The following is a 72089-nucleotide window of genomic DNA, read 5'->3' as shown; positions in this document are numbered from 1 at the left end:
AGTTTTGAATTTTCTTCTCATATTTGCTTGCATGTCTTTTGCACTTATATGGGTTTAGCTTTAGACCTGTTCCTGAGACTGAGTGTAACATTGCTTGCAGGAAGGTCAACATGTGGGCCTCTAGTACAGTTGCAAAGAAGTATATTTTAGAAAATCCCAGTCACCTATGTCATATTCATACACCGGAACCAAACAATGGTTTTGTCATCTATCATTGACTTCTACAAGCATGAGCATTACTGACTTGAGCAAAAAATAGGTTTGCCCAAGACACCCATGTGCTGTTTTGGGGATTATATCTTTTCTCCAATGTAATACCACTATTGAGTTGGTATATATACATTCAGTGTATGTGAGAGGTACAGGTTTTTGTCTCCTAGACAAAAATACTTGTTTCAAGCTATCACATTACTTTCTATATAACAGGTAGCTTTTGAGCTTGTTGAAGAGACAGCATTCATTTTGAACAATTGCCAGTCAAGATTTCATGACATAAGCATCAGCAACAAATAGTCCTTAACGTTGGCATTAGTCCCTACAGTCTAACAATACAGTTACCTAATCCATTCAAACTCTCCTCTCCTCTCTAACTCAAACACCCATACCACTGTTTTTTAAAATAGTTGACCTATCAAACATTTGTACCACATAAATTCAAAACAATATTCTCAGAACCACAGTGGTTAAAACACTTGCATTTGGATTCTCTTGCGGAGACCATTATTCTGCTAGGGTGATTGTTCCCACATAATTGCATAGTTTACAAGTGGTACCTATCCTGTAAAAGAGAGTCACTCATTTTGTTTTGAACCATCATCTTCTAGGTCATCAGACAGGCTTCTACTTTAGATATGATTTAGCAATCCCATTAATCTCTTTCTATTTCCATGTGAAATTTAATATCTGGGACTGATCTATGTCCCATATTTCTCAGGAACATCACAGTTGCTTTGCATACTGTTTAAAATACTGGTACAATTGTGCATTCATGCATGCTATGTAGCAATTGTCTCTTTCTCTCTCTGGGGCCATGACCTAAACAAGTACCCTGTAACAACATGCCTGTAACCTGATGAAATTAAACCTTCCACACTGACAAAAGGAAACTTAAAATGTTTGAAGTTTTGAAAATAAATCCCTTAAGTATTTGTTGTGACACTCCAAAATGTAAATTAAAATTCACAAAAACACATTTGCTTTCAGTGTGTTTTTATTGCCTTAAAACATTTTTTCTCTTCAAATTGAGTTTTCTGAAAGATTAGTACAGGAATATTACTAATTGCTAAAGCAATGAACTTGCATTTAATGTTTTAAACAGTTTTACCAAGGTAAAATTCAAGTGCTTCTTTTCAGAGGCAACGCAGGAGCACTATCTCCTCCTCAAAGGCATATATACACAAATGAGTAATGAAATAATCAGACCAATGACTAAAAGACAATGTTTGCTATTAGGTGATAGTCTTAACCCTCAAAGTCCTACTTCATACTTTTCAAGAAATTAATCAGACATTTATTTATGACTTTATTCATTTTAAATGTTTAATGAATACATTTTCAAAATGCCATATATGAGGTCCCAGTTTGTTAACTGCAACACTGTCATTTCACAATCTCATTATGAAAGGTGATTTCATACACCAATAGCAAAATTCTCTGCACAAAAATTGCAAACTGTCTTTTTTCTGATAGAGTAGTGCAATCACATTTTTATAATGTATCATTTAGCACCATACAATGAGAAATCTGAGCATTTTGTAGAAAATGTTTACAGCTATCATGCATAAATACAATAGCCAGATCATGGTCAAATGGAGCACTAGGCAGGGTAATGGATTAGGCTCTCCCTGCATCCCCACCAACATTCCTGCCCAGCAGTCATTACAGTGACCCATCACTTGCCCCCCCCTCTCTCTCCCCAGTTACCATAAACACTGTTTAAACCTTGTCAGTGTACATGCTACTTTCTTCTTTACTTCTACAGTGATAACAGATATTTGGATTTAATGTAAAACTTTTATTTCAAATTTTATAACAAAAACATCAAAGTCATTTGCTAAACAAAACAATACAATCATAATGAAAACAGACATGAGCATTAGCATGAGCAACAGTAAATCTCTCTGCCCCTGCAACTCACATTCATTGAAACTCACATTCATAGAAATTGCAGCTGGCCAGTGGCAAATTAAGTGTACCTTTGGGCTGTTTTCAAACTGTGGGCCCCTGCACGCATTTTTAGGACCATGCATAAATGCACGTGTTCTTTGATTCACCTTCCTGATTGTATTAAATGGCATTCTTTGTTTAATACAGCACCGCCTGATAGAATGCATTTGAAATTTGTAGTTTTAAACATTTTTCCAGTAAGAAATGAAACAAAACCAATAATGACAAAACTATCCATTTCAGAACATTTCGACCAAAAAAGGCAACTCAGACTGCTGTCATTATAATCCACTAATAACAGTCAATACACACAATCTCTGCAGATGTAAAAGTCATCTGAATAATTCCACATTAAAGAGACCTTTAATTAATGAAGGGGTTGCTGCTGGCCAACAACTTTGTACTTCAGTGCTTTATCTACAAGTCCAGTGCCAGCTGCATATGAAGAATAAAATTGCCTATGTTACTTAAAAAAAAGAGTGCTGGTAATATGCAGTAGGGAATGGCTGACAAAAAGACAACAAATTCACAGTTAGTAGGAATCTCATTCAAAAGAGGACACACTCCAGGGGGCAGCACTCCACCCGCCATGCTGCACATTAATATCAGCAATGCTTGGTGTGAGAAGAAAACTCAGTGCTTTCTGCACCAAAGGCAAATATGCTACCTGTTGTACCACTGACACTGAGCAACACAATTATGAAATTCTGACTGGCATTGATAGACTGTAATATTCAGGGATTTAAAAAACACAAACAAAAAAATAAATAAATGATATCAGGCAGTTGGTGTGGAGCTTTAAGGTACTAATTTGTCAACTATCAAGGCACAGGGTTTGACTCTAAGCAAAGTCACTTAAATTAACAGCCCACCTAACTTGGGCATTTTACACACACACAGTTCTGATCCATTTTACTCACTTTTTTTGGTAGCTTTGCTCTGCCTGGCTACAGTCCTGCTCTGCTATCATTTTGATTGCTTACCTATCAAATCACCTGCTCATGCAGTGATGTCCTGGGTTTTGGCTGTTACATTTAATGGTTACATTCGGATGTTATCCTAGCCTTGAGATTTCTGGGGCTTGCTGCTGTGTACAGAAGTCTCCTATGAGGTCCAGAAGCCTTCCTGTGTTCTGATACAAAGTCTCCCATGAAGTCCTACCCCCCCCCCCAGTTTTTACAGACATCTTCAGACTTTTTTTATGTACAGATGATTTTACTTTTTATTGGTCCCTCCAAGCCAGCACAGGCCTCAGGCAGCTTCCTAGGTCACCTTGTGCTGGATCCTGCTCCGATCAGCACAACTAATTTCATGACTATATCTCTCATAACTTTAGAAGTTTCTGGTACTTTCATGCAAAACTCACAAAACACCAATTTTCAGATGACATCATAAGAACAGAAGCAGGTGTTTCTGTCTAAAACTCAGATGAAAATGATTATTATTATTATGTTAAAAGGCTTGTATAAGCTTTAGTGTTACTTGCTGTATTTAATGTAAATGAGAATGTGTATTAAAACACGGGTGCTTATTTTATAACTGCACTGAGGCATTCTGGAGTGCGGACTGCACAGATATTATCTCACTCTTAGCAGTTTAAAATGTAGTCAACCTTTAGGCTCATGCCACGCAACACCTATAGGGTATAAATCTACATATGTCTTTGTGCCTTACTGCAAATATATGGTGGTTTATTGCACAGAAAAGGAGTTAATGATCAAATACTAATACAAACAAAGTATGATTTTTGGGGGACAATTAATGAATTCTGTGAAACTTAGCAAAGTAAAGTTCATTTACTAATGCAAATGAATTTGTACTAGTCATTCTTTTGATATTCGGCTTTTTAAATGAAAGAAGAACTTGGCAATCAGTGTCTGAAAGTAATGATTTATTTTATATATATGTGTGTATAGGTACACACAATTACAGCTGTGAATCAGTGTACATGAATGTGTTCATTTACCAATTGTGAAATGGAGTGGGGGCATGAAACAGTAACAAAAAATGCATGTAGTTACACCTGGGTGCAATTTTCAAATGTCTGAGTATTCCAGCTGTATCACTGGGTCTGCAATCATAACCAGCATGTTGTATGTTTGACACATAGAAGTCAAAAAATTCACATCCATAATGAGGTTTGAGAGGAGAATCTTGACAGCAACATTCAGAACATATACAAAAAGAGAGTTATGGTCAGAACGATCCAATCATAATTTGTTATACTGCATGGAGCTTAAACTGCAATGCAACAAATAATGATTGGAATATTGTATCACACCCTGCAGCAAGATGTATGACTGTTCTGTTTTACAAAACCTGCATTTCTCTGTTTATCCCTCATGTTCAATGGACTTTGTAAACCAATGAGTACATAGTCCACTATCCTGGGCTGCTAATATTAACCTTTTATCTTTTGGTTTAAATTTATCTCTCCTTAACCATTCCTGCATCAGATCCTGTTACAGGAAAAAATGCAGGCACACTATCTGTGTTACAACTTTTAACAGCTGTAAAAGACCTGCCACTCCCACATAGGGAGCAACCACCAAAGAAGAGTAGTGGGCAGCAGAAAGAACTTTATTCAAGCACTTCATTTGGCCCCCAAACACTAGTATTTAGTGGCAGCTGACCACTTTTAATGTTGTTGCACCTGGCCTCTGTGAAAATATATGAATTCTATGTTCCACCTTTTATTTCAATGTGGTGGCAGCATTACAATGACAACTGGTAGATTATACCATTGTGATCTACTGAGAGGGGATCAAATTCAGCACAAAGGAGTACTGTTTCCTGCAATTCAGCAAGGATAACATAAAGTAACTGCAAAAAAATGCATCTACCGCTGGCAAATGCATGTTAGTAAGCTGCAATTCATTCATGTGACTGTGTAGCAACACATTGCTGCAGATACATATGATTCTTTAGGCAAATATTTTCATTGTAAGTCTTTTGAGGACTTTCTTCTAAATAAAGGCTATTTGTCCTGTAGCAATTTCTTTGTAGGATGTTTGTGCCTCATTTAAAATAGTGACTTCCCTAGCCTTAAACAGGCAGGAAGTCAAATATGTTAAATGTTTATTTTCATTTCTCCAGGTCTTTTGAGCTTCTAATACCATGGCAAGAATTGACCACATTCCTAAGTCAAATTATAATTAACGTTAATGAAATTAGTATTGTTTAATCTTTGATGTTAGCCAAAAGTGCTCTTCGCTGCACTCGCAATGAGCCCAGACATGACTCCTTCTACAATTCATATGGAGTTACATGTCTCAGTAACATATCTAAATACGATTGTAAATTCTTTTTTATAAGAACTAATGCTACCACTACTATTGGAACTGTCTGGGTATCCTTTCACGTTGCCCTCATTTCTACCTGCAAATCCTGGTATTTTACTTCTGTCTTCTTTTCGTGGACTACTATGTCTGGATTTCTCACATCTATTTTTTTGAACTGTTGGTGATGGGCAATCCCATATGATATAAACTTCATCAGTCTCTATAATGCTTTGTGACTCGTGTTTCCAATGCTTCTTAGCTATTTCAGTATTGTAATGTTTGCTCAATCCCCAGTGCAACAGTCTTGACGCATTATTATGCCTTTCAGTATACAGACCCTCTGCCGTTAGTGTATCACACCAAGTAACAAGATGTGTGACTGGTTCCAGTTCTGTTTTACAGAACCTGCATTTCTTGGTTTCTTCCTCATATTCAGTGGACTTTGTAAACCAGCCTGTACATTGTCCACTATAAATTTTGAGAAGGCCCATACCTCCTTCAGAACAAGGAATATATAATATTGATATACACTGACTTTTATATATCATTTGATAAGCGTGAAGCATTTTTCTTGTTTTTTTGTCCAACTGATCCATTACCTTTTGGGGCCAGTCAGAAACCCAAAACTGTAAGTTAGAACAGGAAGAACAAATTGGTTTATGGCCTGGACTTTGTTCCTAGATGTCACGGCTGTTTTTAATATTAATTTTAGTCTTCTAAAATATTCCTTACTGAGGTTTATTCACATTTGTTCATGTTTTATTGTCAATCCTTCATCATTTCCAAAATATTTATACACTCCCTCCTGCTCAAGTTCCTTTATCATAACATTCCTGCCCAAGACTGATGTTGTCTTTGTGATGCAGCTTTACTTCTTTAAATGTTGCTTTTGACCCTTTATCAAGACCAAATGATATTTTTTATCATCTGAGAAAGTTTTGACTGTTTCTAGTTGTGCTTTCAGCTCCTCATTTGATGAACTATACAGTCTGAAATCACTCACGAAAAGAAGATGAGAGAGCTTTGTTGTTGTCTGGGAGCTAAACTGTAACCATGATCTACTCTGTTAAGTAGACAGTTTAATGGTTTAAGGGCAAGACAAAAGAGCAGCAGTGACAGAATCACCCTTGAATATCCCCCCTTTTAATTTGTATCCCCAGAATAATAATTTGTCCTTTATCACTGCTTAGCTACAAAGTGCTCTGCCCCTATTTCATTGTCACTTTAATGGAATTGATCAATGAAGGGTATATTTTATATATGTGCAAGCTCTCTTTTATCCATGAATGTGAGATGTTGTCAAATGCATTTTTGTAATCTCTCCATGCCATACTTAAATTCTTCCCCTTTTTACAATTCTCCATTATGACTTCAACAACAAATGATCCTTTATTCCATATGGCTTTCCTTTATTACCTTTTTATTCTATTGCTATGACTGAGTTTTCTTCTAAATGACTATAAACTCTATCAGTATCAATTCCAATATATAACTTATACATTAACTGAAGGCAGGTTACTGGTCTATAGTTTTTAGGATGGCTTGCAGGTTCACTCTTAAGGAGAAGTATCATTGTTTCTGTTGTTAAGCAGATTGATGTCTGTTCAGGGTGTGCACATTAAGTAGCTCTTAGGGCTACATATTTGTGTAAAGACGTTAGGTACTGCATCTGGGCCTGGGGGGTCCATTTAGGAGCTTTTCTTAATTTTGTTTTACTTTCTCTGGCTTACTTTATATCCTATACATTTGAACTTCTTACTGTTTTTTTTTTTTACTTCTTTTATCCATTCAGAATCTTTGCTATGTTCCACACGGTTTCCATAGATATTTCTCCAAAATCTGCCTATTTTTTTTTTTTTTGGTGGTGTTTCTATTCCTTTTACTTTGTTCCCAATTCTCAATATAATGTTTTTCGGTCATCGATGAATTATTTTATACTTTTCCTTTATATTAATCTGCATAACATCTAACTTTTTCTGCCTGTACTGGTATCTTTAGTTTATTACTTGCAATAGTATATTAGATATCATTGTCTTTTCTAATACTGTGTGCTGCTTTTATCAAGTTTATCTTTCAAAGTATTTTTGTTGATCTGTTCCCTCATCAATACTCTTCTAGCAGTGACACGTCTTGTCTTAACTGCTTTATAGTTTTCTCTACTCATTACTTCCATGATGGCATTTGATTTCTCCCCCTCCTTTCCATTACTGCCCTGTATTTTTGTGGTAAGACTTTATCTGTTATTAATTTAGCTGCAGAGTAATATATCCTATTTACTTGTTGTATCACATGAATTTCTATTAAAGAAAATGAACTCAATAATTACTGTTATGAGCCTTCTAAGATTTTGCACATTAAATGTTTTGTATGGGACAGAATGTATCTTTGGTACCCTGAAACGCTGTCCCCTGTTGTAGGGTAATTCGAAAGAATTATAAAAAAAAACTACCCAAAATTATCATCTAGACTTACTCAAGGCAACCACTGGCAATGATCTGCTTTGCAATAATGTTAGTGCTGTCATGTCTGATTAGTTCTATTACATCTTTCCTGAACTTTAATAAAGAATTAAGATGCACATTGTATTCACGTGAAATGAAAATATCACAAAAAGATGAATAAAAACATCATTATTCCCAAGAGTTCTTCCATTACAGTTAAATATAGTAATTTGTATGAGCAATATTAGTTTATATGACTACCTAAACAGATGTCTTGCCAAACCTAACATGTGTCCCATCCCCTTCAGATTGCTTTTGAGTTCAAAATGCCACTTCATATTAGCACAATGAAAAGTATTCACTTTGTGTTTTCTGTGTTATGATTTGGTTACAGCAAAATTGCTGACAACATAATTATCTTAGAAATGCAGGTATGATATATCAACCACAAAACATAATAACAAATCTCACAGCAGACGTGCCATACAGGCAAATAACATGATTACATTTTCCAAAATAAATAATTGTATATATATCACTAATGTTGTTTGAGTTTCATTGCAACCTGTGGCAAGAAAAAAAAATTAAAAGTCAGTGTCACATAAACTTGTAAGGGTAGCAAAACTGTAGCTTTGATGACAGACAACATTTTGCAGTGTCCTTGTCTGCTGCATACAATTTGTAAGTCTCTACCCAACACAGATGTGGCGGAACCAAAGAAAACAGAGGTGTATATCACATGGAATTGACCAGGAATACAAATCAAAAAGTTTAAGTAGGGAAATCTTTGTAGAACACTTGTGTAATTTCAAAGGTGTTATCATTCATTGTCCAGTTGTATGTTTTGGTTGCAAATTGATTATTCACTTAATTGCTTGGTTGTATATGTGATTTGTGTTACTTTCTAAATAGCATATACCTTAATACAATGTTTTCCTAGTGTTCAAGAATGGACCATATTTGCTTGCTATCAGGTGTATGAAATACGTTTTGCAATATTCAGTTCTCTTAGGATTTGTCGTGTTACTTTGGGATGAGGTAACAACCAGATGACTACAGTCAACCTTATGCAAAAAAAAAAAAAAAAAAAGGCAGAACAAAGTGTTCTTCTGCAGAGGGTAGTCCCCTGTACAACTTCATGTTTTGAGGCTTCTCCCCGCACCCTCTTTACTTATGTATGGTCAAATGTCCGTGGAGAAAACAGAAAAAGAAACAAAGAAACAAAATAAGAAAAGAAAACATTTAATCACCAGTAGCACTGCCAATGATATTGAACTGTCGAATTAAAACCAGCTATGTTCGATGAGTTGTAACCTCTTGGCCACCGGTGGTGGAGCTTAATATTAAGCTGCTCTCTCTACTTATAATTCATTTAGTCCCAGGGTGCTTAATTTATTCCTGACTATCCACCTAATTTAGTTCAGGGTTTATGGGTAGCAGGCATGTCTGCCAACACTTAGTGAGTGCAAGGCAGGGAAGCTCATTCTGTGCAGATCACCAGCCCAGTACATTCCTTAACCATTGCTTTTTGATGTTTGTGTGTTTTCTTCCTGCAGTAAGCATGCAGCTTAATACTACTTGAGACAGCCACTGTGCTAATATCATCTTCCTCACTGGTATAAAATAGAACTATTGGATATTTAGTGCTCTTTGGTGTGAGTCCTGCAATAGCAAAACTGAACGAGTGAAAATGTGAACTTACAAATGTTACATTCAAGATTGTTGTTTCTTTACATATTCCCCATGTCTCTGAAATATGGCAATCTCAGAGCTGATATACATAAGTTTGGGGGAGGGGGGGTTGTCCCGCTACAAAAATAAATAAATAAATAAAATAAACTTTAAAAGAGAACAGAAATGTTTGACATTCACTGTCCTCCTGCATTATCTTAGTGATTTTTTCATAATTCTGAGGCTTTCAGAGTTTGTCTAGTGCCATAGCAGAGGACAAAATTCTGATTCTCAGTGATACAATTTAGGTGCAGTGCACAGCCCTAGGAACATGTAATACAGAGGAGAACATCACAATGTTTTGACTCATACTGCTTGCAGGACACATGGTAGCTGAGGCTTCTGTGATACAGCCAAATTGTATTTACAGCACCTGTGATGGAGACAGTGATGGTAGGAAGCATGTTTCTATCTAGGCATCAGCACAACAGAAACAGACAGTTGGTATGACACCTCCAAGAGCTTCAGAGGACCTACCCACAGCCAGAATGGATTAATCTGATCTGCACAGGTAGCATGAACTGCAGGGTGGTCAGAATATACTCACTAACTCCAAAAAGCTCTTAGAAAGTAGACAATAGAATTATGAGGGAGATGCACGATATAAGACAACACATGATGGTGCCGAAAGAGGCCATCGTGTATGCCATGCAAATCATTGCTGTGCAGTGATGAATTTCATACTAGAACAGGAAACAAAAAGGCAGCCACAGTGGCATATACTGCCAGGTGCACATAAAATCTACATTGACATAGTCAGGAACTATCTGATGATATTGTAGATTATGCATAATAACAGACAGCTGGCATTGTTGCACAAGCTATCCAGGAAGCAATGCATTACTCTGTGGTACAGTCCAGATATGGCAGACACACAGAGACAGATGTGGAACATCACAGAGGGTTCTGCTCAAAAAGTCCAAGCTGCTGATAAGAGAAGTGCTGTAGGCTAATGGAAGGCACTCCTGAGACCTTCTCATGCCACAATGTGCACATTTAGAACCCTCAGCATTAGCAGCAAGCAAGCATGTACATGGCAAGATCCTACAATGAAGCATGTTACTATGTCACCCTTACATAACAGACAGTATCTGGAACCAGTGAGACAGACTGTGCATCATCACCTCATACCTTCATAACACAGAGCATGTGCACTTTATCACACCATGTATAAACATGTTTTCTTTCATACTATGGCTATGGCTTAATCTCATATGTTCCTTCACATATGTTCCTATTGTGATGGCTGTGCCACATGATAACTCCTTTAGGTTTTCATCTGTGGTACCATATCTTAATGGCATGGCTGCAGCGTACACTTAGCTTTATTATGTGCCTGATATGTGTAGGCCCTTTTCCTGTCCATGATTATAGTCTTTTTAATCATCAGTATCATTGCCTACAGCACATCATGCTACCACTTATATTGTTACTCATTATTCTAGTTATTTCTGATGTCCGTTGACATACATATGGGTCTGCTTCACAAACTTGAAATCCCACTTACCTAACTTTCACATAACTGAGGCAACAAGCCAACAACTCAGAAGACTGACTGCCTGGAACACCAACTTTCAACTTCAGGTAAGTAACCACTTGGCCAACCTGAAAAACAACTTAAAACAAAACAAACTAAACCCATGTGGGGGTGGTTTCCCACCACACTCCCCAATTAACTATACTAACTATGAGATCGCTTTACCATGGGGGTAAGGGGCAAAGTTCACCATGGTGGTCAAGCATTTACTTTCCTGGAGTGAAATGTCGGTGTTCTGGAACATTAGTATTATGGATTTTTAGCCTTGTCGCTTCTGTTATATTAAGGTCGGATAAGTGGGATTTTAGGTTTGTGAAATAGAACCCATACATACATATACTACACTCTTCCATGTGCAATATGTGCTATATATTGTTTATGCTCTCACTTCAGCATCGATATACTGGATTGTGAGATTTCATCTACTGGTTAGACTATATTTAAATCAGTCCACATTGTGCATTATTTCTTGGTTTTTGCTTATGCATTCAACTTTCTACTTCAGTTATAATCATAATCCCAGGCATGTGATAACAGTTCTCAGTTTTGCCTTGGGAATGTGCTTAATATTATGCATTGAAGGTATCATACCATTTGTATAATTTGCATTCCACTGTATTTAGTTGCATTTAACGTCCTGTGCTATGTTGACAATGTCCAAGAATGGCTTCATGTGTCTTCTAAAGTGCAGATGGTTACAACATAACTGCCTTTCTACAGCCACATAGGATTAGGGGTTGTGAAAAACTGCTTATACTATTTTGAGAGTAGTGTCCCTTTCTCCAGTTTTGTGTACCCAAGGAATTGGTATATATAATTGTGGAGGGTAGGGAGTTGCTTGTCTTTTATGTGGAGAGTGTAGTTGTTCTTGTTGTTGTGTCTTTCAGCTTTTCCCGGTTAGGGGTCGCCACAGCGGAACTCCGATCCGCTAATGATTGGCAGTAGATTTTTACGTGCCGAGTTGCCGGCCCTGACGCACAACCTTCAATGAAGATACGCCCATTCACGCATGTCTCCACACAGAAGACGCTCTAGCTGAGAATCGGACAGGACAAAGTCTTACTGTGAGGCGACAATGCTACTGCAGCACCACCACATGTGGAGAGTGTAGTTGTCCTAAAAAACAACAAAAAAAAAGAAAAACATTTATTTTGAGCTGTCCTATTCCTTTATGTATAATGGATATCATTCACTGTGTTGGGAGCATGCACTTGTATCTCTCTCAACCTCTTAGTGCAAGGAATCTGGACAAAGCCTAAAATAATGGGGGAACAAAGGTCTGAAAATAGGGATAGATTTTAAATATTGTTCTTATAAACTCAGAAAGTTGTTACAATTTTGTAGCATGCATTTTCTGAAGGATATGAAGTCTAGAACTCAAATGTATGCCATTATTTAGTTATTTCAATCCTTAGTGATTTGCCGGAGCAACAAATCTTATGAAAAACACACCAAAAATATGAGGTAAAATCTGGGCATTCTGCAGAAATCTGGACAGTTGAGGGGCATGTGCAGTGGCAATGTAAGTGTTGATATATCATGCACTTGTAGTTGAGATTCCAACATTTCATTCTTTATATTAAACAAACTACTTGTGAAATTGACTCACTGAGTTTAAAACAAATGGTCTCACATCTTCTTGAATTAGTAAAACAAAAGAGATCAGAAATTTAACCAGGCATGGGCAAATTACCTATTTCTGTTTAAATATATATGCAAAAAAATCTTTGCAAGTATGCAAGAAAAATTAGGTTTGGAACAGACCGATTTGTCCTGGGACATCTTTAAGTGGGGCTAGATAAACACAGTAACAGGAATTAAGAGGATAAGGAGAGGACGGGGTTAAATGGGATGGAGGTATGTGTGGATGGAAATGAGGTAAGGGTAGGGAGGGGCTTAAAAGATTTTAGGCAAGTGTAACGGGGGTAGGAGTCACATTTTGGGGGTGAACTTGCTATGCAAGTATTATGTCCATGATGACCTATAGGTATGTAGTTGTATGTAGGCCTTGGACTACGTTTACCCAGGATGCTATGTTTGTTTGTTTTTTGGATTTTTTCTCTCTCTCTCTCTCTCTCTCTCTCTGCTTGTCTGAAGTTTGTTCTTGGCAGCAATTTGTTAGCTTAACAACTTCTTAAACTTGTAAGAACAATATTTAAACTGCATTAATGAGAGCTAGGGGGATATTTTAATGCTGGTGTAGATAGTGTAGTGGTTCTCATGGGTGGTGCTTTGTTGTGGCTTCGCTGGAAGCAGGGAACTGCAGAACTTCCAGGAGTGCTTTGTGGAGCTTAGGGTCATTTATCATGGCTGTGGGGGGGGTGTATTGGGTCCATTGTTGTACAGTTATATGTTTCTAGATGAGGCTAAATGGCATAGCTTAAATGGATTTGAAACTTCTACACATGGTTGCTTTCTGTCTGAGTGGTAATGCTGTGTCTTGCAAACTTGCATTATTCATGGGTTACTTTCATTGCTGATTATAAGTGGTTTAGTAGAAGCTCTTTAGTTAACCATTAAAGCAGAGCTATTTTCAAACGTATCTGTTCGGTAATAATTAGAAGTGTGCTCACATGATTTATTAGGTGATGAAGCAAAGGTATTTTAATTGCTGCAGCTATTATACATTAACAATGCCTGGTTAAAAAATTTGAGGTAGCTTTGGGGGGGGGGGGTCCTGCACGCCAGTAGCTTTCTGTGGTTGGTGGTTGTCACACAGGTGGTGAGTCGCTGTTTGACTGCTTTTATAGGTTTGGGGTGCCTGGTAGGGTGGTGGCATGCGAGATGTCAGTGTGAGGCTTCTCCTGTGAATGGATAAGAAAAAGCCTTATATTAGCAATGCAATTCCATCACCTGTTTGTTTGTTTGGCGATGGGGTCCTTGGTTCTTTGGTGGTGGTGGTTCTGTGTCTCTTGCATGGGATTCTCAGCAGGGTCAGCCTGCCTTGCTCAACTGAAGTATTTTCCTCAGTGAAGCCCTGAATGGTTTTGTGGGCTCTGAGCAAGTTGGGCTCTGAGCAGGCGCGGTGGCAGTGACAATTGGTATGTGCCATGCTTACAAAAGCAAAGTAACTGATAGTACTTCCAAAACAATTCTTTACTGATAATGAGGTTGGTCCAGTGGTATAGTATTTTAAAGCAGTTCAAGGCTATTGCTGCCTAGAAGTATTGCATTTTGTTACTTGACTTTAAAAGAGCCCCAGTACAAGTTGAGGCATTTCTTTTCAGCTGACACTTTCACGGGCTTCAAGTAAAATGGAGTAACGGCTGCTACAGTGCATGCGTGGTATGGTGCTAAGCATCAGCCGAAGGGGAGTGTGCGGAGTTTTGTAATATGTCCAGAATTGTGCATCACATTTTAGTCAGTTTCATTAAATATAACAATATTATAATTAAACAATGCACCAGAGTGTAACTCTATATACCTAAACACCGGAGCTCAGTACTGCATTATCCTGGGATGGAATAAGGAATGTCTCCTATAGCCATGATGTTATAGAAGGGTGAGCACATGATATCCTTTACATATAGAGCAACCTAAAGAACATAATACTGGATACTCTACTAAAGACACATACCACATCTAGACTAAATATTTAGTTAGCAGGGTATACAAAGTGGGTCAACTGATATGCAGAATGCAAAAAAAAAAAGAGAGAGACAGTTGTAGTTAAAGGAACATTAACTGTTGCTGCTGTTGAGTATCAGAGAGATGGTGGTGATGGTGTGTTTGTGGGGGTGGAGTTCTAATGATTTCTTCATCAGATGCACTAAGAAAGTAAGTATAAACTTTCTTGAATTGTTGGCTGTCAGGGTGTTGTTTGCTGGACTGAGATTTGCCTGTAATACTACCTGTCAGAATTGAGGAGGCCATGAGTTCTGTGCAGTGCGCGGTGATGTGTTGATCGGTGACAAAACGGGTCTCCGTGTTGGTCACCTTCTAGTGGCATGTGGGATTTCTTGTTTGGCTGTTTTGTAGGTGGTGTCAGGTTCGAGAATATCCTTGATGGCAAAAGTTGGTGGTGTTAGAATAGCAATGGCAGGGTGGTGCTGTTGGGTTGTTCCTGGTGGGTGCAGTGCAGGTTTTTGTGGCTGGGACATGTGGCCAGTGGGGGTCGGTTGCTGCACATGCGCGTTGAGCAGTGGCAGCGTTGAGTCGGGAGTGTACCTTTCAATAGTACAGATTTTACAAATCAAATTAGGTGGATAAGGAATAACCAAAGAAACAAAGATAGGAGATACAACTTGAATTTACTAAATAAGTACATACATTTTTGTTTTAGACTTCATATCTTTCATAACAATGCATGCTAAGGTAAATCTGGCTATTCTAGCAACATGTTAACTTTAAGAAAGCAATATTTAAAGTCAGTCCCTATTTTTGACCTTTTTGGTTAGGCTCGGAAGCCTTTTATGGCTGTGATATGCCCAGGAGAGTGATGGCTGTAGCACGACCTAGTGGCTTTCGGTTGTACAGATTAAAAAAAAAATGTTAACACTACACCCTACTCTTGATGGTTTGTTCTGGTGTTTCATGGGCTGCGTGAGGCTGGTGCTTATGCTCAGTGTTGGTTTTGGAAGGTGCTCATCTTTGTGGACTTGTCCATAGGTTTTGTTGTGTAGATGTTTGGACCTATACTCCTGAGCGCTACACTGCATATGCTCTGATTCTGCTGATGTCTCCAGTTAATGGTACTAATATTTTAAAGTGTTTCTAATTTTTCTGGATTTGCCTCTGATTCTGTTCCTGTTTTGTTGAGAGTTATGCCTCACATGCAAATAGATGTATTTATGGCTAAAACTTTACATTTCAAAACTTTACTGGGATGAAAGGTATGCCAATCTTAAACTTGTGTTAGGAATATTCATTTGCATGGGCAGTAGTCCTTGGTGCCTTTCATAGGTGTTTCTAGGTCTCAATATACATGGCTTACTTTGCATGCCAGGCTTTGTGGTGGGCTAATATAGTGTAAGACTAGATTGAAGATTACTTCAGGAAGCTGTCATTATTAGCACTATAATGAGCCTCAGGAGTACATGTTTCTCGCCCATTTTACCATTGAAAGAAAATGTGGTGTGTGGATGTTACATATAAGTTTGTGTATAATTTTCTGCAGGGAAGTGGTGGCATATGTAAGTACATTAGTTAAGTACATTAGCTCTACGTATACCACTGGTAAGAGTCAGTTTTTTTTTTGCAGGTGATTAATTTCTGTACTGATACTTTCATGACTCGCCAACTGCTACACTCAGATCGGTGTCTAAGTGGCCAGTAGTCATACATAGCAGCACTTATTGGGCTGACTATAGAGATAGGAATCACACCTCTGTGGGCCCAACTACATTGATGAGAGTTTATAAAAAAAAAAAAAAAAAAAATTATACATAGAATGTGGTAGACTTGGAAGCTGGCGTGCACATTTACTACTATTTTGCAGGAAAGGGGACATTGCTGCCCTGCTACAGTAGAATGGACAGATTTCATCTCATAATTTAGGTCTGTCTTTAAGATGTGGTAAGTTCTTTATTTTGAGTTCCCAGATCTGGCAAGTGCTTTAAGGGGAGATGTTAAAGGGGGAGGCATATGGATATGGTGTGGAACCTCATGGACGCAAGATGGGGAGGCACACAGTTTACCTTGATTGATGGCCAGAAAGAAGAAGGCCGAAAAGGTGACAGGGCAGTTGCAGTGGACGTCTCTGTCACCAGAGTGGTGCACAATGAGGTCACAAAGGGCAAGGTGCAGAGTGAGCAATGGTCAGTTGCCTGAAGGAAGCATGGTGGCAAGCTAATTAATCTTGCTGGGGTGGAGGTTCTGGTGGTTGGAATGGAGCACTATAAGATCACCGGTAGTACTACTTAGGGTTCATTAAGGCATGTCAGAGTTATTGCGGTTTGGGTAGTGTGGGGGCAAGTGAGGAGGTATGTTGGAGGTAGGGTAACAGTGTTGGGGATTGTTTGTGGAGAGTGTGTTATTCCCACATGTGGGGTAGAGTCACAGCAGTCATAGGATCATAGGAAGAATGGATGGGAGGTTGGAGGTATATGTGTGCATTATAACAGTAGCTTAGGTGCGAGGGGTATTGTAGGTATGCAAGATTTGGGGATATGTAGGAACTAGGTATCTCTGTGTTTAGGCTAAATTTATAGGGAATGAGCAAGACATGGTGTCAGAAGGGTAGGTTATCTGGAGTAGGGATGTGGGACTGTGAAGTTGGTTCAATTTAGCAGGCATTAGTTTCACACAGAAAGCTAGGGGTATTGGGTGCTTGTTTTCACTTGATATGGCAGTGGTAGGGTGTTGATGCTGGCAGCCGAGGCATGTCAGGTGGGGTTTAGTAGGATTAGATGCTTGTGGCAGGATCATGGGGCTGGTTTATAGGTTGAGTGAGTAGATGGATAGGTTGATTATTGTAAAAATGGGCTTTGTGTGGGAATTGGCCTTGGGACATCGAGTTTAAGGGGTTATCATTTTGGTGGCATTTGCTATGGGTGTAGTTAGTCATTCCAGAAATATTTTGAGGGTAAGCAAGGCAAAGTTGGTCTTTAGGTGCTATGTGTTTATTGGATAGTGGGAGGCATGATAGGATGGATCTTAAACATTATTATATAAGGCTGCTGTTAATGATAGTTGGCAATTGCCCTTGCATGGTTTCAAGTGGCAGTGGGTTAACTTTTGTGAGGGATCAGGGGTTACACTCAACCATGGCCTATTGACTATTTTTGTTATGTATGTGATAGGGTTTATAACTTGGGGGAATTGGTGTCTTGTGTGAGGGACAAAGGATGGTTGAAGGGATATTTAGTATTTGGTTTCTGTCATAAGCTGGGGTAGGAGATTCATTTGGGTTGTTGGATTATAATTTATTTTCAGTTGTCAATATGGAACTTGTAGGGCTTGTGGTGGTTGGGCTGCTAAATCTCATGATGGCCATTTAAAACATTTTTATAATGGATAGTTGTGTGATGTTAGGATTATTATTGCATTGACTTTAAAGAGATTTATTTTGGTTATTATTTTCACTGGGTGTTAAATGAGGTTACAAGGTGGCACGATGGTATGCAATTGCCTCTACGTGGTTTTCAGTGGCAGTGGGCTTAGTGTTTGGCTGTTCAGTAAATACAAAATTGTAAGGAACCACCACGATGCTGTAGATAAAGATTTTATTAGAACTAGCGCTTTCACGCACCACAACGGCATGCTTCCTCAGGTTTCCACTGTTCAGTTGGCTGGTAATGCCCTTGGAATCATTGCAAGGCTTCCATTGGTCATGAGGTAAGGATTATTTAGTTCATGCCCAGTGGTTATGCTAGGTTTTTTAGGATATTGTTTGCTACCTTAGCATAGGAGGGGATCAGTGGTTTGTTTTCAGCTGTTTAGGTAATTAGTGAATTTCAGTAATAATGTGATAGAGTTTTAAGAGGTGATGGCTCTGATACAACTTAGTTAGAGGATGGGGTACACCGAATGATGTTTGGTCTGATGCCTTAATGGTGGCTAGGTTGCTGGAAGTTTTGTCAGAGAGAGGGGGAACAGCCTGGTCAGGCTGGTGGGCAGAGAAGAGGGGCAGGCTTACCCTACTCTGTTCCCAGTCTGGTGTTGGATGTTCAATTAAATAAGTTGGGAAAGAAAGTGAGCGGTTGCGTTGCTTGAGAAGTAAATAAGCAAACTGAGCTGCTTATTTGGTTGGAAGTGTAATTCAATATATTTGAGGTGAGCAGCGTAATGCTGCCTTGTAAGTTTAAGGATAAGTGAGCAAATGGGGAACGCTGCTTATTCCAAGGGTGAGTGGTTATGCTGCTCTTATGGTTATTTATTTTGTTTTCTTTCCACAAATGTTATTATCACCAGTGTCACGTTTTGGTTGAAATTAATAACAATTGGTTAGCAATCTTGTTTATGGAAGTTTAGTAAAAGGTCGTCAAATGTCATTCGGTGCGTTGTGTTGATTGAAGGGGACTGGGACAAACAAGGCATAACAATAATTTTCTAATTAATACTGAAATTGTATTGGCTCCATTAACTTTAGTCAGTTTATTGATACTGTCTAGTTGTACATCACAGTATTAATCCAAAAATATTATTAGATTATTTACCACCACACTACTCAGAAGACTCAAAACACGAATAATACACACCACTTCTGCAATATGGGAATAACAACCCAGTCAATCATAATAATTTTAGTGCTTTCATTTAATGTCAGAACATCATCATAAACAACATTCACCTTTAAAACACTGCATTTAAACAATCTTTCCAATAATTTACCTTATTCTTCAAACAATTAAGTAATCAAACAATTAAATATTTAAATAATTTGACATTGCTTCCTCCCTAATGATACCAGTTCAGTATACATTTAATATTAAGATTTTCATTTTTACCAGGAAAAAGATCTACAGCCAACAGTAATTGCCATTTAAGTCCCTTTTATGTTTAATACCTGCAATTTTGTATGAATCTTGATACAGATCTTCAAATTCAACTTTTGGTGATATTGGTGATATTGACCTTTACAAACAGCCACCTAACATACCCAAAAAAATAATATTGACACAAACGTCTGTAAATTATTCAGTAGTTATGGGGTCAAAACAGCACTGGTAAATTATAAAAATAATTCTAAGGCATTGTCATTGAGTGATATGTGCATGTGTTTCTCTGTGTATTTTCCATCTGCAAATATTAATTGTGTGAGAATCTGCATTAACAGATTATGATTTTCCACTGTGCTGACTCTCTTCACTGAGTCGTTATTGCAAGTTCTATTATTTCAAAGAATGCATAATTTCCTGTCACCCATGTAATCAGGCTACTGATTTTGAAATTAATGGCATTACAAAATGCCCTGTGAAAAAATCCTTTAAGCAGTCACTTAATCTTGTCAAGTGTTTAAGCAACTTAAAGTATTCAAAAGTTCTGTGTCTATATTCATTTTAACACATCAGTGAGCAACTTAACATTAATTAACTAAATTAAGTAACACATATTAAAGGTAGCTTACCATGCTAGCAAATAAAAGTTTTTTTTGTTTCAGCACAGCAGGCAGTATAAAATGTATATGTTCAGATTTTGGGTAGTGGTCTTGTTCTCCCTATTTTGTTGCAATGGCTCAGATGGAGAAAACAACTTATTATAGATACTTGAATCTGCAGTACATATAGAAGAGGTACAAACTAATAAACAATACTCTTTCATGTATTGCTGAGAAATATGTTAAGAAGCTTTTCACTTGGAGAACAGCTCAAGAAAACTATGGCATGGAAGTTTATGGAAGCATTCCCAACAGCTAATATTCCCTTGAACGCACTCAATAATCATGGCCTGTGACCTGCACACATTCTTGGAGAAAACCCTTTGTGTGATCTGATCTGATCTTCATAGTTGCTGTGGTCTGAGTGCATGCCTAATTTATATTGACTTCATATTATAAACGTCAGGAGTAAAATACAGAAATCGATTAAAATTTCATGTGTGAAATAAAAGTATAAGCTTCAAGGGTCATACATATGAATTTTATTTATTTATTGACATGTGATTACTGGGAAAGTCCGACTGGGTCAGATGCCTGGGGAGAAAAGTTCCAAATTAGTACAAATATTTTAAGAATAATTTTACAATCTTCAAAAATAAAACATCTGCAGTTTAAATAATTATAACAAATTAGACATAATATAAAAACATTGGTCAAGGATTGATACAAGGTATATGACAATTATTTAATATTTAGAAAAAAATGTAGACAGTTTGTAGAGAAATTAAAGGTAAGTTAGTCTAATACAAATAGGAATTGCAATATGAAGCGAGGGAAACAAGCTTATGGTATATTTAGAGAGAGAGAGAAAAAAATGGAATAGCTCATTTCTAATAAGTATATAAATTATGAAGTTCCTTCTCTTGCAGATGAACTGCAGATTCTGTTACTGGAATTTGTGGTACTAGCGAATTTAGTATGAAATGGCCTCATTAATGTCCCTCGATTCTTAGTAGAAATATGTTTTTTTTTCCAAAATGTTCTGCCACTGTTGTATATAAAGCTAATTATACTGGCAAGTCTTGGAAACAAATCTGATTCTGCAGTGTGTTTTGTTAAATGTGGTATGTATATCCTGCACTATTTATTTAATAGCTCTGCCTGGGAACATTTGGTATGAGCAGTCTTCCTGTGTAAATGCTTTTGCAGTTACCATATGTTCTACAAAGAAAACACACATTAAAGAATGCCTGCCTCCCAAAGGTTGGCTACTGCACTACCACGTATGCCTGTTATTGACCAAAGGAATACTTGGCTTACTCCATTTTGTTCTATATACATAGTGACTCCAGACTATACTGAGTGTTGTCCATAGCATTCAGCAGGTGAGGATTTTTTGGGCTATACTTCATACACTTCAGTATCAAGTGACTAAAGTAATGGAATAACCTCTGCCCACTGCACAGATGTCCAAGAGTACTGAGGAAAAAAATATATAGGTTTATGATTTTTCCATATCTCCAGCTGTCAGCACATATATGAATAATCACTGACATCCTTCTATATATTAAGAGAGTTACACAGTATGCTGTTCCCCTTTTTTCAGAGGTACATTTTTCTTTACACAAACCACCTTTCACAACTGCTGTAAAAGGCAATAACATAAATGAGTGTACCCCCCCACACACACATATACACACACACACACACACACACACACACACACACACACACACACACACACACACACACACACATACCCGCCAGACTCACAACAATTATATAACTAAAGATTTGTTAAATTCACGTATAGCTGGTATGCAGTTTTCTAAGCCATAAACTAAATATGTTCTCCGGTACTGGAAAAATAAAGAGAAAGCACTCTAGGGCATGAATTGTTATATTAGGAAAAAATAAATGATGGACTGGGTCAATGTTGAACTGAACAGGGGAGGGGGGAAAAAGAAGTGTGTTCAGAAGATCAACAAATGGAGATTAAAAGGAGGAAGAAAGGTCTAAGTACACCATAAAATGGTAACAGTGATCATTACTATGATGAAAGCAGACCTCAGAAAAAGAAAAAAAAATGGGAGTAAAAGGCGGATTTAAGAAGTTCTTCAGATATAAAAGACAGAGAAGGTAGACAAGAGAAACAGGTAGTGCTTCAGAACAAGGAAACAGAAACAAAGGGAGGAAGATCAATTTTATATACTTGAACAGGTTTTTATATCAGTATTCATAGAAGAATAGATGAGAAGGTTGCAAGCAGGAGGCCTAGGGCCATTGTTTGGCAATAGCATTCATCCTCAAGTAGAAAACATAGTAGGCACCCTCACTGATGCTGGTACACATCTCCCTACTTGAGAGGGAGGAAGGAGTTGGCCAGATAACATAAATATCCTTCTTGCTGTGATAGCAGTGAGGATACAAGCAACCCTCATAGCTGTCTCAATGACAAACTACCAGGTGGCTATGAAAGATGAACTTGAGTTCACCTAGGGAGGATTTATGATTGACAGGGATGGCGCAAAAACATAAAAAAAATGATCTTGTAAAAACGTTAATTACAATGGACATCTCCCTACTTGAGAGGGAGGAAGGAGTTGGCCAGATAACATAAATATCCTTCTTGCTGTGATAGCAGTGAGGATACAAGCAACCCTCATAGCTGTCTCAATGACAAACTACCAGGTGGCTATGAAAGATGAACTTGAGTTCACCTAGGGAGGATTTATGATTGACAGGGATGGCGCAAAAACATAAAAAAAATGATCTTGTAAAAACGTTAATTACAATGGACAGCCCAAGGTGATCTGCCTGTACATCAGTATGACTTTTGGAACCAACCTTCAAAGAAGGCTACAGGTAAACCTAAAAAGTGTTAGAGTATACCAACAATGGTGAGGTGGGAGCGAAATTCCCTATCAAGAAGGAGGCAGAAGTAACCATAAGGTAAAAGGAGGAAAGGAAGTGACCAGTTCAGCACCATGGGAAATCAATACTTGGGGCACTTCAGTTTAGCATATTTATGTCAGAAGCCACAACAGGAGTCTGTTCACAGATAACACCAAATGCTGGACAGTGAAAATAGATGAAACAGTTTATTTCACAAACAAATCTTGGTGGCCCAACAGATGGTGTTGTTATTAATTGCAAACTGGAGCACATTGGAAGTACCAGTCCATGGGGTGTCATATGAAACTGTTGGTGTGCAATCAGAAAAAAAGAGGAAAATTAACTGAAAGACACAATCATCCTCTCATACCCCAGGTAGGACCATCAGCAACAATGCTGCAAGGCAGTGGCAGTGGCCATCAAAATGTCAGCTGCACAGCCAGAAGAAGTTGGCTCCAATGATTCAGTGTTCACTTGTCCAGAATAGAGCCCATTGGTAAAGCTGCAGCCAAAGGCTATGCATTAAATGAAGAAGCAGTTCCCTGATTACTGATATTTTGCCAGTACTGAAATTGTGGAAAACATTCTGACTAACAGTTGAACAGCTTCTCCTACTTGACCCTTGCTGTCTTCCCTCCCAGATAAAGTCCTTTAGCTCTTTATTAATTGCTACCCACAACTTCTCTTCTGGTTGATAAAAATGTCCTAACCTGTGTATATGACTAAAGGGACTAAAAACATTTTAACTACTTGTATCTTACTATCCATATCCATAAAACAAAACTCCCATTTTCTCTGTTATTGTATTATCTTTTGTTTAGCCTCTTCCCACATATTTTTAGCTGCCACACTAGAATCATTTTTAATCCATACTCTTAAATATTGCATTTAATCATATCCCAATAAATATGGGTATTCCTGAACCAGTTCATGCGTGGGTACATAATTTACTTCTATTGCCTTTGCTTTAGTTTCATTAATTTTGTATCCTGAAAAGATCTGAAAATATTCCACAGCACTTTGATGTCTTTTTCTAATTTTCTAAGTTACAAAATAACATCACCTGCAAATCCCAGGGGTTTATTAAGGGCCATCTGCCTTTGCAATTACTAAACCCACTGTTCTTTGCTATGATCTTCCTCAATTCTTTACAGATACACTCTGATTTCTTATCTCTTGGCATGGATTTCTTTGCTAACTTGGAATCTAACCCCAACCACTTAGAATAATTAAAAAAGTTTTTATGTTTTTGTACTACTTCTTAAGGCATGCCCTATCTGTTATCCTGAAATCCAGCACTCTTAATTTGTGTAGATTAGTTCCTTTGTTGCATTCCTGCTATGATATATTTTGATGGTTCCCCTTTTTTGCTAACTTCCTTTTTTTTCAAGCTCATATGACTTCAAGAGTGTATATGAGTATATCAGCACGTATCACAGGTTTAAAATATCAAACCGCGAGTGATCATTTTAGATAAAATCTAAAATGATCAAAAAAAAAGAAAAAAACAAAATTAATACCTTGTGCACATGCACACACACACACACACACACACACACACACACACACACACACACACACACACACACATACACACCTTGTGCTAATTACACATATACATAAACATATAAGTATTATTTATGTGAACTACCAAGTGCCAGTGTTTTGAATTTGCAATGTCTGAAAGATTTTAGTTTTGATTGACTTTCTGTTGACTGGAATGGCACGTAAACCTGACTTTATTCTCCAATGAATGCTAAGACTTTTGCTGGGCAGTAGTATGAAAAAAATCAATTACTTGCTGTAAGTCATTTATGACAATATAGAAATGCAATTTACATATTACAGTTCAGTCCAACATCTTCAGTATATGGGGATAAAGCCCAAACTATGACCCAAGTGACTTGCAATTGACTATTGGCTCACAAGCTTAGTGGACATACCCCTCCACTGTCCAGATCTTCACAGAATGTCCATTTTTTTTGCCTTTATCTTTGGTCTGGTCCACATAAAATCTGTGGTTTCAAGTCACTAAAGAATACTAAATAATGACAGACAGTTTGAGTTTCAGACTTCATATCCTTCAGAAAATCTATAATGATGTCAAATCTGCCATTCTATCAACTTTCTAAGTTTATAGGAACAGTATTTAAAATCTGTTCTTATTTTTGGGCCTTTGTCCCACCATTTTTTCTGGCTTTGTCCAGATGTTTTGTGCTGTGAGGTTGAGAGGTATGTTAGTGGAACTGCCATTGGGGATAAAGGATTGATGAGACTTAATTCTGACTGCATCTCTCAGCAGTAGAATGCCTAAGGGAATCAGAGAATTACATGGTGACAAGGGGCAGGACCTGTTTATTGTGTCACACGGAGGCATGGCATGGATCACAAATTGCATGCCTTCCTCCCGGAAAGAAATGTGCATACATAGTTAGTCAGGGCTTAAATGAAAAACTCAGCTCCTCCTCCTAAACAGGGACACTGCCCTTGGCATGATCACCCCTTATCCAATGACCCATCAAGAAAAAAAATATGGGTGAACTATGGATCAATTTGTAAAAAGTTTATGCTTTAACAATGAGTATTTCAGGGCATTTTAATTATCTTAACAGAAATAGTTTAAACTCCATTAACTCTTTTAACACTAGAGATTTAAAATGTAGTTATTTTCCTCAAAATTCCATTTTTTAAATCCTAAAAGACAAGATGTACAGTAAAACCAATGTAATGTTAAGAAAACTAGGAACTGTTTTTAACACGTTTTCAATCCACAGAATTTGCAGCAACAGAAATGCTTTCTTTGTAACTGCTATAATAAATTCACGCATACACACACACACACACACACACACACACACACACACACACACACACACACTTCTAAGCAAAAATGTTTAATGCTGTTTCATTCATAAAGACCTTGATTGGGTTTACATCCAATTGGTCACGCGGCCAAAGGTCGATCCAGTGGAATTCCGAACAGAATTATCGAATCTCATTCGCGTGAATGCACAGAATGTCGCATGCAACATCGAATTTGAATTTCCTGATCGCACACCCACCAAAACAAGTGCTACCATGGGTCGAGAGGGGGATATAGTGGCCTGGCCAGCGTTCGGTATTCTCGGGTTTGGCGTCCGTAGCTTCGACATTTTGTGGTCCTGGCACTCTGCAGTCGGCATTTTCACATTCAACCATCAGCCATACATGCAAATGCATGTACACCACTTGATTGGCATTCACAATAAACTTGCTTAGTATTTAATATGAGGTTACACCTTAAAGTGTTACACACAGGCATATTGCAATTCATAGCAGTCACTACCACTCGTAAAAAAAAACAAGCAAAACAGGGTAGGGTAAAGACATATGCATAAAGATGCAGTCTAATTAGTATATAATTGGATACAAATTGATTCCTATGAAAGTAGGTCACAACTGGTAGATGTAGACAGCAGAAGGCACAAAGAAAGTTGTGTACCAGTATAAGAGCAAAAATATGAAGGAGTTTGTGGAGCTGCAACAAACAGAGATGCTAGGAACAACATTTATTATGCAGTAGCACTTATCTTCTATAAACAGACTGCCTCTCATCTGGTAGCATGATGATGCAGCAAGCAGTTTAAATGAAAGTGGTAACTGCAGTGAATCATCCATCACAGCAAACCGATGAGAAGATGACAGACCATTTCAGAGTAAACACAAATATTATATGGACACTGACTGACTGACATGCATTGTGCATAAACAGGATCAGGAGGAATACATGCACTGCCTATACACTTAATACACTTGCTAAGCTAGCTACAGGGACTTTCTAGAGGCACACATTTGGACACTGGGCATAGCATAGGTACTGACCTGCAGAATACTCAGTACATTCTTCAGTGCCTTTCTTCTACATGTAGAAGAGTGTATGTGTTTCACCAACATGCTGGGGTGAGAGAGCCAACACCATATATGGCATATACATCTTTTTTCTCATCCTTGAAGTACTTAGTGCTATATAATGCAGACATGTGGCGATAAAGGCTCTGTCTGGTGATTGTGGACTACATAACACACAGGGGTTGGTAAACAATGCATCTGCACTTCACCTTGGCAGTGGCTATGATTTCTGCACCTTAAACACACATCTTCCTTAAACTCACTTTCTGCATAGTTGGAAATCATTAATAAATGTAGGCATTGTTCTAATCAAACATACACAGACCAAAGCAGAATAGTAGTTAAAATGCAGAAATAGGCAGCTAATCACAATGTCACTTTGCAAATCTGGCTGAATGATTCAAAAGACAATAAAGACTCCCTTTAAAATAAAAAAGCAGTTTAATTCTCACTTATAATTTGGAATTAGCACTTTCATCCTGTTTAACAGGCTTCATTCAGATTCAATTAAAACAAGATGGCTAACTTCCTTTTATAGTTTCTAGAAGCAGGAAATGACATCATACTTCTCTAAAAACACTTCCTGTGGCAAAGAATGAAATCAAAGATAAAAAAAAAATTACAACAATGAAAGCTTCCCTTACAAAAACCATAAGATACTTGAAGTGGAATATTACAAAAAAATAAATAAATATACATGAAAATGAATTATAAGTAATCACTTTCAAAAGAAACACTTTATATCCTAGCCTCTAATACTGGCTTTAGTGCAATAAAATCATTAAGTCCTGTGGGGTTGCATGCATTTAATTTTAACTGACAAAAAACTTTACTCCCTACTCTTGTCACTTTGGACAAACTAATTTCTGAAGATTTATACAAAATTCAAGAAGAGTTAAAGGGTAAAAAGAAAACAGTTTTTAATTTAAACAGAACAGAAAGAGATTTATTTGAAAAGATATTCGAAAGATACAGAGGTCTGGGTCATGAAACCTGACAAGGGAGGGGGGATTGTGCTATATGATCAGATGGATTATTCCAACAAAATGCATGAGTTTTTGTACAACACTTTAGTATATGAAACTATTTCACTAAATGAGATCAATATAGCGTACAGGTGCATTGATTTATGGCTGGAAGAATTTTTGTTGGACCTAGGAATATCTTTTGACACTTACAATTTTTGAAAGTCAAACATCCTGTCTTAGCCACCATCTTTGGAGTACCTAAAGTGCATAAAGATATTTTACATCCCCTGTTCTGACCAATAGTCTCTGGGAGTAAGTCCAAAACATTCCCTTTCGGTGAAGTGGTGGATAATTGGTTAAAACATACATTTGACAATATCTCCCACATACTCAGAGAATCATGGGATTTTATTAGGGAGATTGAAACATGAACTTTGGAATAAAGATTTTAAATTTGTTATCATTGATTTGGTGGACTTATTTAATTCCATACCCAAAGATGAGGGGTTGGAATTATTTCACCAATCAATAGTTAAGCACTCCAATTTAGACAATGACAAGATACTGACTACATTAGAATTCATGACTATTGTATTAGAAAATAATTTTATCTTTTATGAGGGTGAATATGTAAGAAAATAAAAGGGGGTGCTATGGGGGCCTCTTGAGCCCCCATATTTGCGAATTTAGTTTTAACTGAATGGGAACACCAACGTGTATTCAACAGTACCTACAATAATAATCTCAAACTGTATGTACATTTCTTTGATGATGTTTTTATTTTATGGGAAGGAGAAACTGGGGATATAGAGAAGTTTGTTATATACCTTAACAACAGCTGTTCCTATTTTAAGTTCACCCGTACTTATGATTTGGGAGTTTTAGCTTACTTAGATTGTTACATTTCAAGCACTGATAGAGGTTTTACATCCAACATCTACCGTAAACCCACCTTTGGTAATTTTTACTTGGAATTTAATAGCTGTCATCCCTATTCACAGAAAAAAAGTATACTTAAAGGACAATGTACTAGGGCAGCAAGAATGACATCTGACTATACCGAAGTGGTTAAAGAATTAGGCGCTGTTGGTAGTATGTTTTTGGAAAGGGGGTACCCCCAGAAACGTATTAGAGAGACCATTGACTACACTTTGTTTAAAAAGGGGAACGTTGTACAAACCCTTATCGGGAATGGATTTTACCCTTGTACATGTAAATACATCTGAAAATAATTTTAGTAGAGCTATGGTTTTGAAATATTGCCTTATTCTCCTATGGTAAAAGATGTGATAACAAAGAATTGGAATATACTAAGGAGTGACACTGAACTTTATAAATTCCTCGGAAATATCCCAACTTTTGTATATAAAACAGGTAGGAATATTAAGGCTAACTTAGAGGACAGAAAGAATAAATGAAAGTATGCAGGAGACAAGGGGACCAAGATGTGTGGATGTTGTAATCTGTGTAAATGCATATATCTTAAAGGAGAAATACAGCTAGAAAATATGAATCAGACTAAGGTCATCTTTCAGTACCCGCGGTGGTGCTGCTGCAGTAGCGTTGTCCCCTCACAGTAAGACACTGTCCAGTTCAATTCTCAGCTAGAGCGTCTTCTGCATGGAGACATGTGTGAATGGGCGTACCTTCGTTGAAGGTTGTGCATCAGGGCTGGTAACTCGGCACGTAAAAATTAGCTACCAATCATTAGTGGACCGGAGTTCTGCTGCGACGACCCCTAACTGGGAAAAGCTGAAAGACACAACAACAACAACAACTAAGGTCATCTTTCAGCATGGGAACTGTAGTACAAAGGGTGTAGTTTATTTGGCCATGTGCTCCACCTGTCTGGCATTTTATGTCTGGAAAACAGACAGGTTCCTAAAAAACAGAATTTATGAGCACTACTATGAAATTAGTACTATGAAATTAGGAAATAAAACAGGAAGAATGCTTTGCACAGGTGCATAGGTTCATAGGTTCATAGGTAGGTACTAGGCTATTGGCCCTAGGGCCTATATAAGCCTAGCCAAAAAGGTACCCTGGTTTTCGCCACCCAAGAAAATTATTTTCCTGTGCCCCTGAAAAATAAATATCAGTCACAAGTCTTGAACCCAGGAACCCATACACCATAGTCAAAACAATTAACCAGTAAGTCATGCAAGATGGAAAGTAAAAATACCTGTAATACATTCAGATTTGCCATTTTGGAAAGGGTACATGTTAACCCAAGGGGTGGCAATTGTAAGTTATTATTAGAAGAAAAATAAGTTTTTTGGCAGTTAAAATTAAATGCTTGCAACCCCACAGGACTTAATGAATTTATTGCACTAAAGCGAGTATTACAGGCTAGGAGATAAAGTGTTTCTTTTGAAAGTGATTTCTTATAATTCATTTTCATGTTTACTTTATATTTTTTGTAATATTCCACTTCAACTATCTTATGGTTTTGTAAGGGAAGCTTTCATTGTTGTAAATAGTTTTTTATCTTTGATTTTATTCTTTGCCACAGGAAGTGTTTTTAGAGAAGTATGATGTCATTTCTTGCTTCTCAAAACTATAAAAGGAAGTTGGCCATCTTGTTTTAATTGAATCTGAAGAAGTCCTTTTAAAGAGGATGAAAGCACTAATTCCAAATTCTAATTGAGAATTAAACTGCTTTTTATTTTAAAGGGAGTCTTTACTGACTTTTGAATCATTCAGCCAGATTTGCAGATTGACAGACTTACACAGAGCTTAATATACTGTGTAACAATATTTCATCCCTGCTTATGTTTTCATTGTGTTTCAGGTGATGCTGGATATCCACTAGGGACCTCATTAATAACACCATACAGAATCCACACAGCATGGATTAAATGCAATATAACACTGCCCGCACAGAAAAACTAAAAACATCACAGAGCAAATGACGTTAAACTATGAGCATGGAGAGCATACCTGTCATTAGGCAGAGAAGCCATAGCTGATTAGAAATGCAAGCTGAGCATGGATTAAAAGTGAGGGCTGTATCTATACCTAATTAGAGAAGTTGGTGTCTCAGTTCAGCAGAAACATTTTGTGTGTAAAGGGAAGCTGGCCTGTCAGTTCAGAAGGAGAAGCTGTGTTTACCTCTCAGTGTGGAGAGAGCATTCATATAAAAAAATTGCTTGGAAGAGACATTGAAGAAATACGTGGACAGAAAGCTTGCATTTGTGATACAGAAGAAACATTATTTGGAAGAGACATTTGTCAGTATACTCATAGACTCTTGTCTCTTTGTTTCTGGAGATTAAAGCCTGTTAGACTTGCATTTTACAGTTCCTAAATATAGCTTATTTGATTTTGCCTGAGAACTGTTTTGTATTTTACTTATATATGTATATATATATATATATATATATATATATATATATATAGAAATAGGACTAATTAGATCCTTAGTTTTCTACCAAACTGTTAATTTTAACAGTATGACAATTACATCATGAATTAACAATTACTTACCTACTCTGATATTACAGTATTAGAGCTGGAACCTAGAATGATGTAACCACTCCCTGCCCTCCTATGAATATTAATGCCATAACACTGCTTAGTACATTTAGTCTTCTGCATTTGGAAGGAATATTTTAAACTTTTTTATTTTTATAAAGGCTTCAAATGCACGTTTCTTGTCAAACAGAAAAAGTGTTCATAAGCATAAAGATGTATGTGAATACTCTTTTGTTTTTTTCTTTTAAACATGCACTTGGCACCTCAAAAAAAAAGCTTTAAACCCACAGAAAAATAAAGCAATCTATAAATGTGTAGTGGTACCAAGATAGCTAGCCCAACAAATAGGTATCTTAAGCAGTCAATAACAGACCTGACTTTACTTTATAATTCCAATATTTATTCCAAAATTAAACAACAGATTTCAATGTATCTTCTTATTTTTTCTACTAAATATTGGCAACAAGTTTTATCTCTCTGACCATGTCCCCTCCATGTGAGGTCATTCAAGCTGCTCTTATATATTGTCTTCTAACTATGCTCTTCTTCTGACTAAGTCGGTGGCAACTCAAAAAGTCCAAATAAGAATTATTAAATGTAGACTTCCTGCAAATAACTGATTTAAAACCATTCTCAGTATGCTTGATGAAAATATTCAGATAGTTAATTCCTTCCTTGTTGTAATTAAAATAAATTTTAAGAAAGTGGAAGAGCTGTTGAAGTGCTTAACAAAATAGTTTATCTCTCTTTTAGGCCCTTTCCACAAAATATAAATGTCATCCAAGAATCTGATGTAAAACGTAACAAAATGACAAAAAGCACTATTGAATACATCATTATGTTCCCAATCTATCAGGACTAAATTTGTGTATGTTGGAGTGCAGGAGGCTTCCATAGCCACATCTTTATTCTGTATAAAATATTCCCCTTCAAAGTGAATAAAAGTGTAGTCCAATATAATGGCCACTAAATCAGTGATCAAATAAATTGTTTCACTTGAAAATTGAGTGTGTCTTCTCATACTATTGTAAAAATGTTCCATACCCTCTTCCTTAGGAATTGATGTGAAGAGGTTGACCACATTTATGGTCAAGAATATAATTTCTCTATCCCAAAGTGCTTGTTTAAGTCTCCCAAGGAAGCCCAGGTGGTTGACTTTGTCGTAAATCGGCTTCAACCATCTGTTGATAAAAACCGTGTTAGAATATGTCTTTGAACCCCACCCTGCCACAATGGGACTAAAGGGTGTTTTTCAAGGTTTTTATGAAATTCTGAGATATCAAAAACTGTGGCTACTATACAATGTTTTACCTTCAATAAATTGTAGGTGTTAGTATTCTTTGGTCTAATAAATATTCCTTGAGAAATAAATCAATTTTCCGATAACTTATGTTTACTTCATTGAGGGATACTGGGCTATAAGTGCTTACATCACTTAATACATCAATAATCACCTTAGAGTATTCTAATGAATCAAATAAAACAATACCCCCACCTTTGTTTGGTTTAATAATCCTCACTGTTTAGTCATTCTTGAGTTGTTCAAACAGTTCCCTTCCTTTCTTAAGTTAGAATAACTCAAACTTTTATTGTTAATTCTAACTTACATAGCATAAAGATCTTCTGTAGTGGCCTTCTCTAAAATACTAAGGGTAGGATTCAAAGGAGGGTTGAATACATTTCTTTTCTTCATCTCTAACTTGTCACCTTTTAATTCGTAACTTCCTCTGTTCCCTTGTTCATTAAAATAAATGGCTAGATTTAATTTTCTGATAAATAACTTAGTTTCATTTATAGAATCCACTAAGTCAAATCTTTTTGTAGGCACAGATTTCAACCCTTTCAAAAATAGGGTAAAATACTCCTTACTAATAACTTTTTTGTATAATTGTATATATGAAAGACATTCAAAGTGTAAACTATAGCATTACTTATAGTTATCGAGGAATCCAGTTTGTTCCTTGGTTCCATTTGTGTCTAGGTAGAAACTGATTACACTCCTGTTCTGTGTTGTGATACCCTAAAGCTCCTGCTGTTTCCCTCTGATAATTCCTAAAGTAAAATAAACTCCTGGGTTGGACTACAGTTTTCTCTTCATTAGTTTTACATTGTGGCAATTGTACCTTTCTCCATAAAACCATTTATCCTCCTTTTGTTAGTAGTGTATTTTTGATCAAATATCTTGACTGGATATGCTTGCTTTTCTGAATACTACTTTAAATCTCTAATTTCCTCAGTTTGCTTTTAAATGCATTATTGCATTTCCTTTCTACTATTCTAAACTGTTTATTGTACAACCCATCCCATTGTGAGAAAATCAAATCATCTTTTATATCCAAAATTACCAAAAGTCAAAATGTACCAGACATCAAAGTTAAAACAAAAGGGGTTGAGAAGGTTATCCCAGTGATCTATCAAAACCGTAAAAAGAAGCAGAATTTTGTGGTTAGCTTACAAGCAGAATTCATGCAGTACAGACCAGAAAAGCTCTATCTGAGGTACAGCTAGAGGAATCCTTGCCGAAAATACAAAAACAGGAAATAACATTTATATTAAGAAATAAAGGAGTGCCCTCAGAAATACCTGGGATAGCTAAACTGATAGACTATATGATGGAGAAAATACCTGGAGTGAAGGTTAGTCTTTGGCCATACAGAATAACAGAATAACATAAAGTCTTAGTAAAAACAGGTCAAACTGCACCCAAATTAGGAATGGCAAGAAAGTCAGAGTGAATGGAGTAGCCCAGTAGTGACAGTACCTGAATCTAATGGAATTATAAGGTTATGTACCAATGTAAGGATACTGAAAAAGATTTCAAAGTTTATATCTATTCCATGACTAAAATTGATGAGCTGATAGAGAACCTAAGAAAAGCAAGATACTTAGCATTAGACTTGACAAAAAGGTATTGCCATATATTGTTTCCCCAAGTGCTAAAGAAAAAAAAGTGTTTTGTTACTGCATGTGGGTTACTTCAATACACATTGTACTATTTGGCTTAGGAGAAGTTCTGGCTTCACTTCAGTGACTGATAACTGATATTTATTTATTTATTTATTTATTTATTTATTTATTTTTTATTTTACATTTGTTAACTGGGGGTGTCTGAGTGAGCCAAAAAGGCCCTTTTTCAGAAGAGGCCCGGGGAGAAAAGCTCCACATAGAAAAATTACAGATACATTTAGATATTTAGACATGATCAGTATACACACAAATTACAACAGACATGTTTTTACAGTGGTATGCAGCACATCAACAGTTACAGTGGAGAGAACAAACAAGAAAATATTAATTTAAAATAAAGGTAATTAATAGATTTGTGGTGTACAGCTGAAATTTGGAACATAGGTAGAATACATACATAGTACACAGGTACAGTACATAACATTATACATTAGCCAGTGTTTGTGAGTAAGAGTGAAAACTATTATCAAGTACTCTAGGTTATGTGTACCTTATCCGCTTTCATTAGCCTGGGGAACAGTCATGGCACTGCCAACTTTGCTTGAGAAGTTGCCTAATGAGTTTTTTAAAGGAGGCTTTGGATGATGTGTTTTGTATGCTAGTGGGGACAGAGTTCCATTTTTTAGCCACTGAACTACTATACAGTGTGTCTCCATAGCTATTGTAGCTGTTGGTGACTTCTAGTAGTAGTTTGCTTGATGATCCAAGAGGCCTTTTGGCTGAGTGATGTTGTACTAGGTTTTTGAGGGCAGGACACTTATTGAGGAGGTAATAGATAGAATGACAGAGTGAGAGCTGATTGTAGGTTAGGAGGTTGGGCAGTTCAAGCCAGTGAAGCTGTCTCACACCAGTACAGTGATGAGTTCTATATGAGCAATTTGCAGCAAAGTTGGCAATTCTGTTATAGCAGGCTTCCATTTTGCTTAGTTCAGTTTTGTTGAGATCAGTCAGAATGGGAGATGCATAGAGTAGGGTGGATAGAAGTTGGGAGCTAGCAATGGCTGATCTTGTGTTGTTGGTTAGAAATGGTTTGATACGGTAGAGTGATCCCAGTTTGGCATGTACTTTTTTAATAGTTAAGTTGAGATGACTATCAAATTTTAGGTGGGAGTCTATGGTTATTCCCAATAGCTTAGCCTGTGCCACTGGAGCGATTGGAGTAGCATTTGTGGAGTAGATAGTGAACTGACAGTTATCAGTGTTTTTGTTAGAACTGGTTATAATCATAAGCTGAGATTTCTTTGGATTGAGGATAAGTTGGGCTTTGGTAAGGTAGTTTTCAATGTCAGAGAATGCTAGCTTGAGTTGTTTGCAGGAGGGTGGGAATGTTTTGTGCAGCACAGATTAAGGTAGTATCATCTGCATACTGAATGATAGATGCATGCTGTGTGGAGGTATGGAGGTCATTTGTGCAGATTGTGAATAGCAGTGGTCCTAAGACAGAACCCTGTGGGACTCCTATAGTTATGGGCAGCTGAGGAGAGAGAGAATTTTCCCATTTTTCAGCTTGGTACCTTTCAGTTAAGTAGCTTTGGAACCAGGTAAGAGTGGAATTTGATAGGTGATATTGGTTTAGTTTGTTTAGCAGGATTTGGTGTGAGACTGTGTCAAATGCTTTGGACATATTCAAAAAAAGAGTTGACACCTGCAGGCCTTCATTTTTGAGAAGGTTTACTGTGTCTCTGAAGCAGAGGAGGGCTGTAGTGGTACTATGAGCAGGTCTGAAACCATGTTGAGTAGGTGACAGGATGTTGCAGTCTAGGAGATATTTTAGCACCTGGGTATGGATGCATTTTTCTAGGATTTTGGCCAGGGTGGAGAGTATAGCAATGGGTCTGTAGTTATTAAATTCAATGGAGGTCCCGCCTTTATGTATTGGTGTAACATAGGATATTTTCCAGAATTTGGGCACATAGTTTTCAACAATTGATCTGTTTATGAGAGTGGAGATTGGTATAGCAATAGCAACTGCTGTGAGTTTCAAGAAATAGCTGGGGAGTAGGTCAGCTGCTGTTAATGTGGTTTTTAGTTTGGAGAGCATGCTTTTGATTGAAGTGTTGGAAACTGTTTTGAGGGTAAAGTTTGTATTAGTGTTATTTGTGTTGGGGGGATAGTGAGGTTGGAGCTGTCCTGTGATACTAAGGATAGAATTGAGTTCACAAAGTGTGAGTTGAATTGTGTTTCGATGGGAACTTTAGTGTCAGGGGTGGTTGGTTTGGAGGTAGCCTTTTAGGTGGGTTTTAGTAGCTGGTTTACATTTTTCCAAAATTTTTGGGGGTTGTGTTGGTATTTCGTTTGTAACGTCATGTAGTAGGATTTTATTGTACAGCCTAATGCATTTTTGCACAGTTACACAGTTCTTGGTACCTAGTTAGGCTTTGTGTTTCTATGTTTTTTTATAGTACAGCTAGGCAGTGTCTCTGGGCTTGAGGATTTGTTTGGTTTCTTTACTGAGCCAGGGGTTTGTAGAGGTTCTAACCTTGATTTTGCGCAATGGAGCGACAGTGTCTAGGTGTTGTAGAAATATTTTGTTGAAATATGCTACAGCCTGGTCACGTGGGAGGGTTTTTAGGGGGGGGGGGTCCGGTCACAGTTACAGAGTAAAATATTGAGGACCTCAGGAGAGAAATTTTTTGTATTTCTAGTAGATTTATAGTTAGTGGTTTTGCATATGCTTGTTCTGCTCCATATAAGGTATATTATGATGTGGTCACTTAAGGTGTCTGGGAGACTGCCTGTGTGGGGTACAGTGTGGGGTTGTTAGTTAGGACCCAGTCAAGGATGGATTCCCTTTTAGATTTTTTATCACATCTAGTTGGAATTTGGACTAGCTGCTGGTAGCCATGGAGATTTATTTGATTACTTGGTGGTACTGATATATAGGTAAACCAATCTAGGTTGAAATCCCCCAGAATAAGGGTTTCTTGTGAGTATGTGGAAGAACAGCAGGACAAGAAGTCTTCAAGGCTAGCAGTGTATTACCAGGTGGAATATAGATCACAATTGTGGTGATGACCTTTTTAGGGTGAAGTTGAAGTTGTGAGATAAGTGTATGTCCCAATTATGATAGATAACATATATGTCCCAGTTATGATAGATAAAATAATGCTGATGTATATGAGCCCCACTTATGACATGCTGATGTATATGAGCCCCACTTATGACATGCTGATATATATGAGCCCCACTTATGACATGCTGATATATATAAGCCCCACTTATGACTTGCTGATGTATATGAGCCCCACTTATGATATGCTGATATATATGCACATGACAGTCCAATTGTTGTAACTGTTGCACTTTCTGCATGTGCTCCTCTATCATGGCCACCCATTCAGACTAGGAGTCTCACCTACCAGAAGTGCAGGAGGTTTTAGAATCTTTAAAAGAGGCAAGCAGGATCGACTGTGAATGTTAAGATGAATAAAGTGGGCATGGTGGAAACCAAATATTTCACAGATTACAGGAAGCGGAGTGGTAAAACCACAGCTACAAAAGACAGAAGCTATAAAGCAACTGGCGTACACCCTCCACTAAAATACAAGATAAGGCTTTTGTTGTCCCAGTTTGTTATATTACATAAAATTTTACCAAATGTTTTCATGATTGTCCATCCTTTTATAGATCTCACAGAAGTTAAAGCTCCTAATAAAATGTAATTCCCCTTTGAGGGAGACAGAACATTTTAATGAACTGAAAAGAACATTATGTTCTGAACCAGTGTTAGTGACTACTGACTTTACAAAGGAATTAATTTTGTATCTGGAAGCATCAGAAGTAGGTTTGAGAACTCTATTACTCCAGAGTATTCATGAAAAATATCACCCTGTGTGCTACATTTGTATTAAAGTTATGTTGGGATAAATTTTCAGTCAATGAAAGGGCATGCTTGCCTGTGAAATGAGCTTTCTATTCATTAAAGCATTACTTATTAGGTAGACATTTAAACTTAGTGACACTTTTGCCCCATTTAATTGGATGAGTAAATGGCAGAGTGGCAATATAAAGTTTTGCTGCCAGTCATTATCACTAAAGCCTTTCCAATATACTGTTTACCATAAACTAGGACTGGCTATTAAGAATGCTGATGGGTTGTCCTTGTGCTACAGTCCATCTGTACAAGTCCATACTCAATGAATCTGTGCTTAGAGGAGGGCAGTTATGGCATCTTGTTTGAGTAAAACTGGAACTATACCTTTAAACATGGCTTATATCTTTTAAATTCTCACAGTAAATTAACGACTGTATGGGAGATAGGAAATTCACCCCGGGGATCACATCAGTCACTCTGTTAGACAGGGGTCCAGGGAAGTAAATATTGTGGGAAGAAATATTCAGGGAATTGTTATGGCTAGGCTTATATAGGTCCTAGGGCCAATAGGCTAGTACCAACCTATGAACCAACCAACGAGGCAACTGGCTGTATTAGATGGAATAATGGAAGATTATTACCAACTAGGTCTGCACAAAAGGCTGTAACCTTAAACATAAAAAACATGAAGCTGGTTCCTCAATTGCAAGGATGAGTGAGGTGCAGACTAGGAGCTCACTGGAATATTCAAGGTTCACACAATGTGATGGTTCACTGGAGGCCTGTTGAGCACATGGCCTAAATGAAGTTCAAATGGTTTTGTGGAGCTGAAAGGAAGACTTAGCCAAGGCCTACAGTCATGACATTTATTATAAAGCCTGGTTGTTGGATGGACTATGCAACACAGAGCCTGTGTGAAATGTAAGCTGGTGAAGTCACCTCTAACAACTGTGAACCTTACACAGAAGATACTGTAAGTAGTATATATACCAAGTGAGAATAACTATGCAAAGATGAGTGAGCTTCCTTTTCATCTGGCCTTTTTAACTAAATCAGTGTTTATATATTTCTGCCTCCAGGATTTTTGTGATGACAACACACACAGACACACACACACACACACACACACACACACACACACACACACACACACACACACACACACTACAGTCACTTCTGTAAGTATGCATTTTTTCACTACAAGAAATAATTTTAATTACCAAGCAAAGACAATAACTGGAAACAATGGATCATCTGCAAAAACAGAACTCATCTTAATTTGTATTCACTGGCTTCCAGGCCCCATCCCATTGTAGCAGTATTTTACAGTCATGCTTGCTTTTTATTTTCACTGGCTGGCAAAGAGACCATGGTCCAAAAAAAACTCTAGTCTGAGAAACAGTGATGATTCTGCTGGTGAGCTCTACAGTGCATCATTGTGGTGAGTACCTGATAAGTTAATTATTATTTCAAATCATCTGCAAGTTGCTTTCCATTTACTCTCTTTGTGTGATTCATTCTTCACAGCACAAACTAAATGTTAGCAGGTTCTATTCAAATTAAATCTCTTTAACATGTTATACTTTCACTGTCACTGCAATTATTGGATTACTTTTCAAATGACTTGTGGGACTAATGACATTTACTGTCTTCATATTATTTTCATCAATGATGTCAGACACGCAATCATCAAAATAAAATCCATTCATTCTTTATAGGCCTGCTGCTCTGGTGAAATACGATCCTTTGTGTCTGTTCTAGCATGCATACTATACCAGACTGTTTCAATGTTTTTGTAAATTGATTATCCAAAATAAATCTTACAACTTGCTTTTTTTCTCTATTTTATATAACTTCTGGGTTTTACAATGAAGTCTTCCTGAAGCAATTTGCATGTTAACAAAATATATGTATACTAAAACAGTTTTTTGTTCAAGTGGATCTGTGGTGGTCCAATAAAATGTATTAAATTATATTTTTCTAGATGTTTTATCTCATGTACTAATGCTTCAAAGTAACTAATTTCCTTTGTCTTTGAAAAAAATGCAAAGACAGCTTTATTATTAACAGATGCAGAGATAAATGGATATCTGCCAGGATAACAGATGCCTTCATTAGGTGCTTCTGAGAATTGCAATATTAGCTTTTCTTGCTGGGATAACAAATTTTGCTAAGACAATGGAAGGCCTCAGTGCAGCAAATGTCTTGGCCTCCACAAGCTATAAACCAGCCCCTACCAAATATCACACACATAAACACACATACACTTTCTCTATGTATGCATACAGATTTCCTTTTCACACGACTTTATTTTCCAAATAGTTTGTAAAGCTTCTTATTTTAATTTATGCAAGACATTTTTTAAGACTGGAAAGAGAGATGACATCAAAGCTGCAATATTTTCTGCAATATTCTCACACTAAAACATTTACATGCTTTACAATGTTACATTGAATCTAGCCATCCAGCATACCACTCAACTGTCCAGATTATCACAATATGTCCAGATTTTTGGCTCATATTTTTCATCTTCTCCTCATAAAATTTGTGGCTTTCTGGGAAATCACTGAGGACTGAAATAATCAAATAATGACAGACATTTGAGTTTTAGACTTTATATCATTCAGAAAATGCATCTTAATGCAAAACCTGTTATTCTAGTATCCTATAAAAGCAATATTTAAATCATGTACCTATTTTTGAGCCTTTGTTCCCCACATATTTTTGGCTTTGTCCATATTTTTTGTGCTAAGAAGATGAAATATATGCCACCCAGATGATTGTCACTGTTGAAATGGCACCCAGAACCCATGTGCAAAACTGGGAAAAGGGTTGTGAACAGATTGTACCATGAAATGCATTTCAGTTACTTTTTATATAATAAAAAATAGCTCAAAAGTGCTAAAAGAAAACAAAAAGCATATCCTACGTTGGGCAAGGCCTTTCTCCATCCCATCCCTTTACACACCCACACACACACACACACACACACACACACACACACACACACACACACACACACACACACTGGATAAATGTAAACAGTGTTCCCTGGTTGTATCAAAAATGCTCTAATCTGAGAAATGGTGGTGATTCTTCTGATGAACTCTGCAGTGCAAGGAACCATAGCACCCTGTGCAGTTCCATAAATGACACTCCACTCATCTCAAAGTTGAGGAGCAGTGAAATCATAGGTTTATAGGTTCACAGGTAGGTGCTAGGCTATCTGCCCGAAGAAATTTATAAGCCTAGTCAGAATGTGTTGGCTTTCACCACCCCCTCAGATTAGTTCCCTTTGCCTTTGTCCAGCAGTGCCACTGAAGTGATCCCAGAGGTAAACTTTCTGTTGCCCATCCACTCATCAAGGTTTCTCTTGAAGAGTGTTAGCAAGGAGCTCTTCCTAATGTAGGTTGGAATCTTGTTCCACAGCATGGGAAGTCTCTGGGACAGGAATCTATCCCTCCAGCACATCCTATTTATTGTTGTGGTGAGGTTTAGATCCCTAGAGCATGTGGCTTGAGGGGATATGGTTTTCTTTAGGTGGCACATCCATCAATTCTGGGTTGGACATGGCCTTGTATGTCAGGCAGAGATCACCTCTGAGTAGGCGGTATGCAACTGAGTACAGCTGGAGTTTCTTTAGTCAAGCTGCATAGGGCATCTGTTTGAGGGCATTGATCCCCTTGGTGAGGTACTTCTGTAGTCTTTCCAGCAGTTGCAGGTGTCTTGTAAGGTACAACCCAAATGGGGCTTTGTACTCTATGATGGGTCTGATGAGTGATGAGTAGAGGGGCACAATGACCTCTTTTGATCTGGATGTGAACCCTTTTGTGATTAGGTGGGCCACATAGAAGGATTTTTTAACCACTCTGGCAATGTGATTATCAAAGGTGAGATTACTATCTACTTGGGTCCCCAGCTCCCTTATTACGTCTTCTGTATTTAGGGGGACTACCACCTATGTGGTAGTTTGTGGGTACTTTGTTTTTTCCAAAGGGGATGACTATGCACTGTTTAGCTTGAGGCCATGATTTTGACACCAGGTATCTGTCTCAGTGAGACCCTTTTGGAGGATGTCTGTGTCAGCCAGAGAGTCAATTATAGCCCCTAGTTTGCAGTCATCTGTGAACATGGTCAGCCATAGTCCTCCTGTGCTTACCTGTACCTCTGAGAACTATATGTCGAACAGGAGGGGTCTTAGGACTGAGCCCAGGGGAATGCCACTTGTAACTGATTTAGAGTCGGACCTAGCTCCAAAAACTCTCACCATGTGGGTTCTGTCCGTGAGCCAGTTGGCAACCCATCTTGTGATGTAGGGTTTATGTTCAGGCTGGTGAGCTTGTCTATAATACCAGAATGGGGAATGGTGTTGAAGGCCTTTGCAAGGTCTAGGTAGGCTGTGTGTACCACCTTTCCCTCGTCTATAGCCTTAGTAACTGTCTCAAAGAAGTCCACCAGGTTTAGGTGGCATGATTTGCCTTAACAAAGCCAAACTGGCTTGGGTCCAGTGTTTGGAGACACACAATGTTTCTGTTAATGAGTTCCATGATGATGCGCTCCATAGCCTTGCAGACCAAGCTAGTCAGGCTTATACGGTGATAGCTCCCGGGGTCTGTTGTGGCTACACCTTTGTGGAGCAGAATAACCATTGCTGTGTGCCACTCTATGGGGACATAGCCTGTGAAGAGGCTGAGTTTGAACAGTGTGTATAGGTGAGGAGTTAGTTCATCTTTGAGCTCGTGTAGGACGCAGCCTAGGACACCATCCGGTCCCACTGATGCTGTGCTTTTGGCTTGGGAGAGGGCTGTTTTAACCTGAGTGTCTGTGATTTCAGGGGCTCTACATTCTTCTGGTATGGTTATGGGTCCTTTTGGGGATGAGAGGGAGGTGAAGTTTGCACTGAACCTGTCTGCCAGAATGTTGGCAATATCGGTCGGGTCAGTGTATTTTGTGCCATTCTGCACTAACTCTGAGCAGATATGAGCATTGCCACTTAGATTCCTGACATAACTAAAGAATGCCTTGTGGTTATCTTTGGAGTCTTTGGCAATTTTTCTTTCGAAGCTCGCCTTGGATGATTTTATGAGGGATCATAGTTTCTTGCCGATACTGATCAGGGATGTCTTCCCTTCTTGGGATTTTACTCTTTTCTGTACTAGTTTCCTCCTTCTATTGTATAGCTTGTTTATGGCAGGGGTCCATCAGACTGGTTTCCTTTTCTTGGAGGAGTGAGTCTTGGTTTTGCATGGGATAGCATGATCCATGCATTCTTGTAGGTGTCCATAGAATGCATTAGTAAAGGATTTTGCAGCTTGGACAGTGTTATCCTTTAGCATGCGGGCTTTGAAACTTTCCACGCTGGTCTTAAGTAATGTGAAGTTTGCTTTTGAAAAGTTTTTCACGGTGATTTCCTTGTCCAGGGTGGGGGCAGAATGTGGATATCCAAAGTGATTTGTTTATGGTCAGATCTAACCAGCGAGGGGTTGACCTCAGGTGTGGAACACCAGTCACCGATGTTGGTGATGACCAGGTTCAATATGTTGTCACCTCTGGTGGGAGTGTTGACCAGTTGATCCAGGGCATTTGAGTTTATAAATTCTAGAAAATGTTGGGCAAAAGAGTTAGTACTTGAGTAGTTCTCCCAGTTAATGTTTGGGTAATTGAAATCACCCAATATTAGGGTGTTTGGTAGGACCTTTATGTTTCCCAGTGTTTCCAAAAACATGGAATGGGGGTCCTGGGACATGGTGGGTGATCTGCAGCAAGCTACAATTTGAATTGCAGTTTTGCCCATTGTTAGTTGCACATGGATGATCTCTGAAGCATCGTGCTGTGCCACTAACCTGGAGGTGTGGGTATCCTTGATGAATATGGATACGCCCCCACCTTTTGTATTTCAGTCTGGGTTCTGTGGCCAAAATGTATGGTATGAGTTGTAGCCTGGTAATGCAGAGGTGCTCTTTGGAGATTTAAACCAGGTGTCTGTTACTGTACATAATAATACAAAACAAAACAATGGTAGAACACCAAAATAAGAAAAGAAGAAAACCAAAATAAGAAAAAAGAGAAATCCATGATATCAAAACACCAGGTCCATGAAAGGTCTGAGGAAGTGCATGTATTGAAGGTGCATGAAAGCGCTAACAAATAAATTTTTCGTGGACTTGGTGTTTTTATATCGTGGATTTCTCTTTTTTCTTATTTTGGTGTTCTACTGTTACTGTACATATATCGATTTTCTCCATACTGAGGAGTGCCTCAAGTGCATGCATTTTGAGGTTTAGACTTCTGGCATTGAGTAGCATTACCCTCAGTTTTTTGTTACTTGTGCTGTTTATGGCAGTAGGTTTGTCTTTTGAGCCTTGCCTAAAAAAGCACTATGGGGGTGGCAGGAGCCTTGGCCAGTATTCAAAAGCCTAAGGGTGACAGGTGCAAGCCATCTCTAGCAAAGCAGCATGGCTTGTCAAGCATGTCATCCCAGGCAGACAGACTCTGGATCCCTTTTGAATGACAGCAGAAACTTAAATAATTATTGAAATTGATCATTTGTTCTTTATACCATGGTATCATTCTTGGTGAGGGCAGGATGCTACTCAGGGTCAGGGTCATACCGGCCTGGGTTATGTAATCAGAGAGCTCTTCCATGTCTCTTTTCATGTAGTCCAGGGAGTTACAGCTCAGGTCATTTACACCAACTTGGACAATGACAGAGTTGTATTTGTACTTGTTCTGGAGTGACCTGAGTGCTTGTGTTATTACTAGAAGGTTGGGTATGTTATTTTGCCTTAAGGGCTGTGATTGCGTGGCACACTGGTTTTGTGAAGTATGTGTTTCATGGTTTGTGTTGGGGGGGTGGAGATTGCTTGGATGTCTGCTTTGGAGGTCTCTCTTGCTTTTGCATATTTTTATTTGGAGCCCCCGAGTATGTTTTTTCTGTATTTATGCGTGTTTTTTGCCGGAGCTGGTTTAATGGGTCTATGTGAGACTGGTGGTGTGATGCAAGTATTTCCCTTCTCCTCTTGACTGTCTGATCCAGTCTTAGGTTGAGAGAGCTTAGCCTCCAGTTTGGCTGTATAATTGTATCTCTCGCATGTATTAGTGTTTGGTGGTGGGAGGAGGGGGTTGTCTGTGTACATGAGGCAGTTGTAACATTTCCTCAAAATGCCCAGATTCAGCAGTTGGACTGGAGAGTACACCTGAAACTGCCCTTTGGACATGCCTGGATAGGTACAGTAAATGGTTTTACTGAATGGCTGGTAAGGTCGAATAGAGAGCCTTGTACAGTATGGGGGGGGTCTAGTGATAGGGTTTATAAGTGCTTGCTATGAGTTTTGAGCAAGTGCTAGGCTGAGAAATGAATGGCTTAAGTGCTTAAGTTGAACGATTGTCTAGTTCCAAGGGAAAAATTGAAGAGGAGACTTTGTGGAGCTGCAAATAGTTTTACCCTAGCTAACTGGCGCTGCCCGGTGAGCAAAACTGGGCAAATGCATTTTCTTATAGCAGGGAAATGAAATAGATAGAAATTAGCCCAAAATGGCCAATAAACTACTAATTTCTGGGCTGAAACCACTCCTCCAAGGACAGATAGACTGCTCAAAGTTCCCCTCTCTCCCAGGTGAACAGAGAAACTTCCTTATGGGCAAACACAGAGATTTGTAACACAGCCCTGAATTCAGCACTAACCTGAAAACTGGATTATACTAGCTTAGAAAGGTGGGAAACAAGTATATTTTTTTTTCAGAAAATAAAGCAGATACAATCAAAAAAACACTTTAAATGCACAAAAAAGGATACTTATTATTATATATCTCAGATCAGAGTTGTAGTCAATCCCCTAGTAATAAAGTAGGAAAAAACAGAAATACAGTAAAAGCAGATGAATAAAGTGCATCATATATATATATATATAAAAAACAATAGAAAAATGAACAAACTGATTTAAGCAAGTTAACCAATTAACCAGAAAAAAGCTCAGAACTGAGCCCTGTTCCAGCAGTCTTCAATCAAACAAGTTCTAATTGCACACTCCTGCCACTAGGTTTCAGGGGAACCTTCTCCAAAAAAAGATGGCCTGGATCAGTGCTCAAGTTATACAAACAAAGCTAGATTCAACAGGCCTGAATCTGTTCTGTGCTACAGCAACAAGGCGCACCAATTTCAGAAAGAAACATTTCAAATAAGCAGACACAACAAGCCTGTGACCAGAAATTCACAGCTCCGAAAGGGCAGAATCCAGCCAGTCCTCCAACAAGAATGCAGACCACAAACCTTCTTAATGTAGAATAAAAGGCCTGAAGCCCAAGTGCTTAAATGAGAACTAATACACTTTTAGAATAGCAGCCACTGAGCCTTCAATCAGGAATTCCCAGCTTAGAAGGATGTAAGCTACCTGTCCTGCCACAGCAGTGCAGACCACAAACCTTCTTAATGTAAAACAACCGGTATGAAGCCCAAGTGCTTAAACCAAAATACTTAGAATAACAGTTATGATTTAATCAGACTACTACCAAGCAGTAATAAATGCAGCAGAATAAATAAAACGGAGTATTTTTAAGAACAGGCAAAATCAAAGTGGGAGGAAACACAAATACAGTAAAAGCAGATGAATAAAGTGCAATTTTTTTTGTTAGTAAAGTGCAAGGAGAGAGGAAGGAAGAACCTAAGTGGGTTGGCCTTTCCTCTCTCTGTATTACGTAGAGTGAAAACTAGACTCAGAATATGATCTTACTGTACTTGGTTAAGTGAGCAAATGAGATGGACCCAGGAGGATTGTTCAAATACAGACTTACAGGACAGGAGGGCAATTCCAGAGCCACCTATACTAACATCAAGACAAGAACAGGGAGGGTGAATGGGAACTAACTGCAGAGAGACACACACAGCACAGTATTCAGTGCAACAATTAGGTAACAGAAAAAATTAAATACAGTACTTTTAAAACTGCAAGTTTGTACTTAACAGACAACTAAAATACAGTACTGAAGTTTGCACTTAACTTCAGCTTCTAATGCAGGTGATTGTAGCCAACCAAGTCTCTCAGAAGTTGAGCATAAAATGAATTCTCAGACTTTGTGGCTAGCACTTAAAGTACAGAGGAAGCCCTCTAGGCTAACAGTTAAATATCAGATAACAAAGAAGTGAGAAGACCACCACCCCCTCTTATAGCAGAAAGACACACAGCACACTATTCAGTGAAACAATACAGTACTTTTAAAACTGCAAGTTTGTACTTAGTATTTCAGCTGTGAGCACAAATGCAGTGTTGCCATTCTTTTATGAAGCTGCGTTAGTCTCTTTACTTCATAAATGAATGCGATACTGCACTCCCGCACCACTGGCACCCATGGATCCTGCCCACTAACACTTTATACCACAGGTAGCTGCTTTCTTTGCTTCACCTTAGTTGCAGCTCTGCAATAAAAGTGGATTAGGTTTTGTCACAGTATGATTAACAAGTATGAAAAAAAGCAGCTTTTACAAACTGCACTCATCAAAGTATAAAATAACTGGTTTACACAAATAAAAATAGCAGTGGCATTGTTTTTATGCAAATTGTCTATTGTGTAACACTTAGGAAACTTCAATATTAACAACCACACTACCAATTAAATTTTTCTACAAAGTGAATTGTATGGAGATAATGTTGTTTTAGTATAGTTGCTGAGTCCATATTATTTGGTAGATATAGAAAATCATGAGAACTAGCTAAAAGACTAATGGCCATAACATGACACAGACATTGCACAGCCTTGCTGTAAACCATAGCAACTTATGTTTCCTTTATTTGGGGACCATGCACTAAAGACATTTTAGTAAGTACCAGGCCAGTTGCTTCCAGTTACAGAGCATATGTTCTACTTCCAGTTTCTCACCATGAAATTAAATAAGTTTTAAAGCCTTTGCTTCTTATTATCAACAGAAAGCAGCACATAAGTGAAAGACCTGCTCTGGTAGAGTTTGCAAATGTATCTAGAATAGAAGCTGCTGTTAAAAAGTGGACACATAGTAGTATAAACAACTGCACAATAACTATAAGAATTAATCAGAGGACGTTAGAAAGGATTGGGAAAAGAGTCTAGATAAGTAATTCACAAGGAAACAATGGTATGACATATGCACAGCTTCCAAATGTGCAACAAAGTCTAGATGATTTAGAATCTTTGCATGAAGTGCTTTTATACCACAAGCAGACTCCAAAGAATGTTTCCTCAAGTAGGCAGCAAATGTTGAACATGTGATAGGGATGAGCGAGATAACCAGGAACATATATTTTGGGAGTGTAATGAGTTGGCAGACTTGAAAAATTCCCTACAGGGTACTCTGTCAGAAATACTGGGTAAGGAAATATATGTAACTAAGGAAATTATTATTTTTTTTGAGCTGGGATACAAGATCTGAAATTTCTAGACATAGAAAGGCCTTAAGTTTAATTATATTGGCTGCCAAAAATCAATTACTAGAAAATGGAAATCAAAGTCTAAAGCAACTGTATTTGAAGTAGTAAATATTGTAATAGATATAAAAGAAATGGAAGTGTGATCTTTAGAAAAGAGTTACACAGGAAAAAAGTGAAAATTGTGACAATACATGCAGAATAATGTTTTAGAGGGGGAATGAGGTTTAAAGGCAGGCAGAAACTGATTCATATAAATATGCAAAAGAATATACGTGATATATAATGTGCGTAACTGTGAACATGTTAATGTGGTTAGTTTTCTTTTATATAAATAATAGTTTGCCTATGTCTTAAGTAATAATCCAATAATGGTATTAAAATAAAAAAACAGAAAGCAGCACTGACCACAACAGGCTGTAGTGATGTTGGTCATTATGGTCATTCTTATAAGACACTAAGAAGTGACGTCTGCCAGGTCTATATGGCAAGATTAGGCCTGGCTCATTTTGAAAGCCTATACCTGGAACATACCAGTGGCAGAACTAAAATCAGGCCCGGAAATGTAATACTAAAAACAATTATCAGAAATAGAAAAAATATTCAATTACACTGCACAATACCCTATAAGAATATCTATACAAAATAATGTGCAAGTAGATGATTAAAATAAGTAGGTTGCTGGGGACTGAAAAGTATATCAAGTTGTTGTAATGCACAAGTGTAAAGAAAAGAGTTGTGATGGAAAATATATGTATAACGCATACAATAATGAAAAGTTTAAGTAAGGTTTTTCTCCCTTTTATTAACAAATGTGAAGTTGTGTTGTAAATCAATAGTGTAATGAATAAATGAACTTGTTACAAAAGATTAAAAAATAAACTTCCCAATACATTCAGAATAATTCATGTGGGGAATATCACTATAGGATAATGTCAGTCAATTTCCTTGAAGACCCAGAAATCATAAAGCCTGTAAGAAGTTGAAGACTGAGAAGCTTGGCCTTCAAAAAAAGAAGCTCACCTTCTTCCAAACGCAAGCAAAATAAGCAAAGTTTCAATAAAAAAGTGAAACAAAACATTGTACAACATGTACACAAATGCATTCCTTAGCAAAACAGTTGTTCATGTTGTATAGTTACTCCTTACTCACCCCCAAAAGTAATGTTATCTATGCATGCATTTTATTGCGTGAGGAAATGCTGGTGTCTTTTGTCACTGAAGAGTTTGTCAAATTATGTAATGGCTGAAATTCATTATGTCAACTGTTATGTAATTAAGCAATAACCCATGGCTGGGTGTGGGTAATGCTGGTTTATTCACGGTTGGTGTGGTTTGTTCACAAGAGCGAAGCCCAAGTGACCAAACAAAGCCAACCGTGGGTAAAGCCAGCATTGCCCACACCCAGCCATGTGTTATTGCTATTATAAAATGACATTATTTAAGAAAAAAAATACTTACTTTTCTTAAATAATGTCATTGTATAATGCCTCCTTGTTGCCCTTCCGCAGTTTTCCAGTATCCTGGGGCATTTCTGATGTATTGCGCATGCGTAAGGGACTTGTGTTCCCATGCTTACGCAGTACGTCAGTGCTGTCAGAGGTGGTAATGGAGAAAGGAAGATCTCCGTTGCTTTTTTTAAGATATCTTGCTATGTTATGCGAGTTCTTCAACTCGTATAACATAGCGAGATATCTTAAAAAAAAGCAATGGAGATCTTCCTTTGTCCGTTGAAACGAAGATCTCCATTGCTTTTTTTTAAAGATATCTCACTCTGTTATACGAGAGCTTCAATTCGTATAACATAGCAAGATATCTTAAAAAAAAGCAATGGAAGTCTTCCTTTCTCTGTTGCTACCTCTGCAGAATAAAAAAAAATCAGGAGATATACTAATGGAAAAAGTCCGGGTGGCTGGATCTTTTTCCATTAGTATATTCACGGATTTACAACAGGCACGCTGGTTGGGCTCGCCAATACATATATACAATACAACATATGTTGTTTCTAGTGTAGGTTAGTTTTGTTTGTGTGTGGGGGGCAGTTGTGTGTATGTGAGTGTGTGTATGAAAGTGTCAGAATTTTGAATTTCGCAATTATGGGTGTTGTGGTGTTTCGGCTTTATGATCTCGATATTCTGAAATTCGGTATTTCAGAATTTTGAGATTATAAAGTGAACTCATGTATGTGTGTGTGTGTGTGTGTGTGTGTGTGTGTGTGTGTGTGTGTGTGTGTGTGTGTATATATATATATATATATATATATATATATCTTCACTGTATTCTATATAGCATATATCACGGACAGAAGTAGGTTAAAAAATAAAAAAGATAGCTGGGTACACAAGTCCCAGAATAAAAAAGTGCCCAATCCTGGTAGGCGCACTGGTGCCAAGACTGGAAAAAAATGACAGTGTTGAATCCTCAAGACATGAAAACATTCTTACAATGAGGTTAGGCTAAGCACAGGGGAGGATGCCCCCCCCTTGCAGAAGGAAGTAGTAGTCCACAAAAAAAAAAATGAAAGGCCAAAAAGTAATAAAGATGATAGAGTGGACTACTGAGGATAAGAAATAAATTATGTATTGTTACTATCATGCAAGAAACCCAGAATTTCCAGACAGAAGATATACAAAAAGATTAAACGAGAAATTAGAGGAATGAAAAATAATTGCACAAGGAAAATCTGTCAAAAGGTTCAAATGCAAATTTGTGTTCATTAATATAACACATTCATGAAAAATAGTATATAGATGAAGAAACCTTGGGCCGTTTGGTAAAAAGAAGCAACTTTGGAAGTGTGAAAATATAAAGAACAAAACCTAGAGATGTTTGAAAGGTATATAAAAGAAGTATGGGCATGGGAAAGAAAGAAAGATCTGATATGGTGCAATATTTATGAAAAGGAAAAAGTCAAATTAATCAGTACAAAAAAGTAGCCCCAAATGTATTTAAAGAGAAATACAGGCAAAGGCAACCAGATATAGAACATTTCACAATGCAAAAAATAAGATCACAAAAGGGATCATAGAATAGAAAATTAGTAAAGTAGAAATTAAAAAATAGGAGCAGAAGTTTTGGAATACCTGCAAAGTGAAGGATTTAGTGTAGAAAGTCTAACACAGGTTGTATCACAGCATGATGGAACAGTGAGTCCCAAAAGTCAGGAGAAACAGGAGGAGCAGGAGATATCTGAAAAAGAAATATGGACATGGGAAAGAAAGAATTAATATGGTGCAATATTTTTGCAAAGGAAAAAGCAAAACTAATCAATACAAAACGAGCAGCACCAAAGATAATTGAAGAAAAATACAGGCAAAGGCATCAAGATATGGAAAATTTTCAAATACAAAAATATGAAAACAAAGAGGAAAAGTAGAAAAGAGGATTAGTAATGAAGAAGTTAAAGAAATAGAAACTGATGTTATGGAATACCTGCAAAGTGAAGGATTTAGTGTAGAAAGTCTAACACAGATTATGTCCCCACATGATGGAACAATGAGTTCCCCAAATAATGAGAAACAGGAGGAGCGGGGAAAGAAAAAGAGACTTAATATGGTGCAATATTTATGCAAAGGAGAAAGCAAAACTAACAAATACAAAAAGAGCAGCACCAAAGATATTTAAAGAGAAATACAGGCAAAGGCATCCAGAAAATTTTGCAATGCAAAAAATAAAAAAGAGGGGAAGTAGAAAGGAGGATTAGTAATAAAGAAGTTAAAGAAATAGAAACTGAGGCTATAGATTACCTGCAAAGTGAAGGATTTAGTGTAGAAAGTCTAACTCTGATAACACCACAGCTGGGCAGAATATCGAATCCCCAAATTAAGGAAAAACCAGTGCATCAGGAAATATTGGATCAGTTGCCATATGAAGATACTTTGGAGCCCTCAGTAGGAAACCAGTACAAAAGTTCAGTTGGAGTTTCACAGCAAAGGAAGGAACAGGAAACTGAGGTGACTGTGACATAGTCAGTATTGTGGAGTGATAGATCACTGTGTTCCCGTATGAAACAACAATGGATGGCGCAGGATGAAGCCGAAGAGTCTATGGCACAGGCAGATGCTCTGGAACTTTCTGCAGAATGACCACAGGAAACTGAGAATGAAGAATCTCCCCTTAATTTAGAAGAAAATGATCTAAGGGAAAGGTTGCTTGATTTAATAGAGATGGTTAATCATATTAAATCAATGAAAGAAATAGACTACAGAAATGCAACAGGACCCAAAATGTTAGAAGTTTGATAAAACAAATGAACACAGTAATCAGGACTGTTCATAGAAATTCATGCAATATAACAGAAGTAAATAGGATATATAAGTGTGCAGCTAAATTAACGCCAGATAAAGTCTTACCACAAAAACACAGGATAGTAAGGGAGAGGAAGGGGAGAAATCAAATGCCATCATGGAAGTATCAAATAGAGAAAACTATAAAGCAATTAAGACAAGAAGTGTCACTGTCAGAAGAGTACAGAAGAGGGAACAGATCAACAAAAATACTCAGAAAGATAGACTTGATAAAAGCAGAGCACAGTATCAGAACAGCTCAGGATCTATTGTACATTATTGCAAATAATAAACTAAAGATAGCACAAGCAGAAAAACTTAGAAGACATGAAGATAAATACAAAGGAAAAGTACAAAATAAGCAATTTATTGATGACCCAATAAAAGTTTTATTAAGAATTGGGAAACAAGGCAAAAGGAATTGAAACACCACAAAAAAAAGAAATAGATGCATTTTAGTGGAATATCTATGAAGATCCTATGGAACATAACAAAGACAATGAATGGAAAGAAGTAAAAGAAACAGTAAAAAGTTCAAATGTACAGGATATGCAACAGTATGAAGTAATAGTCAGACAAATTGAAACAAAATATAAAAAAGCTCCTAAATGGAAAACCCCAGGCTCAGATGCATTACATAACTTCTGGCTAAAGGTATTAACATCTTTATATGAAGATTTAGCCATGAGTGAAAAATATTTATATGCACACCCGGAACAGACACCAACCTGGTTAACAGGAAAAACAATGCTCCTCCTTAAGAGACAACCTGCAAGCTATCCTGAAAACTATAGTCCAATAACTTGCCTTCCGGTGATTAATAAACTATACACTGGAATTGATGCTGACAGAGTTTATAGTCATTTAGAAGAAAACTCAGTCATGACAATAGAACAAAAGGGTAACAAAAGAACGTCATGTGGAACAAAGGATTGTTTTTAAATGAAGTCATAAGGGAGAACTTTAAAAAATGGAAGAATCTAAGTATGGCATGAGTAGAGTACAAAAAGGCATTTGACAGCATCCCACATTCACGGATAAAAGTCATTACAAATGTATAAGATACAGCTTACACTGATCAGTTCCATTACAGTGACCAGGAAACAGTGGCAAATCACTTTGCAGTTAAGCCATGATAAATTGTTATTCCAGGGCTAAAAATTCAAAGGAGGATATTCAAGTGTGACTCTGCCACATCTGCTCTTTTGCCTTGCACTTAACCCATTAAGCTGTCTGCCTAACAGAGTAGGTTGTGGTTATAATTTGGCTCCCAGAAAACAACAAAGTGTAAAGACTTCTCATCTTCTTTTTGTGGATGATTTAAAACTATATAGTTTTCAGATGAGGAACTGAAAGCACAACTGCAAGTAGTCAAAACTTCCTCAGATGATATAAGAATGCCATTTGGTCTTGATAAATGTGCAAAAGTAGCCTTTAAAGCAGGAAAACTGCAGCACCAAGAAAAGATGGGTCTGGGACAGGAATGTGTTATAAAAGAACTTGGTCAAGAGGGACTGTACAAATATGTGGGAATTCAACAATAAAATATGAACAAATCTGAATAAAACTTAGTAAGGACTAAAATTAATATTTAAAACAGTCCTGACATCTAGAAACAAAGTACATGCTATAAATTAATTTGCTCTTCCTGTTTTAACTTATAGTTTTGGAGTGATTGATTGACTGGCACCAAAAGGTATTGGATAAGTTGGACAGGAAAACAAGAAAAATCCTTCATGCTTATCAAATCATTTATAAAAATAATGTGTATACAAATATTATATATTCCCCATTCTGAATGTATTGGTCTCCTTGAAAATGATTACATGTATAGATCAGCAATCGTAGGACTGCATGCATATCTGCTGACCTCACAAGATCCAAACATAGTGAAGGTTTTAAACCATGAGAATAAATCTAAGATGACTTCCCTGCTTAGTTTAGGAGAAGCATATCGGCATCAAACAGGAATGGAATCAAACCAGAAGTAGATAAAACTCAGGCACCAACTGAATGTGCCAAAACACAAAAGAAAGAATATAAGGTGAAGGACAAGATGAGAAGGCAAGAAATGTGGAAAATGCATATATGTTGCAAGTACAGAAAACTCTTAAGAAAACCATGTTGATAGGTACAGAACACAGGAATGGTTAAGGAGAGGTGAATTTAAATAAAAAAAAAAATGAAAGGTTAATATTGGCAGCCCAGGATAGTGGACTACATATATGTCGGTTTACAAATTCCATTGAACATCTAGGAGAAACAGACAAATCCAGGTTTTGTAAAACAGAATTAGAAACAGTTGCGCGTCTTGATGCTGGTTGTGACATACTAATGGCAGGAGGACTGTATACTGAAAGGCATAATAATGTGGCGAGACTGTTGCATTGCTAATTGTGCAAACATTATAATATTGAAGCAGCTGAGAAAGTATTGAAAACATCAGCCACAAAGCATTATAGAGCACGATGAAGTTTATATCACATAAGATCGCCCATTACCAACAATTAAAAAAATAGATGCAAGAAAATCAGATAAAGTAGTCCATGAAAAGAAGACAAAAATAGCACTGATCATTGAAATTGCTACATCCAGTGACTACAGTGTCTTGCGTACAGAGAGACACAAAGTCATAAAATACCAGGATTTGCAGGCAGAAATGAGGGCAATGGTTAAGAAGGATACCCAAACAGTTCCAATAGTAGTAGGAACAATGGGTCTTATAAAAAAGATTTTACAATTGTGCATAGACATGTTACCAATACATGCAACTTTGTATGAATCACAGAAAGAGTCATTACTGAGCACATTGCAGGTGCTGCGAAGAGCACTTTTGGCTAGCATCAAAGTTTGAAACAATACGAGTTTCATGAACTTTAATCATACTTTGAATAAGGAATGGGGTAAATTCTTATCTTGGCACTAAAAACCCAAAAGACTTGGAAAAATTAAACTATTAATAAGCCAAGGAGCAAAGTTATATTTTACCCTCTTTCTACATACTGGTGCAAGCCTGTTTATGATGCTTAAAAAAGTTAAACTGAACCTTTTTACTTCCCCATCTAGTAGCAAAGCTTTTAGAATAGTTCAGTTAAATATGTTAAGAGCAGCTAAAATGATTCAAGGATAAATTTTGAGAGATTATGTATATTTTCGTATGCTTGTTGTTTAACAGTGTGAGTAAAATGTCTGATGACATACATAGTATAGCGATCACTAAAGAATTCAGGAAGTTTCAAGGATTAGAGACCAGAATCTAGTCCAGAATAGGACTTGTGTCATGTGATCTGCTATAGTGAGTAGGAGCTGTAATAAGCTATCTTAAGCCATGAAGGTTGACACTAGAAGGACAGTTAAATGTGGAAGCACTCCAGCTATTGATATTACCTATTTCATTGGTAATATTGTCTAACATCAAGTAAAAGATCTTCAAGAGAGAGACTATATTGTTTCCAAGGGGATATACAGAACAATTATACAAAGGGTTTTGTAGTCATTTAATTTTATGTAGGAGATAAGTGTCTCTGCATTATTGATTTTGGGTAGAGTTTTTGTAACAGGGGAGACTTCATATGCATTAGGGTAGGGGCTAGTTATCCCTCCATATTTTTTGTTTAGCCTGTCACCTGTAATAAGACTATATATTGTGGGGGAGGGGGGACATTCTATGTGCTTTTAGCCATGTCCCAGTAAAGGCAACAATATCTGGTGTATAATGAGAGATCCAGGCATACAGTTCAGTGATATTATTTCAAATGCTGCATATATTTATGGAGAGAACGTTTAGTCATTTGTAGTTATTAGAGGTGACCAGAGGGAATGTGGGTGACAAGAGGGTAGAGATGGAAGGAGGGCCTAGGTTAAGTTGTATATCCCACACAGTTTAATTGTTGAAGAATGTTGGAGAGAGTAAAGTAGTTTCATTATGGTAATTTTGATTTTTATTTTTTGCTGTGTTCTGAGAGGGTAGTGAGAAGATTTAATAATGTTGTATTTAAAGTAAAGAGTAGGTGAGCTGTTAAATAGATGTGGAGCAATTTCGGATAAAGAATGTCAGGTAGGAATGGATTAACTGCAGGCTTATGGTAGATGAGGAAATTCTGGGTGTAACAGCAATTTGGTAGTCTGTGAAGATAGGAAGTATTGAAATAGAGTAGTTCAGCTAGTGAAACATTTTGTCTGTTCCTTCTTTTACTATTTTCCCTCTTATTGAAGTTTATACAGCTGCCCACATACCATTAAAAGATATTCACCAACTTGGACTCATCTAGGTAATTAATGACTGAATATTGAATTCAGTGGTCCATATTTATATGTAAATGGCAAATCTCCAACTCGGTCTTCTATTTGTAAAGCAATTGTTGAGTAATCTGTAAACATATGTGGTCTGTTGGCAATATTTTGCAATGACGGTATTAAGTCTTAAGAAATTAACCAAAATCTTTCCTTAACAATGAATTATGTAATAAACTCTACTATTATGGAATTCAGCCATCAATAGGTCACATAGGTTCTATGTACTCATATGTTCGGTTAGCATCACCAATTCAACTTTATTAGATGATGTAAATGAGTTATACATATGCAACCTATTAATTATAGTGGTACACCAGTCACTAGCTAATGAATAATTATAGTGTCAAGAGTTTTCCAATATTCCTAAGAACATGTCAAACATGAATTTTATAGGTTCATAGGTGACTACTACGCTAATGTCCCCAGGAGCCCTTTTTAAGTCTAGCGATGCATGCTAAATGTATCTGACAAGTTTGGACATCCTTGTGTTATTTTAAGGGGTAGATGTAGGCCTGGACATGGATATTCAAGCATTTATAAGCTGCTTCTGTATACTGGAGACATAGGTGCCACTGCTAAATTTCTGATTCCCCATCCACTGGTCCAAGTTATGCTTGAGTTAGGTTAGCTAAGAATGCTGCTTCACATGGATGGGAAGTCTGTTCTAGAGAAGGAGTGGTCTCTTAGATACATACCTTTCCCTCTAACATCTTATTTATGTTGTAAATGGGGGTTAGGCCCCTAAATCTGATGTAATTTGTTTAACAGATGTGCAGTAGGTCCACCAGAGTGGGGTCATAGAATGCTTTGTAGATCAGGCATAGATTGATTCTCAGCAAGCTGTAGAAAATTAAGTATAGGCATAGAGTTTTGAGGCAGTCTGCTTAGGATATGTTGTTTAAGCCAATTATTCTTTTTCTGAGTATCCTCTGTAGACTCTCCACTTTTTGCACATGCCTGGTCAGGTACATATTAAAGGTGGCATTGCACTCAATGACTGGTCTGATAAGGGCCAAGTACAGCAGAACAATGACATCCTCAGACCTTGATTCTATACCCTTGCTTATACTTTGCGCAAAATAGAATGATTTCCTTACTACCGTAGAGACATGATAGTCAAAAGCCATGTTACGGTCTACATGTTCCAACATCCCATACCACCTTGTCTACTCATAAAGCTGTATTATTAATCTGGTACTTTCAAGGGGTAGCCATTTTCCCAAAGAATGCTACTATGCCTTTATTGGCATTGATTTTTAGACCATGGCTCTGGCACTGGTAATTATCCCGAGTCATTCCTTCTTGGAGGTTATTTGTGCCATTAGGAATTCTATGACTATGGCTAGTTTACAACTGTCTGCAAACTTGGTCATCCAGAGGCCACTGGCATTGGCATTGACTTCAGAGAAGTCAATGTCCAAAAGGAGCAACCCCAGCACCAAGCCTTGAGGGACTTTGCTAATGACTGACCTCTTCATGGAGGTGGATGCCCATATCCTAACTTCTTGGGTCCTATCTGTAAGCCAGATGGTTATTCAGCAGGTAACATAAGGATTTATACCTAATTTTGGAAGTTTTTTCTACAATGCCAGAGTGGGCTGTTGTAGTAAATGCTTTGGACAAGTTATGTTAGATAGTATGTAATGTTTTACCCCTGTCCATGCTTTGATGATGTTCTCGAAGAAGCCCACAAGGTTGAGTAGGCATGACCTGCCCTTGTCAGAACTAAACTGGGATGGATCCAGCATCTGAAGGCTTCCAAAGTCATTGTTTATTATCCCCATCATAATTCCTTTTAGGGCTTTGCATATGAGACTAGTTAGACTTTTGCATTTGTAATTTCATGGGTCCATAGATGGCCCACCCTTGCACAGATGGATGACAATTGCAGTCTTCTATTTGTTTAACATGAAGCCTGTCTGAAGGCTACAGTTAAACAGTGATTTTAGTGGTCTGATAGGTCATGTTTCATGCCATTAAGGAGACATCCTGGGAGATTATTATGGTCCATCAATGCAGTGTTCTTAGCCTTGGAAAGTGCATTGAGGACCTGTTTTAATGGTAGTAGGGGGTTATGGTAAAGAGTATTTTCTGAGGTGTATCTTGTGTGGAGAGCGGCGCTTCTAGAACAAATACAAATCTTATTTTATGGACAATTACTTTATTTTTAATAAAAACACAATGAATGTTTAATTACAATTGCTGTCATTTTGCTATTCTTACAGTCATCAGATGTAAAATATAGTTCTTCCACTTAGTATTAATAACCTCTACTTACTCAGCTTTCATATGTATTTCATATTTAAAAAACACAGAATAACTGCCTCTGTCTGTAATGAAAAAGTACAAGCTTTGACCAGACTACACTTAAGTGCATAACAAGACAAGTAAAAGTAATTATAATAATCTCATACATGACAGTACAGTTGTGTGAGAATGTATCATAAAGCACAGCTGTGTAAAATATTATCAGAACAGTATATGTCCTTCTCTTTACTGTTGCAGTATTCCTTGTGTAGGAGATCTCCTGTCAAGGATAGCACAACGTCTGGCCAGTATACCAAAGCCTTTAGTGTAACAGGTGTCATACGTCATACATATGCTCCCCTGTGCAAGGCATAAAGGTGAGTTATGGGCACACGTAATTCAGAACTGAAATGCCCCAGAAAGAACAGAATGTCCCTAGGGACCAGGAGGAATATGTGCCTCCAGAAGGAGGAAAAAAGAATCCTGGCCAAGAGAGCAAGAAGAATAGGGCAGAGCAGAGGGGGTAGCAAATACTGTAACAGAGAAGAGAAGGACATCTACTGTTATGATAAAGATTTTACACAACTGTGCTATGTCCTTCCATATCACTCTTGCGGTATTCCTTACATAAGGGAGAGTACAAAAGCTCAATAGGAAGCCTGGGAGGAGGAAGGCACCGAGGAGCCCTCTATAAACCCATGCAAAATAGTCCTGGCTAAGCCAGCTCTTGCTCTAGAAATAATGTCCATAGTGAAACTATGGACAGAAGACCAAGTAGCAACCTCAAGGATGGAATCAGTATCCAGTCCTTTGAAAAAAGTACCAGAAGAAGTAACAGCTCTGACAGAAAGAGCCTTTACTGAAGAGGAAAGATATTTACTATGTGGCCCTAGAAACCATGATGAGGTGATTTGCTTTAGAGACAGACAAACCCAAAGACCTGGGATAAAAGGAAACAAAAAGTTGCTGAAATTTATGAATATCCTTAATTTTATCTAAATAATATCTGCGCTGTCTAGGCAAATCCAAGGTGTGAAGAACCTTCTCACTGGCAGACTGTGGAGAAGGAAAAAAGTAAGGTAAATTAATAGACTGATTAAGAGACGACTCATTTACTGCCCTGGGCATAAAAAAATAAAAAAGGATTAGTATGAAGAGAAACCCTGTCTCTGTGAGAAACCCAAAAGGGCGGAACAGCTTTTAAAGCCTGTTCTGTCTTACAGGAAGTATAGATTAAAAGAACAACAGCCTTCTAAGTACAATGTTGTAAGGACAGAACAGAGATATGTTTCTTGATAGAACTGATGGGCCTGATGTTGGAAAACAGCTTTCTCTTTTTGAAGGAGAATACTATAGACAAGTGAGTGTGGTAGTTATGGGGGCAGCTTCTGCCCCCATTTTTGCTAACATTGTTTTGTTGGCTTGGGAGAGGAAGTTTATTATTAACTCCCACTCTGCCCATTGCTGGTCTTTTTACGCCAGGTACCTGGATGACAAGTTCTTTATTTGGAGAGAGGACACTATGGAAATCAAGATATTTGTGAACTATTTAACAAACACTACTGATTTATTTCAATTTACCTACAGTTTCAACCTTAATGTCACTCATTTTTTGGATGTCCAATTGTCTGTTGAACAAGGGTTATGATTTCCAACATATACAGGAAAGAGACATTTTCAAATTGCTATTTACACTTTACTAGTTGGCACCCTACCTGCACTGTAATAAAAATTTAGTGAAGGGTCAATTTATTAGGGCTGACAGGATGGTCCTGAATGGGGAACTGTTTGAGAATGAACTAGCTACAATGGCATCAATGTTCTTGGACCAGGGATATCCACTGGACCTGATTAAGTCTTTCAAGGCAGAGGTAGTAAACAATAGAGAGGTGAGATAGCAGTGTATCTTGGGGAAACCTGATTTGATGAAAAGTGTAAGGTCACCGAATGAACTTAATGGTGAGAATTTCCAAAAGGGGATGACCATTAATTAGACCATCTCTCCAGTTGGGTAAAACAGGTTATAAGTCGCAATTGGGCTATACTTAAAACGGATAATGAATTATATAAGCATTTGGGAGACAAACTCACCTTTATTTATAAAGTGCATAAAAATATTAAGGAAAGAGTGGAGAAGGGTACAATGGAGATCAAGTTAGGTACCACAAAGTGCAGCAGGTGTAATTATTGCCAAGATATTGTGGACATTACAGAGGTGCAGTTAAATAATGCTAGCCGAACAACTGCTACATTTAGAAAAGGGGATTGCAATTCGGCTGGACTAGTGTACATGGCTCTGTGCAATTACTGTCTTTCCTTTTATATAGGAAAGACTGAGAGAAAGCTCTCAAAAATAATTTATGAACACTTGTATGATGTGAAAGCAGCAATTACAATAACGCCTTATTTAAGCATTCTTTAACATGCACTGGTTTTAAAAAAAATATTTTTGGCACATTGGAAACAGTGCCTCATGATACCAGAGGGGGTGCCTGGGAAAGTAGACTTGAGTACAAGGAACTCCTCTGGCAACTTAAACTACATGCTACAATGAAACCAGGTTTAAATGATTTTGTTTCTATTAATTCAATGCAGAAGATGAGGTCTGCAAAGTTATGATAATTATTTTCTTATTATTTTTTATTTTTTTGTTCGTTGATTTAATTTTTAAAATCTTAGTGTATACTTGATAATTTATTAACCACGTTTTTACTATATGTTGCTAGTTTTTACTATGACAGGCTATTGATTGGTATATTCATTTTAACTGAATAATTTTAATTTTTTTAAATTGATTGTTCTATTAGTGTTGGAATGATACTTTAGAATTTTTGCCCTGATGAAGTCCTAGTGAAGGATGAAAGCGCTTTACTTTTGTGGTTAGTGTTATAATAAATTTGATTAATTTATCTTATTGCTTCGTGCTTGGGTTAACATCGATTTTATTTATTTTTACTAGTTAATATTTGGATCTCATTCTGGGCACACCTGTTTTTGGGTTACAATGTTGTAAGGAAGCTGAAGCAGCAGGCTCAAAAGGAGCCTGAGTCAATTTTTCAAGGATGAAATTGAGTTTCCAAGAAGGCAGAATAGACTTTCTGGGTGGCCTGGTATGAAGGATGCCTTCAATAAATTGTTTGACCTGAAATTTAGAGGCCAGAAGAGGTGTTAAGGGTAGACAAGCAGAAATTTCTGACAGGTGAGCTTTAACAGAAAAATATGCCAAACTAGCATGGAGTAGTTCACATAAATAAGACAGAACCATAGGAGCCTACCCTGAAAAGGGATCCTGGTTTTAAGAGAGATACCAAGAGAAAATCTCTTCCATTTGGACAAATATGATTTCCTGGTAGTGGGTTTCCTGGCTTTCTGCAGGACCCAAAGAACATCCTCAGAAAATAAGTGCTTAAAAGGGGATCAAAACCCTATCACCCACAGCATCAGTTGAATAGTGGACAAGTAAGGATGGAAAAGAGACCCATTGTCTTGTGTGAGAAGGTCCACCCAGTAAGATAATTGTGGTGAATACCCCTGGCAAAGTAAGAAAGAAGGGGGTGACCAATGTTGTCTGGGCCAGAAGGGAGTCTCTAGCAAGATTTTTACTGGATGATATACCACATCACTGTGGCATTCTCTGGGAAATCTTTGAGAGGCCCAGGATGAAAGAGGGTATGAAAGACCTGAAGCGCTAGATGGAGACCCTTCATCTCCTTGATATTGATGTGATCTGACCTATGATGGAGAGGCCAGAGACCCTGAAACTTCACACAACTGAAGGAAACCCCCAACCCTCTGTCTGAGGCATCCAAAAAGAGCTCTTGATTCAGGACTGGAGGATGGAAAGGAAGCCCTGGATTGAGAAAAAGTTGATGAATCCACCTCTGAACTCAAGCCTGAGACAGGGAAGGAACGGAACTAGGAAGTTCAGCAGGTGAGAGTGTTGAAGCCACACTGACCTGAGGTACCAGTGAAGCTGTCTCATATTGAACCTGGCCAAAGGCAGCATAGGGATGGTACAACCCATAAACCCAAGGACCCTGAGAAAGTCCATAGCAGTAACTGAAGCCAGAGGAAGAAAAGAGACTAGAAAAAAACAGAGAGAGGGCTTTGGGGGCAGGCAGGGATGCCAGCCCGGAAATGATCTGCATTCTGCAACCAAGAAAAGCATGATCCTGAGAAGCAGTCAAGAGTGACTTTTGAAATTTATGCTGAACCCCAGACTTTGAAGCATGAAAATAGTAAATTGGAGGTCTGGAATCTGAGCCTTGAGGACGAGGCCTAAATGAGCAGATCACCCAAATAAGAAAAGATGCGTACCCCACTCATCCTGCAAAAGGCAATGACAGGAGCGAAGCATTTGGTGAAAACCCTTGAAGCAATAGAGAGGCCAAGACAAAGCAGAGAATTGAAATTGCAAGGAAGAAACAGAGAAATGCAAAAACTTCCCAAAAGTGGACAGATGGGATATGAAAATAGGCATTCTTGAGATCCAGAGAGAGACCAAAAATGCCTGGGGAAGAAGAGGGAACAAAGTTTGAAGGGGCAACATGCAAAAATAGGGTACCTTTAGAAAGGTGCTGAGCTGTGAGAGGTCTGAAATTGGCCTCCAGGTACCCTCCTTCCTGGGACCCAGAGACATTCTGGAATAAAAACCCTTCCATTCCTGGGCAGGGGGCACAACATGAAACCATGAATGGTGCCCTGAGCCAAAAGAGCATGAAGTACCTCTGGAAAGAGAGGAAGCTGTTCTCAAGGAGTTTGAGGGATGCCCAGAATGGGAGGAAGAGATTTACAAATCTTGAAATATCCCTGGCAGATGATGGACAGAACCAAAGAGTCTGCTGTAATCCTTAAGCAATTTGGAAGAGACAGGGAAAGACAAAGGGACAAGGAAAGCTGGCCGAGGGAAAAATGAAAGCAAATTGTCAAATGGAATCTGGTTTGTCCTGAAAAGGAGGTTTTTCAGAAAGAAGGGCTAAAATATACCTAGTAATATGGGTCTGGTAATTAATAGCCCTAAAAGCCAGGGTGGCGGCAGTATAATCCTTTTTGCCCAGCTGTTCCATAGCGCTACTATCCTTATCTGAATGATGCATCTTTGTAGAGGGCGGTGGCATGGAGGGTTTGTCAGAGGAGACAGACACCACAGAAAGATCAGCAGGAGGATATTTATACAAAAATTTACAATCATCAGGCCCCTTGTAAAATCTGTCAGGTTTCTTGAGAGCTGGGGGCTGAAGATCAGGGGCTAAAAAAACTGCTGAAAAATATCTAGGAGGGCAGCCAGAACTAGAGGGACAGCAGAATGTTTGGGAGACTCCATCTGGAGGAGCTCATAATACCCATTCTGGATATCAGAAATCTAAGAACAATTCCACTTAAAGAATTCCATAATACATTAAATAGTTTCCTAAAAGAGAGTTATTCTAAAGGGGAATCTGAACTAATAGAATCCTATTTCTCTGAACCATAGTCCTAAGGGGAAGGGATCTGAAAAGAGGAAGCTAAGGACTTTTCCCCAGAATCTTGATCCTCATCAGAAGACTCCTGCTCCCTAGGTCTCTTAAAAGGAATAGAAGACCAGGGAGGAGCAGGCACAGAGTTCTCTTGAGGAGGCATTAAAGTCACTGAAGCATTAAACAACCCCCTAAGTAAAATCCTGCCATTCACATTGGGGACCTCTTAGTGCAAGGGAAATGTGCTTGGTTTTCTGTTTCTTTATCTTGATCTGCAGATTGTCGCATGAAAAACCATAGGAGGGTCAGATCCTTGCTGCCTTTCACAGGATCATGGCAGAGGAATCCAATGTAACAATCGGATAATCCTCTGAGCTTTCATCAGCCTCAAGAGAGACATCCAGGGGAGGCAGCAGTATCAGTCCTGTGTTTTTTGGCCTTTTTCTTGGCCAGCAGCTGATCCGCAGTATGAGAAGACTCCAACATAGCACTTTGTGCAAACAATTTTAGATGCTGGTTTTCTAGGTAAATAGACAAGGAGGACAGACAGCTATGCAAGGTCTTTGAGATAAATGCTTGGCAGATAGAACACTTGTATGGTCATGAGAAGCACACAAACAGAAGAAATACTGTTTGTGATAATCTTTGCTAGGAATTTGCCTTTTCCCTTTCAGAATGACATCTAAACCAACACAACTAAAATAAAAGAGAAGATAAGGAAGAACCTAAACAGGACACTTATCTGAAAATGGCGCAGTAACCAGCACAGAAAAAGGGTATTGAGACTGATGCTCATTGATAGTGCTCGGACTGGTGGCAAAGAAGTTCTGAAGTATGTGCATCCATACATCACCTTTATGCCCTACTCTTTGTGCGGGGAGCATACGTGTGACATATGACTCCTGTCAACACTAAAGGCTTTGGTAAACTGGCCGGACATGGTGCTGTTCTCAGCAGGAGATCCCTTATGTAAGGAATACTGCAAGAGTGATATGGAAAGACATCAGTAGATGCTCTACTGATCACGGTTGTAATATTACAGAGAGATGGGATAGTAACAGAAATAAATGACTTTGGAAGTCCAGGAAAAATTGTTTGTTTAGTGACTGGCAACCTCATTTTTTTTGAAAAGACACAAAGAGTTGGTCTAATTTCCTACTGTCCTTAGTTTTGTCCAGGTAAATCTAAATTGTTTATGCACATCTAATGAATGAAAAAATATTTTCCCTCTGTTTTCAGGAAAATAAAGAAGGGGAGATTGATGGATTGGTTCAAAGCTAACTCATTAACCATCCAGGGCATGAAGGGAAGATTACTTCTAAGAGCAACCCTAGCCTTATGGAAAACAAAGTCTGGTGGAACAGCAATCCAAGGTTGCAGCTCAAACACTCTGAGCTGAAGTAAGGGCCACTAGCAAAGCATTTTTCCAAGTAGAAAGCTTTAAGGAAGAACTTGCAACTGGCGCAAAAATGCCAGGGTCAGTTTTTCTAAAACATATCTAAGGCTTGAAGGAGGAGGAATGGGCTTCCTTGGTGGCCTAATTTGGAAGACACCTTTCAAAAAATTGTTTGACCTCAAAGTGTGCAGAAAGAGGTGGATCTATGGGCAGGCAAGTACATATGACTGACAAATGAACTTTAACAGAATAGTATGTCAGGCCACAGTTTAGCAACACACACATAAGAAAGAGTAGCAGTGATTCCCCCCTGAAAGTGTCCTAATTCATCTTGTGACTCAACAAACATAAGATTTTTTAGTAGTTGCTTTTCTAGCCTCCTGCAAAACCTGAAATATGTTATCTGAAAAGTGATGCCTAAAAGGAATCAAAACTCTGTCAACTAAAGACTTAACAGTAGAGTTGGGGAAAGGAGGTGAATATGAGAGCACCTGTTATATTTGACCAAGTCCATTTTGTGAAGTAACTTGTGATGACTGCCCCTAGCCACGTGGAAAAGAAGGGGGAACCAGTACTATCTCTGCCAAAAAGAAATCACCAACAGGATTTCTGGCTTGTACTTCATCATTTTGTAGAGGACTTTGGCAACAGTGTCAGGGGAGGGCAAGCACACAGGAATCTCCCCTTCCAAGAAAATGACATGGTATCTGTCTTCCATGCCTAAGAGCACAAATTCCCGGAACAGAACAGGTTCAATTGTTGTCTTGATCTGAGAAATACTCCATGGGTGGACAATGCCTGGGAATACCATCCTGGTTAGCATCCACCGATGAGGATCTGCCCTGGAGCTGCTCATGGTGTCTGTCACAGTGCTGCTTTCAACCTAAATTTAATGGAAAAAAAACAAGGTTGTGTTGAATGGCCATCTCCCATGCCATCAAAGCTGGTCTGCAGAGGTGTTAAGACTTGGTACCCCCTTGCTTGTTTATGTACAATTTAACTGTGCTGTTGTCTGTGAATACCTTGATGGGACCTAGAGCTCAGACATGATTCAAGGATTGAAGGACCAAAATCTGATACTTCATTTCCTTGAAGTTTATATGGTCTTTCCTCTCTTTGGTAGTTCGAACCCCCTGGATCTTGATATTTGTTGCAGCATGCTCCCAATGCCAGGTCATCTTCGTAGAGCTCTTGGAAAAGGAGAAACAACAGAAAAGGTACTCCTGGATTGAGAAAAACCTGGTTGATCCACCAATGTAACTCCTGATTTAGGGCAATGGAATGGATTTGTACATCTAAGTGGTAGCAGTGCTGAAACCAAATAGACTTGAGATGCAACTGCAACTTCCTCATCTAGAGTCCAGCATATGGAAGCATAGCAATAGTTGATGCCATGTTTTAGGATAGGAATTCCCTTACTTGGATGACCTACTTCTCCAGGCTCCTTCTCAGTATTCTCTTTTGAAGCATCTCAATTTTGCTTCACAGTTTGGAGTTCACTTTGAACATACACAAGTCTGTTTGACTCCTTCCCAAAACCAGATTTGTCTAGACTTCAGAGTAAACACCCTAACAATAACTGCTTTCCTTCCTTCAGACATGTTGCTGTTTTTGCAGATGACCTCAGCAAGGCAGTTCTTGAAAGCTCTGGGGTACATGGCATTAGCTATTCATATGCTTCCTTATGCCACACTCCACATAAGGAAGTTGCAACAGAATCTCAAGTCAGTTGGTCTTCAGCACTGATACCCCTTAGATTTCCAGATTCCTCTGTTGCCTTCATCAGGAAGGAGTTAATTTGGTGAAGCTGCCAGATATCTCTAAATCTGGGATTGCCTTTCTGGCTCCTTTTCTTTGCCACGAGCTCTACACAGATGCATCCAACCTGGCATGGTGAGCCTGTTCCAACAACATCAAAGTCAAGGGGTTCAGTCTGCCTGGAAGAAGGAAGACCATATAAATATTAAGGAGATGAAGCCTCAGATTGTGGCCCTTCAGTCCTTGAATCATCTTTGGACTCCTGGCTCCCCTCAGGGTCTTCACAGACAACACCACAGTCATGTGGAACATATTCATAATCTTATGAAAGATTGCTATTCAACACAACCTTGTTCTTGAGGCAGTTTATATTCCATGAGAAAGGAACATGGAGGCAGATCCCCTGAGCAGATCCACAGCATATCCTCTTGAATGGATGCAACAGCATAGTACTGAACTCAAATTGATTGTCTCCATTATACAACATTGCTACCAGCTAATCCCATGTCTAAACCCCTAATTATCTATCCTGGAAGCAAGCAATTAATTTGAGGAAGAATAAATAACATACACAGCAACCAGCCTCAGCAGGTATGGCAAGGGCACGGCACCAAAATGAATAACAAAGTCCAAGAAAAAACTGCCAGCCCAAAGTGGTGTATAAATAATATTTAATGTGACAACAACAAACCGGTTTCGGCAAAAATTACATAGCCTTCCTCAGTGTAACAAAACTTCCACAAACAGCCACATTATATATATATAACAGTTAATTGGCAAAAGAACATGATTGGTCACAATTACTCATTAAGCCCATGGGGGAATACCCCCCCCCCCAGTTTGATGATCCATTTTCTTTGTTTGGAATTTAATATATTGTGCCAACCAACATTATTCCCTTTCTTACCAAAGACTATATCAATTATAGTAAATCTAAAATTGTCTGTAGGGTGGTTCAAAACATGCTTATACAAGGCACTACTTGCTTTTTTGTTTTTAATATCACTAATATGTTCACTAATACGGAATTTCATAGGTCTCGAAGTTTGTCCTACATAAAACGCAGAACATGAGCAGGTAGCCAAGTAGATCAACCATTCGCTAGAACAATTAGAAAAAAACTTTATATCATAAACCTGACCTGTGTTTCAGCTAGTAAATTGTTTGGTCTTGTCCACCCGGATGCAATGGGTGCAGTGCCCACATGGGAAACACCCAAACAGATGATTCCCCCATCGGTGTTGTTTGACGCTCTGGCTGAAAGTCCAAGAACCCAGTTTTGTAATGAGTACAAAAAGATCCCAGTGTTCTACCTCTCCTATACCCAAAAGGGCATCTCTCCAATAACATATTGAAAAGCCTGACATCTCCCATCAAAATATTCCAATTTTGTTGGATCACTTGTAAAAAATTATGTGTATTACTCCTATAGGTAGTGATGAATCTAATATGTGAGTCCTGAGAGGGTGCCCTATCCTTATATCTCATAACATCCTGTCTCTCTAGTGAGGATACCTCCCTACAAGCCATGGTAATGGTGCCACATTTTTACCCCCGTGCAATGAATCTACCCACCAGGTCAGACCTTTGATGTTCATAAGTATTGGAATCAGAGCAAATATGCTTGATTCTCATAAATTGGGATTTAAGTATATTGTGTATGATATGATATGTTGACAGGAAGCATGCAACAGGGCATTATATTCCAGAAATTTCCGGTATACCTGTGTATCTAATGTGTGATTGGGATTCCTGCTGATCAGAACATCCAAAAAAGTAATCTGATTCAGATCAAAGTTACATGTAAAATGGATACCCCATTTGCTGCCATTGATATAATCCAAAAATTCATTTATGAAGGCAACATCAGCTTTCCATACTAATCAGCAGCCGTCCAAATAATGATGCCAAATGTCAATTTCAGACAAATACATATTGTGAAGGGGATCATAGATCAATTGTTCCTCCATATATGCCATAAAAAGATCGGCATATATAGGGGCAAATGAGGCCCCCATAGCAGTATCCTGCATTTACAAAAAACAACAATCCTGATAATAGAATACATTTTTGGTTAGTACATGTTCAGTTAATCCCAAAAGAAACATGTTGAAACCTGGTGGATAGAGTTCTGATATCATTAACCAATGTTCCAGTGCTGACAAGCCTGCCCAGTGTGGTATATTAGTGTAAAGGGCAGAAACATCAAGAGTACATAGCAACCACCCTGGCTTGATTTGGGTATCCTGCAGGATCTGAAGGAACTCCATTGTATTTTGGATCCGAGCCCAGACATACCTAAGTAAAGGGTGGAGATATTGTGCCAAATAAACCGATAACTGCTCAGTGAGAGAACCCCTACCCAAAACAATAGGCCTACCAGGGGGGGTTCTGTAGTGATTTATGGACCTTGGGTAACAAAAATATATATATTGTGGTTTGAGATCACTCACTGTCAAATGTTTACAAGTAGAGGTTGTGATGATCCCCTCCTCCACTGCCAAATTCAAAAAAGCACCAATCTGTTTTTTAAAACCCCCAGTGGGATCCAGAGGCATGAGCATATAATGCTGTTTATTGTTCAGTTGCCCCCTGGCTTCACTATCATAATTCGCCCAGTCCATAACCACTACAGCACCCCCTTTATCAGTCGGTATGACAACCAAATTTTTATTAGACTTAAGTTGTGTAAGGGTCTCCTGTTGTATCTTTGAGAGATTATGTGATTTGCCAACCATGTCAGAATAATGGAGGTGTAGATCTCTGAGAACTCTATGAAGAAAAAGATGAACAGTGGGATTCATCGGAGGCATAAAGCTTGACCTATGGAAATGAAATTATTGATTATCAAGCTCATGATCATGTTAATCAAAATACAATTTCAAATTCAAAATATGACAAAAAAATGCACATCATCAGCAAAAACACCCTCAGGGACAAAGAATGCAGGGATGAAATTTAATCCTTTATTCAGTAACTCTGTCTGAGTTGGAGTTCAAACATGAGAAGAAATGTTAAGAACATTATTGAATTCAGTTACTTGTTGGTCATGATTTGTAACAATGTCGTCACATCAGATATTCTTGTGGTGTTTCCACCCTGCCCTGTGTCTCCTGGCCCTAAAGGGGTATCAAAGTTGCTGCGTTTAGGTGTGGGAGATGACAAAACTAGTAGTGTTTCTGAATATGTCATGGAGGATGAATCATCCTCCATAGTGCCACCAAAAGATGACACATTCTTCTTTAGAATCGACCCTGACCGTTTTCTCTAGTTGGGTTTAAACCCAGTATTATCAAATTTGACACCTTTATGGGGTCCAAATGGTCTCTCCCCCTATCATAGTCCGCTTGGTCTCTGTTAAACTTATGTATTTTCCTGTCCCTAAGTTGACCCTCCAAAGTCAATAGTTCCTGACTAAGCTGTTGTAAGCAGGCTTGATAACAGCCTGCCCCTCATATAATTTGGTATCCTCATACAATTTGGAAACCTCAATCAAATTGGAGTCAATACATCTATTATAATAGGCTGATATGGCCTCCACATACCCCATAGATGCTTGTTGTTGCACAGCTGACCATTGTTGATCCAATTCTTGATCTACGTCAGAAATTAAGGGTTGTATACAGACCCGAAGTCCTCTTGGACATATATGCTTAAGCCATGTATACTTTAAATAAGAGAAGATGCCACATATTAGTGCACATGATCCTCATACTTTTGGACAATTTAGCAAACACATCATAACAAGAGGGTGTAGATTTAGCTTTGTCCAAGGGATCCCCAGAGACTTTTGTTCCTAAACCGAAAATACCAATGTCATCCCTGTCACATGACAAACCTTTGAGGAGTTGGACCAAATCCATGTTCATCCAAAATTCTAAAGGACTATAAAGCACAATTGGAACAACATTGTTCCAGGAATGACTAAAATGACAGCAAGTGTGTGTTGATTAAACCAAAAAACACATCAAGATAAATAATGAACCATAACATTTTTTTGTTAAACAGGTTCAAACCACACCCAAGGGACAGAAAAATGGTTCTAGATACCAAAACAAAACCATCCAATTTGTTGTCAAATTATTTAAGACACTGACCCCAGGAGCAATAATAGCCCCT

The sequence above is a fragment of the Protopterus annectens genome, chromosome 14.part0 (assembly GCF_019279795.1).
Source record: "Protopterus annectens isolate FY-2018-M chromosome 14.part0, PAN1.0, whole genome shotgun sequence".
Lineage (NCBI taxonomy): Eukaryota > Metazoa > Chordata > Ceratodontiformes > Protopteridae > Protopterus > Protopterus annectens.
The sequence above is the reverse complement of the archived record's forward strand: the minus strand, read 5'-3'. Positions refer to the sequence as shown.